Raw genomic sequence first — 72,089 nt, forward strand, 5'->3', positions numbered from 1 at the left:
GACCCAGCTCTGCCATTCACTAAGATCATGGCTGATCTTCTACCTCAACTCCACCTTCCCGCACTATCCCAATATGTCTTCAGTCCCTTAGTCTTCAAAAGTCCATCGATCACTGCATGCACAGCTCACTGGGGAGTGTAGAAATTTCTCTTGATTGCAGTCCTAAATGGCCGACCACCTATTCTGACTGTCACTCATTTTTTGTTGGATTGTGCCTCTGTTAGCACCCCAGAGGTGTGGTAATGACTTTCAAAATGCTTACCACCGGACGGCCAGCTTCCAGCACCCCACCGGGAAATTTGCTGCTGGTTTTGTAGTGTGTAACTCTCCTGGTATCGCATTGAACTCAAAATTTGTTTTGCGCTGACCCTGTAGCGCCCCATAGACAACCCGCCTGAGAAAGCGGGCAGTCTGAGCTGTACCAGCAGCGGTGAGGGAAGGAATGACTGCATGAGATAAGTGTGATTGGGGTTTTTTTGTTGACATTTTGCGATTTTACCGCCCTAACAGCGTCTGTCTCCGCACTTGCCTCAGCTCATCTGCTGCTGAAGCCCTCAATCATGCCTTTGTTACCTATAAACTTGACTATTCAAATGCACTCCTGGCTGGCCTCCCACATTCTACCCTATGTAAACTAGAGGGGATCCAAAACTCGGCTGCCCATGTCCTAACTCGCACCAAGTCCTGCTCACCTATCACCCCTGTGCTCGCTGACCTACATTGGCTCCCGGTTAAGCAATGCCTCGATTTCAAAATTCTCATCCTTGTTTTTAAATACCCCATGGACTCACCCCTCCCTATCTCTGTAATCTGTTTCAGCCCCACAACTCCCCTGAGATGTCTGCGTTCTTCTAATTCTGCTCTCTTGAGCATCCCTGTTTATAATTGCTCAATTATTGGTGGCCGTGCCTTCTGTTGCCTAGGCCCTCAGCTCTGGAATTCCCTACCTAAACCTCTCCATCTCTCTACCTCTCTTACCTCCTTCAAGATGCTCCTAAAACCTACCTCTTTGACCAAGCTTTTGGTCACCTGCCCTAATTTCTCCTTATGTGACTCGGTGTCAATTTTTTTGTCTCATAATACTCCTGGGAAGGGCCTTGGGATGTTAATGATGCTATATAAATACAAGTTGTTGTTGTTGTTCTCCACAATATATTCCATCTGCCATGTTGTTTGCCACTCACTTAACCTGTCCATTATCCTTTGCATCCTCCTCACAGCTTGCTTTCCCACCTAACTTTGTATCATCAGGAACCTTAGATACATTACATTCGGTCCCCTCATCTAAGTCATTAATATAGATTGTAAATAGCTGAGGCCCCAGCACTGATCCTTGTGGTATCCCGCTAGTTACAGTCTGCCAACCCGAAAATTACCCATTTATTCCTACTTTCACTTTTCTGTCTGTTAACCAATCCTCAATCTATGCAAATATATTACCCCCAATCACTTGACCTCTAATTTTGCGTAATAACCTTTGCGTGGCACCTTATCAAATGCTTTTTGAAAATCCAAATATATTACATTCACTAGTGCCCTGCTAGCTACAACCTTACAAAACTCTCAGATTTGTCAAACATGATTTCTCTTTTGTAAATCCGTGTTGACGCTTCCCAGTAATATTATGCTTTCCTAAGTGCCGTGTTACAACATCCCTAATAATAGATTCCAGCATTTCCCTACGACTGGTGTCTGAAATATACCATAGCTGCAAGGGATTCCACTCCCTCAATGTTCAGCTAATGTGCGACCATACTTAGCGCATCATACAGGTCAATCTCAGTACCACGGCAGCAGCCATGATGCCTACATTTTGCGGCAATCCACTGTACCATCTGCTTTTCAGCCACCATGCCTGTCCTAGTGCTCCCATGCCGTGCTACCCCAGTCGGTGCAGCATAGCTGGTGGAAGGCTGCTGACTTGCAGTGGGGTAGACTGCAGATGGTCTTGGAGGATGACCTCGAGTAGTTCCGAACCTAGAAGGCCCAGCTTTAGTCTGCACCATCTCGACATGGGTGGTAGCAGTCTGGGCTGGCTGAAAGGCAACAGCAAGGGTCCTGGTGACAGTGGTGAGAGGATGAATGCTGTCATCCTGAGAGAGGACAGCAGGTTTTTGCTCCACGGAGCCACCCCTACTCCCCCAGGGCAACGCTTCAGCAATCCTAGTAATCTGTTGAAGGACAGATTGCTGGACTGCTGTGACATCCTGCAAGCCCCTTTCAACACTGGTAATTACATCCATGATGACAGCAGTCTGAGCTTGTGTGACTTCAGTCTGAGCTTCCACTGCAGCAATCAGACATTGGATGGCTTCTACTTTAGTTGCAATGGAAGCTAAGACATTGGCCACCAGATGCTGCATCCTGGTTGGGACCACAATTGCGCTAATGGAGTTGCCCATTACTTCCCTGCTGGATAGCATGGGCTCCAAGCTCTGCGCAAAGTCCTGTACAAGGTTGGTGCCAGACTCCTCCATGCTCCCTGACATTGCTTTCAGGATTTCTCGCAGGCCTGCCAATGCACCAAGCAATTAATTGTGCATACCCATCAGCCTTCTTATATAGGCTGCTCCATTGAAGTACTCATCTGAGTCCTGTGCAGCAGAACTTGCTCTCTCGGGAGCTGGTGCCTGTGTTACCTTTTCCACCTCTCCTGGCTGCAGGGCACTCATGCCCAGAATCTCACCATGTGCAGATAACCTATGCTCTAAAGTGCACAGAATGCCATTAGTAAAGTACTGGATATGATAAACACAAAACAAATTACAATTATAAAATAAGAGATCTAAAAATACACTTGTGAAAATCCAACTATTGCCTGGATTTTCCTAACATCATTGGTAAAATGATGATGTGGGATTTCCTCTCACCCTTGTGATTCCACCAGCATAATGCCACATTTTCCTTTCAGGTGAGGGAGGGGGTGACCTTATTGAGAATTGTTATGTATGCAATAAAGGTTCAAACTGAGTACTGTTTAACTAAGCAAGGTACAACCTTGGCTCTGCTTTATTTAGGCCCAAAGTGCCTGATTCTCAAAATGGTTGGCCTTTTATACCTGAGCAGCACCATGTGCGTGCTGCTCAGTGGCCTCCAACAATGACGCCATCTGGTGGCTACAAACAGAATGTATATACATGACAATATCCCCCTCTGAGATCTTATCACAGTCTTTCATAGGTTGAGACGGTCTGGTGCTTTGCACTCCCAGGTTGACCGTCTCAGTTTGATTCCAGCCTTGGGTGAATGTGTGGGGTCTGTTGTGGCTGATGGCTGGATGACTGATTTGTTGGGGATGGCAGTGGCCATGTAAGAATGGCAAGTCCATTTTTATTGAACAGGTCCGTGATGGAAATTCTGGGTTCACTGATGACCCTTGACTCCTCTGAAGACTGCTGGTAGGTTGGTTGGTCATCGATGGTTTCTTCGTCCGACTGTTCTGGCTCATCTGTGTGCCTCAGCTTTGTCTGAACCACATGTTTCCTGCAAGTTTGATCATTCTTGAGCTTAATAACGAATACTCTGTTGCCCTCCTTAGCCAGGACCATACCAGTGATCCATTTGGGACCCTGACCATAGTTCAACACATATACAGGATCATTAACAGAAATCTCACGTGACACAGTTGCGCGATGGTACCCTTGTAGACTTTATTGTCTGTATTTAACATGATTATTTAAATCCGGGTGTACCAGAGATAGCTTGGTCTTAAGACGTCTTTTCATCTGGAGTTCAGCAGGTGAGACCCCTGTGAGTGTATGGGGTCTTGTCCTGTAACTTAGCAGTATGCAGGACAAGCGGTTCTGCAGTGACCCTTGGGTTACTCGCCTCATGCTTTGCTTGATAATTTGTACTGCACGTTCAACTTGCCTGTTGGATGCAGGCATGAACGGTGCTGACCTTACATGTTTTATGCCATTAAGTTTCACAAACTCCTGAAACTCCTGACTGGTGAAGCACGACCCATTGTCGCTCACCACTATGTCAGGCAGACTATGTGTCGCGAACATGACATTTAGATTCTCTATGGTTGCTGTGGATGTGCTGGATAACATGATTATGTATTCTATCCACTTCGAATAAGCGTCCACCACCACTAAAAACATCTTGCCCAGGAAGGGATCTGCAAAATCTGCATGGATCCTGGACCAAGGTTTGGATGGCCACGACCACAGAATGAGCGGTGATTCCGCTGGTGCTTTGCTGAACTGCATGCAAGTGTTGCATTGATGCATGCATGCTTCCAGCTCAGAATCAATTCTTGGCCACCATACAAGGGACCTGGCAATGGCCTTCATCATCACTGTACCAGGATGTGTGCTGTGTAACTCACGCACGAACTTCTCTCTCCCTTTCTTGGGTATTACAACGCGATTGCCCCACAATATGCAATCTGCTTGAATAGACAGTTCGTCCTTGCAAAGAATGTACGGTTTGGCCTCCTCGCATATTTGCTAAGGTATGCCAGACCAATTCCCTTTGAGAATGCAACCCTTTAGCACCAATAAAATCGGATCTGGTCCAGGTCTTAACTTGTTGAGCCGTGACAGGGGTTCCTTCACTCTCAAAAGCATCCATGACCGAGCAGCACGAGTCCGGGGGGCGTGGTGAGGCCTATAAAGGCCCAACGATGGAGGAGGAGCGGCAGTTCGAGCAGCATGAGTCCGGGGTGCGTGGAGAGGCCTATAAAGGCCCAGCTTGTACAGCTCCAGCCGGGAGAAAAAGCAAAAAAGAAGTAGAAAGAATTCAAAAGGTGACGTCACAGCCAAAGGGGTAAGTGATTGGCTGGTGAATGGTGAGTAGCTTTTCTTTTTCTTTTTTATATCAGTAAGTAACCCGTTAACATTGTTCTCTTTTTCTTTTTTATATCAGTAAGTAACCTGTTAACATTGTTGTCACCAAATTAAGTGTATCTAAGGGTTAAGTCATGGCAGGAGAGCTCGGTCACGTGATATGCTCCTCCTGTACCATGTGGCAACTCAGGGATACTTCCGGTGTCCCTGACGACTACGTGTGCGGGAAGTTTATCCGCCTCCAGCTCCTGACGGACTGCGTTGCGGAATTGGAGCTAAGGGTGGATTCACCCTGGAGCATCCACGATGCTGAGAATGATGTGAGTAGCATGTGTAGCGAGTTGGTCTTACTGCAGGTGAAAGGTCCACAGGCAGCTAGGGAATGGAAGACCAGCAGGAAGAGCAGTGCAAGGAAGGTAGTGCAGGGGACCCCTGCGGTCATCCCCCTGCAAAACAGATACACTGCTTTGAGTACTGTTGAGGGGGATGACTCATCAGGGGAGAGCAGCAGCAGCCAAGTTCATTGCACCGTGGCTGGCTCTGTTGCACAGGAGGGCAGGAAAAAGAGTGGGAGAGCGATAGTGATAGGGGATTCAATTGTAAGAGGAATAGATACAACCGAGACTCCAGGATGGTATGTTGCCTCCCTGGTGCAAGGGTCAAGGATGTCTCGGAGCGGGTCCAGGACATTCTGAAAAGGGAGGGAGAACAGCCAGTTGTCGTGGTGCACATTGGTACCAATGACATAGGTAAAAAAAGGGATGAATTTAAGGAGCTAGGAGCTAAATTAAAAAGTAGGACCTCAAAAGTAGTAATCTCGGGATTGCTACCAGTGCCATGTGTTAGTCAGAGTAGGAATCGCAGGATAGCGCAGATGAATACATGGCTTGAGCAGTGGTTCAGTAGGGAGGGATTCAAATTTCTGGGGCATTGGAACCGGTTCTGGGGGAGGTGGGACCAGTACAAACCAGACGGTCTGCACCTAGGCAGGACCGGAACCAATGTCCTTGGGGGAGTGTTTGCTAGTGCTGTTGGGGAGGAGTTAAACAAATATGGCAGGGGGATGGGAACCAATGCAGGAAGACAGAGGGAAACAAAATGGAGACAGAAGCAAAAGACAGAAAGGAGATGAGTAAAAGTGGAGGGCAGAGAAACCCAAGGCATAAAACAAAAAGGGCCACTGTACAGCAAAATTCTAAAGGGTCAAAGTGTAATAAAAAGGCAAGCCTGAAAGCTCGGTGCCTCAATGCGAGGAGTATTCGGAACCCAGGAGAGGGCTCTGAGCTAGTTAGAGTGGGTGAGAGCGCAGATGAACAGGACCCCAAGAAAGAATGCAAAAGGCAGGAGGCAACAGAGCAGAGTAGCACTGGGGTAAGTGTAAACCACAAGGTGATAGGAAGGGACAATATGTATGAATATAAAGGGGCTGCAGGGGGGGTCAAAACTAAAAATCATGTTGAAAAACTAGTATTAAAACACTCTACCTAAATGTATGCAGCATTCGCAATAAAGTAAATGAGTTGACGGCACAAATCATTACAAATGGGTATGATTTGGTGGCCATTACAGAAACATGGTTGCAGGGTGGCCAAGACTGGGAATTAAACATACAGGGGTACCTGACAATTCGGAAGGGAAAGGAGGTGGGGTAGCTCTGTTAATAAAGGATGATATCAGGGCAGTTGTGAGAGATGATATTGGCTCTAATGAACAAAATGTTGAATCATTGTGGGTGGAGATTAGAGATAGTAACGGGAAAAAGTCACTGGTGGGCGTAGTTTATAGGCCCTCAAATAATAACTTCAAGGTGGGGCGGACAATAATCAAGGGAATAATGGAGGCATGTGAAAAAGGAACGGCAGTAATCATGGGGGATTTTAACCAACATATCGATTGGTCAAATCAAATCGCACGGGGTAGCCTGGAGGAGGAATTCATAGAATGCATACGGGATTGTTTCTTAGAACAGTATGTTACAGAACCTAAAAGGGGGCAAGCTATCTTAGATCTGGTCCTGTGTAATGAATCAGGAATAATAAACGATCTCGTAGTAAAAGATCCTCTCGGAATGAGTGATCACAGTATGGTTCAATTTGTAATACAGATTGAGGGTGAGGAAGCAGTGTCTCAAACGAGCATACTATGCTTAAACAAAAGGGACTACAGTAGGATGAGGGCAGAGTTAGCTAAAGTAGACTGGGAACACAGACTAAACGGTGGCACAATTGAGGAACAGTGGAGGACTTTTAAGGAGCTCTTTCATAGTGCTCAACAAAAATATATTCCAGTGAAAAAGAAGGGCGGCAAGAGAAGGGATAACCAGCCTTGGATAACCAAGGAAATAAAGGAGAGTATCAAATTAAAAACCAATGCGTATAAGGTGGCCAAGGATAGTGGGAAACTAGAATATTGGGAAAATGGTAAATGACAGCAAAGAATGACTAAGAAAGCAATAAAGAAAGAAAAGATAGATTACAGAAGTAAACTTGCGCAAAACATAAAAACAGATAATAAAAGCTTTTACTGATATATAAAACGGAAGAGAGTGATTAAGTAAATGTTAGTCCCTTAGAAGATGAAAAGGGGGATTTAATAATGGGAAATGTGGAAATGGCTGAGATCTTAAACAATGATTTTGCTTCGGGCCTCAGAGTGGAAGACACAAAAACCATGCCAAAAATTGCTGGCCACGGGAATGTGAGAAGGGAGGACCTTGAGACAATCACTATCACTAGGGAGGTAGTGCTGGACAAACTAATGGGACTCAAGGTAGACAAGTCTCCTGGTCCTGATGAAATGTATCCCAGGGTATTAAAAGGGATGGCGGAAGTTATAGCAGATGCATTCGTTATAATCTACCAAAATTCTCGCGACTCTGGGGAGGTACCAGCGGATTGGAAAGCAGCTAATGTAACGCCTCTGTTTAAAAAAGGGGGCAACAAAAGGCAGGTAACTATAGGCCGGTTAGCTAACATCTGTAGTGGGGAAAATGCTTGAAGCTATCATTAAGGAAGAAATAGCGGGACATCTAGATAGGAATAGTGCAATCAAGCAGACGCAACATGGATTCATGCAGGGGAAATCATGTTTAACTAATTTACTGGAATTCTTTGAGGATATAACGAGTTTGGTGGATAGAGGTGTACCGATGGATGTGATGTATTTAGATTTCCAAAAGGCATTCGATAAGGTGCCACACAAAAGGTTACTGCAGAAGATAAAGGTATGCAGAGTCAGAGTAAATGTATTAGCATGGATCGAGAATTGGCTGGCTAACAGAAAGCAGAGAGTCGGGATAAATGGGTCCTTTTCGGGTTGGAAATCGGTGGTTAGTGGTGTGCCACAGGGATTGGTGCTGGGACCACAACTGTTTACAATATACATAGATGACCTGGAAGAGGGGACAGAGTGTAGTGTAACAAAATTTGCAGATGATACAAAGATTAGTGGGAAAGCGGGTTCTGTAGAGGACACAGAGAGGTTGCAAAGAGATTTAGATAGGTTAAGCAAATGGGCTAAGGTTTGGCAGATGGAATACAATGTCAGAAAATGTGAGGTCATCCACCTTGTAAAAAAAAGTAAAAGGAAATATTATTTGAATGGGGAGAAATTACAACATGCTGCGGTGCAGAGGGACCTGGGGGTCCTTGTGCATGAATCCCAAAAAGTTAGTTGCAGGTGCAGCAGGTAATCAGGAAGGCGAATGGAATGTTGGCCTTCATTGCAAGAGGGATGGAGTACAAAAGCAGGGAGGTCTTGCTGCAACTGTACGGGGTATTGGTGAGGAGACACCTGGAGTACTGTGTGCAGTTTTGGTCACCTTACTTAAGGAAGGATATACTAGCTTTGGAGGGGATACAGAGATGATTCACTAGGCTGATTCCGGAGATGAGGGGGTTACCTTATGATGATAGATTGAGTAGACTGGGTCTTTACTCGTTGGAGTTCAGAAGGATGAGGGGTGATCTTATAGAAACATTTAAAATAATGAAAGGGATAGACAAGATAGAGGTTGTTTCCACTAGTTGGGGAGACTAGAACTAGGGGACACAGCCTCAAAATACGGGGGAGCCAATTTAAAACTGAGTTGCGAAGGAATTTCTTCTCCCAGAGGGTTGTGAATCTGTGAAATTCTCTGCCCAAGGAAGCAATTGAGGCTAGCTCATTGAATGTATTCAAATCATAGATAGATAGATTTTTAACCAATAAGGGAATTAAGGGTTATGGGGAGCGGGCGGGTAAGTGGAGCTGAGTCCACGGCCAGATCAGCCATGATCTTGTTGAATGGCGGAGCAGGCTCGAGGGGCTAGATGGCCTACTCCTGTTCCTAATTCTTATGTTCTTATCTATTAGATCTGCCGGTTGTGGCGTTGCCACCTCCAGTGTGGACAACGGCAACGAGCTCAAAGCATCGGCACAATTCTCTGTGCCAGGTCTATGGCGAGTGACATAATCATAGGCAGATAGTGTCAACGCCCACCTTTGGATGTGGGATGAAACGTTGGTGTTGATACCTTTGCTCTCGGTAAACAATGAAATGAGCGACTTGTGATCAGTCTCTAATTCGAACCTCAGACCGAACCGGTATTGATGCATCTTTTTAACACTGTACACACACACTAAAGCTGTAGGCTCTTTCTGCTATAGACAATCTTTTGGATGCGTACGCAACAGGTTGAAGTTTCCCCGACTCATTGACTTGTTGGAATACGCAACCAATTCCATATAACGATGCGTCACAGGCCAAAACTAAATGTTTACATGGGTCATAAGGTACCAGCAGCTTGTTCGAGCAAAGCAAATTGGTGGCTTTCTCGAAAGTCCACACCCAGTTGTCGCCTTTTCTCAATAGCATGAGCAATGGTTCTAGTAAGGTGCTCAATTTAGGTAGGAAGTTACCAATGTAGTTGAGTCGACGCAGGAACGAATGCAGCTCCATCACATTCTGTGGCTTGGGTGCATTCTTGATGGCCTTGGTTTTCACGTCAGTAGGTCTGATGCCATCAGCGGCGATTTTTCTCCCGAGGAATCCGGCCTCCAGTGCCCTGAAGACGCACTTCGAGCGTTTCAGTCTGCGTCCCACTCTATCCAAACGCAGTAGAACCTCTTCCAGGTTGTTCAGGTATTCCCTGAAGTCACGACCGGTGATTAGGATGTCATCTTGGAACATGACGGTCTGGGAACGGACTTCAGTAGACTTTCCATATTCCTCTGGAATATTGCTGCAGCTGAGCGAATTCCGAAAGGGCACCTATGGTAAATAAACAGTCCTTTGTGCGTGTTAATGTTCGACATCTCGACCAACTCCTGTATCATATAGGCCAACGTCAAGTCCAGTTTTGTGAACGACTTCCCCCGGCTAGCGTCGCAAACAAGTCATCCGCCTCCGGTAACGGGTACTGATCTTGTTTCGAAACTCTGTTGATCGTAGCCTTGTAGTCACCACAGATTCTGAATGTGCCATCACTTTTCAGCACAGGAACAATGGGGTTGGCCCATTCATTAAATTCGACTGGTGATATGATCCCTTCACGCTGGAGTCTGTTCAGTTCAATTTCGACCTTCTCCCTCATCAAATATGGCACTACCCGAGCTTTATGATGGACTAGTCTTGCATCTGAGTCCACGTGGATCTGCACCTTGGCTCCCGTGAAGTTGCCGATACCCAGTTCGAACAGCGAGGGGAACTTGCTCAATACTTGGGCACATGTATCTTCCTCCGATGACAATGCCTTTATGTCGTTCCAGTCGCATCTAATTTTCTCCAACCAGCTCCTGCCGAGCAGCGTTGGGCCATTGCCTGGAGCAATCCACAGCGGTAACTCGTGAACCGCACCGTTATATGACACATTCATTTGTGCACTGCCAATCACCTTTCTTAGTTTTTGGTGTACATGCACAGCTTGGCGTTAACAGGGCTCAGCCTGGGCCTCACAGTCTTAGTATCCCATAAATTATTAAATGCCCTCTCGTTCATGATCGATTGACTCGCCCCGTGTCCAGTTCCATCGATACCGGTATCCCGTTAAACTTCACATTAATCAAAATTGGTTTTATTGTGTATGCAAGCACTCTGATAATGACTCCATGAGGTAAGGTTATAGTACTTGAACTATAGTGACTTTAGTCCTTTATTGCAGCTCCTAGAGTGAGGACACCAAGAGGTGAGCTCCCTTTTATACTTGGTTACCTGCAGTGTACAGGTGACCCTTAGGTCTCCAGCAGCAGCACCCTCTGGTGTACAGGTATAGTGTATACAGGGTGAAGTTACATTCAGTGGTCTAGTGCTCCAGTACATACATTAACATGCATATATAACAATACTCCCCCCCCTAAGCCTTTCCCAAGTTCTTATTGCTATGACATGGGGAGGTGATCAGTAGTGGGCTGTGGGAGGTTTCGGGTGCCAGGTTGTGTGGGTGCCAGGTGTGATCCATGTGCTCGTGGCTGCACTCATCCATTTCGCCCGCCCCCCACCCCATACATAGACCATGTGGGTGTCACTGTTGGAGGATTCCGCAGTGGTGGAGCAAGTGCTATGGCTACATACATTGTAGAATGGGTAGGTGGTAGCGTTTACTGGTGGGCAGGGCCACAGGGTGGTGTGGGCTCCTTGTCCTCCATTGGTGGTGGAAGTTTGGTCATCCCAGGTTGCACTGGGAAAGCTGGAGAGTCCGAGCCTCTTCCTCCCGGTGCTGGCCCTCGTGGGGCCGATCTGGGGCAGTTTGCCAGTGGTGATGGCTGTGCTGTCCATTGACCACTGTCCCTGCAGTGGGTATGCTCCCACTGGGTGTGTGTGAGCCCTTCCTGGGGCATCACATTGGTCCCAGAAGCACAGGCTACATGATCAGGTAGCCCGCTGGACCTGGGTGTTTCCCACGGGGGGTTTCCTTTGGCATTGACAGTGTACATGTAGAACCCGGTATCATTTATCACTCTATCCTTAGCATACATGACACATTGGCCTCGATCGTGACTAGTCGACTTGACATTGTTATCTCTCTTTACACTTACACCTTTGTCATTTACTACGCTTTCTTGTGTATCGGTATCTCTGTACAAGGTTACATTTATCATGTTAGCATTACTGGCATCGCTGTTCAACAGTACAAACTTGTTACTTAGATCACTTTTTGAAGCATTCGTTACATTTCTCATGTTAGCATTGTCGGCATCATCATTTAATAGTACATTTGTATACCTGCATTCATTTACTACACTTTTATCTTTAATGTCACTGGCATCGCTGTGCCTAGAGTGGAACTGCCCCTTTAATTGTTTTGGGTTGCCGGTCTCCTTTAAGAGGGCCTTGCAATCTCGGTGACACGTATTGCTCCCTCAATGTTGCCCCTCGTAGTCTGGTCGTGGCCATCTTGATTCCAGGTGCTTCGCCTCGTGGTGCGGGCGCCATCTTCTCTCTCTCCGTGAGGTAGGCTGCGGTGATCCTTTTCTCCCCAGGTTCTGCCATGGACGCCGGGAATCTACCTTCTGCACCGATCTTCTTCCCTCAGAGTCCTGCAACTGGAGCCCCAGAAGTGAGGTCTGGTCGTTCAGCTTGGCTCATCTCGCTGCTGAGTTATGCAGTCTGTGTCGCCACCACGCAGTCGAGTCGGACGGTAGGATTTTCAGGTGCCGCGATGGATCCAAGTTTGGGGCCGCGTGGGATGTCGATCACCGGGGCTCGGAGGCCGTCATCACTCCGACCGATTTGGACTTGCTTCATCCATCTTCTACCCAGCAGCGTTGGACATCACCAGCAACGATCCACAAGGGGAGCTTGTACAGCGTGCCGCCATGGACATCTGGACCTCCACGCTGCCAACGACTGGGATAGTGCCTATTATGTAAGTGAACACCTTTGCCTGGATTGGGGACATTTTTGGTCATTCGGCGTGATTGTTCCAGTGTTTCTCAAAGGCCGTCTGATTCATTAACGACTGGCTCGCCCCTGTGTCGATCTCCATCGAGACTGGAACTCCGTTGATTTCCACTTCCATTTTCCACGGGGAATTCTCGGTGGAACAGGTATATATTCCGTACTCCTCTTCCAGAGGCTGAGCAGCTTCATCTTCATCAGTGTCAGAGCCCGGGTGATCGGCCAACTCTTCAGTGACTCGGTGAGTGAAACTTTTTCTACACATTCGCTGAAGGTGACCTTTAGTGTTGCAGCCTTTGCAAGTATAGTCTTTGTATTGGCACTGGTGGGCCCTGTGGTTTCCTCCACAGCGCCAGCACAGGGTTAGCCGGTTGGCCCCATGTGGCGGACTCAGGGTTGCGGGACTCGGGGCAGCATTCTTGCTTCTGAAAGTCGCCATTGTGTTCACTGTACTCGTCGGGTTAGAGTCTTGGGTGTGGGTCATCATCTGTTTGGAGTCGCAGACCAAAATCATGAAAGCCTGGCTCGTTTTGATTGCCTTCTGCAGGGTGACCGTAGTGTCCGCAGAGAGCAGTTTATGGAGGAGGCCCTCGTGGCCGATTCCAATAACAAAGATGTCCCTTAGTGCTTCGGTGAGGTGATCGCCAAAATCACACTGTGCAGCCAATCTTATTAGATCTGCAGCATATTTAGCAATTTCTTGGCCTTCGGGCCGCCGGTGGGTGTAGAACCGGTGTCTGGCTGTGAGGATGCTCTCTTTAGATATAAGTTGTTCTTGTATTAAAGTTACAAGCTCCGCATAGGTCTTGGTTGTCGTCTTCGCTGGGGCTAGCAGGTCCCTGACGAGGCCATGGATAGTGGGCCCACAACTGCTGAGCAGGATGGTTCTGCGCTTGTTCGCCAGCGAGATCGGTGAGTCCCGAGCCAGGTCGTTCGCGATGAAAAAGTGTTCTAGCCTTTCCACAAAGGCATCCCAATCTTCCCCATCAGCGAATTGTTGGAAGTTGCTTAGGTTAGACATGTTGTGTGTGGAAATTCGTAACCTCGTCGCTAGTTATTGTGTATGCAAGCACTCTGATAATGAGGTAAGGTTATAGTACTTGTAGCGACCTTAGTCCTTTATTGCAGCTCCCAGAGTGAGGACACCGAGAGGTGAGCTCCCTTTTATACTTGGTTACCTGCAGTGTACAGGTGACCCTTAGGTTTTCAGCAGCAGCACCCTCTGGTGTACAGGTATAGTGTACACAGGGTGAAGTTACATTCAGTGGTCTAATGTTACAGTACATACATTAACATACATACATAACAGGTTTACTCTTGGTTATGAAGGAGCACAGTCCATACACTTCCTCCTCTGGATCGGATTGCGTATCCGGATCCACATTAGTCTGACTCTCATCCTCCATGTGGTGTGTCGCAGCTCGCTTGCTCATCTGCGGACACTTGCACTGGAGATGCACCACTCTCAGACAACCTTTGCAACTAAATTGCTTAAATCGGCACTGTTGGTGCCGACGATTTCCCCCACAACGCCAACACGGAGAAGTCGGATACATTCCCGCTGGCAGACTTTGGGCAGCCACAGGTTTTGCGAACGCAGCTGGACTGGCCCTGCCATGTGCCGCTCTGCCGAATGCCGAATCAATCGCATTTACAGTACTTGCCGAGGTTCGGTTCTTCAACGCTATTTGCTTGTCCGTCGTCATACATGATTGAGCGATCTGGATGGCCCTTTTTAAATCCAACTCCTCCACCACCAGAAGTTTGCGCAGGATCACCTCGTGGTTGATACCGATAACAAAGAAGTCCCGCAGCATGTCTGCCAACACTGTCCCGAACTTGCACAGTCCCGCTAGGCGTCTCAGGTCAACAACGAATTCCGCCGCACTCTGGCCCTCCAATCGAACATGTGTATAAAACCTGTATCTCGAGATGATAGTGCTGCCGTCTGGCTTGAGGTGTTCCCGTACCAATGTACACAACTCCTCGTATGTTTTCTCTATTGGATCACTCGGCATGAGTAGATTCTTTAGCAAACAGTACAACTTTGAACCGCACACAGTGCGGAACATGGCCAGGTACCGATCTGCATCGTCGAACCCCTTCATTTTGTTGGCCACGAAGTACTGGTTCAAATGGCTCACAAAGTCTACCCAATCTTCTCCCTCCACGAATCGCTCTAAAAATCCAATCGTGCTCATTTTGCAAACAAAGATTCTTGTATTCTTGTCGCCAAATGTTATGTATGCAATAAAGGTTCAAACTGAGTATTGTTTAACTAAGCAAGGTACAACCTTGCTCTGCTTTATTTAGGCCCAAAGTGCCTGACTCTCAAAATGGCTGGCCTTTTATATCTGAGCATCACCATGTGTGTGCTGCTCAGTGGCCTCCAACAATGACTGGTGGCTAGAAACAGAATGTACATACATGACAAGAAAGGGGTACCGAGGTGAATGATTAGCCATGATTGTGTTGAATGGTGGTGCAGGCTCGAAGGGCCGAATGGCCTACTTCTGCACCTATTTTCTATGTTTCTATGTTTCTATGTAGGGCAGGATTTAGGTGAGAAAACCTGAATAGGTCTCCACCACTGTGAGGGAGGTTAATCGAAGCACAATTCAGCAGTTAAAAGGTTGTTGAAGCTGAAATAGTCAAATGCATACAAGAACATAAGAACATAAGAAATAGGAACAGGAGTAGGTCATACGTCCCCTCACACCTGCTCCGCCATTCAATAAGATCATGGCTGATTTGATCATGGACTCAGCTCCACTAACTTAGCCTGTCTAAGTCTCTTTGCATCCTCCTCACAACTTACATTCCCACCTAGCTTTGTATCATCAGCAAACTTGGATATATTACATTTAGTCCCCTCATCTAAATCATTGATATAGATTGTGAATAGTTGGGGCTCAAGCACTGGTCCTTGCGGCACCCCACTAGTTACAGTCTGCCAACCTGAAAATGATCCGTTTATTCCTACTCTCTGTTTTCTGTCCGTTAACCAATCCTCAATCCATGCTAGTATATTACCCCCAATCCCATGAGCCCTAATTTTGTTCAAAACCTCTTGTGTGGCACCTTATCGAATGCCTTCTGAAAATACAAATACAGCACATCCACTGGTCCCCCCTTATCTATTCTGCTAGTTACAACCTCAAGAAACTCTAACAGATTTGTCAAACATGATTTCCCTTTCACAAATCCATGTTGACTCTGCCCAAACCTATTATTATTTTCCAAGTGTCCGGTTACCACGTCCTTAATAATAGATTCTAGCATTTTCCCTACTACTGTTGTCAGCTAACTGGTCTGTAGTTCCCCATTTTCTCTCTCCCTCCTTTCTCAAATAGTGGGGTTACATTAGCTACCTTCCAATCTGCAGGAACTGTTCTGGAATCTATGGAATTTTAGAAGATGACAACCTTTGCATCCAGTATCTCTACAGCCACCTCTTTCAAAACCCTAGGATATAGGCCATCAGGTCCAGGGGAATTATTGGCTTTCAATCCCATTAATTTCACCAGTATTATTTTTTTTACAAATACTAATTTCTTTCAGTTCCTCATTCTCACAAGACCCTTGGTACTCCACTAATTCCAGAAGCTTTTACATATCTTCTTCCGTGAAGGCAGACACAAAGTATTTGTTTAATTTCTCTGCCATTTCCTTATTCCCCATTATAATTTCTCCTGTCTCAGCCTGTAGGGGACCCACATTTACTTTCACTAATCTTTTCCTTTTTACATACCGATAGAAGCTTTTACAGTCTATCGCTAATTTACTCTCAATCTATTTCCCCATTCTTTATCAATTTCGTGGTCCTCCTTTGCTGAATTCTAAAATTCTCCCAATCCTCAGGCTTACTGCTCTTTTTGGCAACATAAGCATCTTCCTTTGATTGAATACTACTTTTAACTTCTCTTGTTAGCCATGGTTGGACTACTTTTCCTGTGCGGTTTTTGTGCCTTAAAAGAATGTATATTTATTATAAATTATGACATTCTTTAAATGCTAGTCATGCTTGGCTACCGTCATACCTTTTAATGTAGTTTTCCAATCAGCCTTAGCCAACTCTCCCCTCATACCTATGTAGTTTCCTTTGTTTAAATTTAAGACCCTAGTTTCCTCCCCACCCGCGCCCCCCCCCCCCCCCCCACCCCCACGATCCCTTCCTCCCTCCTCTCCAATCCTCGGCTGCGGCCTTGAACATCTGGCTTTCCCACACGGAAGCCAGCCGGCCTTTCAAGCTGGCCAGCTGCTGGGTGGGGAACTAAGTACAAAAATTCATATGTGGTCCTGCCGTTAAATTTGAAGGGCATTGCCTTTCCCATATTTCTGAGATTTCCAGCTGCTGAGAGTCGCCTCCTGCCCCTCTCTGCCTCCCTGTAAATATCGGGATACAGTATATGAGTAATTTGAGACATGACAGTAATTGTAGCATGCTTGGGAGGAACAGGTGACTGTGGATGTATGCAGGGAGAAATTCAAGTGGACGCATTTTTGGGCGTCCACCCACCACCCAACTGATGCTTTAAGGTTTTTAGAATTTAGCGCATACATAGCAGATACTCTAACTGTGCGATTTTTTTGTTATAATGGTAATACTGAAGTGTTAAACTCAACAGCAACAGGAAATATTCCATTACCCTAATGCTTATTACATTGGGAATGATAACAAAGCCAAAGGATGTATGTCAGCGAGAGTTTGTTGATCAATGACTTATCGACTGCTGAGTCGAACTCTATACTCCTGCAGATCGAAGTACTAACTTTGATTCCGATTGTGATAATGGGTCTGAGGACTCTCTTCAGAGTGATCTTGTGTGCACTAAGTGTGGATAATGAGGCATCAGAAACAGAAAGTGCATCCCTACTGCAATCAACTTGAATAGGCAGATAAATCAGATCATTGCCAGGTCTCCAGCGCAATGATTTTTTAGTCTAAATGGCAGTGCCGTGAAGACTGGCTTAAATGCAGCAGATTTGCTATTGATTTTAATGGGGGTGAAGATATGATAATTGCTTTCAGCAAGGGGTAATGGTGGAGGAGTGTATAAGCGCCAGAAAATTTTGGAGTAGCGTGAGTAATTCATGCCATCATTTCCTGGAACTTCTGCACCACAATAATGACGTACTCCATTATTATGGCACAGATTTTCAGCAACTACCAGGCCATTATTTCACAATATTGAGCCCTTTAAAGTCATAACAAGTTTAACAACATACCTTAAGAACATAAAAACATAAAAAATAGGAGCAGGAGTAGGCCATTTGGCCCCTCGAACCTGCTCCGCCATTCAATAAGATCATGGCTGATCTGATCTTCGGCTCAGTTCCACTTCCCTGCCCGTTCCTCATAACCCTTGATTCCCTGATCTGTTCAAAAATCTGTCTATCTCCACCTTAAATATATTCAATGACCCAGCCCCCACAGCTCTCTAGGGCAGAGAATTCCAAAGATTCACAGCCCTCTGAGAGAAGAAATTCCTCTGCATGCTTTGTAGCTGCAGCTTTCACGTAATTACTGAATTTAATTGTAACTAATTTACTGAAATTCCTTGAGGATATAACGAGCATGGTGGATAGAGGTGTACCGATGGATGTGGTGTATTTAGATTTCCAAAGGGCATTCGATAAGGTGCAACACAAAAGGTTACTGCAGAAGATAAAGGTACGCGAAGTCAGAGGAAATGTATTAGCATGGATAGAGAATTGGCTGGCTAACAGAAAGAAGAGAGTCGGGATAAATGGGTCCTTTTCGGGTTGGAAATCGGTGGTTAGTGGTGTGCCACAGGGATCGCTGCTGGGACCACAACTGTTTACAATATACATAGATGACCTGGAAGAGGGGACAGAGTGTAGTGTAACAAAATGTGCAGATGACACAAAGATTAGTGGGAAAGCGGGTTGTGTAGAGGACATAGAGAGGCTGCAAAGAGATTTAGATAGGTTAAGCAAATGCGCTAAGGTTTGGCAGATGGAATACAATGTTGGAAAGTGTGAGGTCATCCACCTTGGAAAAAAAACAGTAAAAGGGAATATTATTTGAATGGGGAGAAATTACAACATGCTGCGGTGCAGAGGGACCTGGGGGTTCTTGTGCATGAATCACAAAAAGTTAGTTTGCAGGTGCAGCAGGTAATCAGGAAGGCGAATGGAATGTTGGCCTTCATTGCAAGAGGGATGGAGTACAAAAGCAGGGAGGTTCTGCTGCAACTGTACAGGGTATTGGTGAGGCCGCACCTGGAGTACTGAGTGCAGTTTTGGTCACTTTACTTAAGGAAGGATATACTAGCTTTGGAGGGGGTACAGAGATGATTCACTAGGCTGATTCTGGAGATGAGGGGGTTACCTTATGATGATAGATTGAGTAGACTGGGTCTTTACTCGTTGGCGTTCAGAAGGATGAGGGGTGATCTTATATAAACATTTAAAATAATGAAAGGGATAGACAAGATAGAGGCAGAGAGGTTGTTTCCACTGGTGGGGGAGACTAGAACTAGGGGGCACAGTCTCAAAATACGGGGGAGCCAATTTAAAACCGAGTTGAGAAGGAATTTCTTCTCCCAGAGGGTTGTGAATCTGTGGAATTCTCCGCGCAAGGAAGCAGTTGAGGCTAGCTCATTGAATGTATTCAAATCACAGATAGATAGATTTTTAACCAATAAGAGAATTAAGGGTTACAGGGAGCGGGCGGGTAAGTGGAGCTGAGTCCACGGCCAGATCAGCCATGATCTTGTTGAATGGTGGAGCAGGCTCGAGGGGCTAGATGGCCTACTCCTGTTCCTAATTCTTATGTTCTTATGTTCTTATGTTCTTATTCATGTTGGGGAGGTCCAGAACCAGGGGTCACAGTCTAAGGATAAGGGCTAAGCCATTTAGGACCGAGACGAGGAGAAACTTCTTCACCCAGAGAGTGATGAACCTGTGGAATTCTCTACCACAGAAAGTTGTTGAGGCCAATTCACGAAATATATTCAAAAAGGAGTTAGATGTAGTCCTTACTACTAGGGGGATCAAGGGGTATGGCGAGAAAGCAGGAATGGGGTACTGAAGTTGCATGTTCACCATGAACTCATTGAATGGCAGTGCAGGCTCGAAGGGCTGAATGGCCGATTCCTGCACCTGTTTTCTATGTTTCTATGTTTCTAAAATAGTAATGCATAAACTCACTCCTGTGACTTTTCACCTTCCCAAGCTTTTCTACCCTGTGGGCCACTAATACAGGCTCAGCACTAACATATATATAGTGGCAACAATTGTCAGTGAGCGGAAACACAGGAAAACCTTGGGGGCACTTGGCCATGTCCCCCGTTTTAATTAAATGAGGCAGAGCAAACTTCTAGCAGGTGGATCAGGCTCATAGCAGAGTCACAGGAGGAAAATCACGGCAGCCATTTTTAGAGTTGATCTATCAGCAGAGATCTGTTGCATTTTATTTGCTAGGTCGCCTCTATACCACCCGGAAATTGACTTTGTTTATAGGAAAATTAATGTCCATATCTTTTAATCTTTCTTCTTTATTTGTCTACATCTCAATGTTAATTCCTAATTCAGCAATTTTACTGAGTGGTTGGCTGCTGTACAACTATGAGAAGCATCCAAACATCATTGGGCTAGAATTTCCACTTCACATCGCCCATCTAAGGCCCATCTATCGGCCAAAACGGACCTCTATTGGCCATTTTGATGAAAAAGTGGAAACTAGGCCCAAAACATCGCCGGAAAAACAGGTGCCCAAGTTTCCACTCACATCGCCGAAATGATCGCCAAAATGATCGCCCACATGAGGCCCATCCCAAGTTTCGGCACCTAGCATGCAGTTCACTGGGCTGATGCAAGGCCCAAAAGATCGCTGAGAAATATTTGCTTTTATTGTGCTTAACAGAAGGAAATGGGCAATACGGACGCCATTTTGAAGATCGGAGGAAGGGTGAAGCAACAGAAAAGAAGGAGCTAAATAGTTGTGAGTTATTTAAAGAGTTATTTAAAGATAATTCTACTCAGAATATGAGATCAGGGTATATAAAGTAGGTATTATAGAGTTATTTTGGAAATAGCTTTTATATAGTGAAATTATTTACTGATATATTGATGGGACCTATTAAACTGACTGGTATACAGCATAGAGTGTACAGAGAGTACAGAGTACAGTGATTCGAGAGTAGAGAGTAGAGAGATTATTTTAAATTAGTGAAAGTAATTATTGATAGTGATATGGGGCCTATGCTTTCCCTGCCATTAATTGTAACTGCTCACACACTGGTTACTTAAGGATCAATCGAAGAGGTGGCAGAGTAATGCGTAGACGGAGATGAAGAGAGAGGAGGTGTCCGTACAGCCAACGAAGGTACTTGGAAAAGCAATCCTACCTGAACTTGTCTGAAAATGCTTGTCTTAGGAGGCTGCGATTCCGGAAGGAGGTCATCGATGAGATATGTCAACTCGTCAAGGATGATCTGCAGCCTCCAGCACCATCAGAACCGCACTGTCCATTGAGGTGAAGGTTACTGCTGCCCTAGCCTTCGATGCGTCGGGATCTTTTCAGGCTTCAGCTGGCGACTCAGGATAGCTCAGATCTGGTCCTGTGTAATGAGACAGGAATAATAATCGATCTCCTAGTAAAAGATCCTCTCGGAATGAGTGACCACAGTATGATTGAATTTGTAATACAGATTGAGGGTGAGGAAGTAGTGTCTCAAATTAGCGTACTATGCTTAAACAAAGGGGACTACAGTGGGATGAGGGCAGAGTTGGCTAAAGTAGACTGGAAACACAGACTAAACAGTGGCACAATTGAGGAACAGTGGAGAACTTTTAAGGAGCTCTTTCATAGTGCTCAACAAAAATATATTCCAGTGAAAAAGAAGGGCGGTAAGAGAAGGGATAACCAGTCGTGGATAACCAAGGAAATAAAGGAGAGTATCAAATTAAAAACCAATGCGTATAAGGTGGCCAAGGTTAGTGGGAAACTAGAAGATTGGGAAAAGTTTAAACGACAGCAAAGAATGACTAAGAAAGCAATAAAGAAAGGAAAGATAGATTACGAAGGTAAACTTGTGCAAAACATAAAAACAGATAGTAAAAGCTTTTACAGATATATAAAACGGAAAAGAGTGACTAAAGTAAATGTTGTTGCCTTAGAAGATGAGAAGGGGGATTTAATAATGGGAAATGTGGAAATGACTGAGACGTTAAACAATTATTTTGCTTCGGTCTTCACAGTGGAAGACACAAAAGCCATGCCAAAAATTGCTGGTCACAGGAATGTGGGAAGGGAGGACCTTGAGACAATCACTATCACTAGGGGGGTAGTGCTGGACAGGCTAATGGGACTCAAGGTAGACAAGTCCCCTGGTCCTGATGAAATGCATACCAGGGTATTAAAAGAGATGGTGGGAGTTATAGCAGATGCATTCGTTATAATCTACCAAAATTCTCGCGACTCTGGGGAGGTACCAGCGGATTGGAAAGCAGCTAATGTAAAGCCTCTGTTTAAAAAAGGGGGCAGACAAAAGGCAGGTAACTGTAGGCCAGTTAGTTTAACATCTGTAGTGGGGAAAATGCTTGAAGCTATCATTAAGGAAGAAATAGCGGGACATCTAGATAGGAATAGTGCAATCAAGCAGATGCAGCATGGATTCATGAAGGGGAAACCATGTTTAACTAATTTACTGGAATTCTTTTAGGATATAACGAGCATATTGGATAGAGGTGTACCGATGGATGTGGTGTATTTAGATTTCCAAAAGGTATTCGATAAGGTGCCACACAAAAGGTTACTGCAGAAGATAAGGGTATGCGGAGTCAGAGGAAATGTATTAGCATGGATAGAGAATCGGTTGGCTAACAGAAAGCAGAGAGTCTGGATAAATGGGTCCTTTTCGGGTTGGAAATTGGTGGTTAGTGGTGTGCCACAGGGATCGATGCTGGGACCACAACTGTTTACAATATACATAGATGACCTGGAAGAGGCGACAGAGTGTAGTGTAACAAAATTTGCAGATGACACAAAGATTAGTGGGAAAGCGGGTTCTGTAGAGGACACAGAGAGGTTGCAAAGAGATTTAGATAGGTTAAGCGAATGGGCTAAGGTTTGGCAGATGGAATACAATGTCGGAAAGTGTAAGATCATCCATCTTGGGAAAAAAAACACTAAAAGGAAATATTATTCGAATGGGGAGAAATTACAACATGCTGCGGTGCAGAGGGACCTGGGGGTCCTTGTGCATGAATCCCAAAAAGTTAGTTTGCAGGTGCAGCAGATAATCAGGAAGGCGAATGGAATGTTGGCCTTCATTGCGAGAGGGATGGAGTACAAAAGCAGGGAGGTCCTGCTGCAACTGTATAGGGTATTGGTGAGGCCGCACCTGGAGTACTGCATCCAGTTTTGGTCACCTTACTTAAGGAAGGATATACTGGCTTTGGAGGGGGTACAGAGACAATTCACTAGGCTGATTCCGGAGATGAGGGGGTTACCTTATGATGATAGATTAAGTAGACTGGGTCTTTACTCGTTGGAGTTCAGAAGGATGAGGGGTGATCTTATAGAAACATTTAAAATAATGAAAGGGATAGACAAGATAGAGGCAGAGAGGTTGTTTCCACTGGTCGGGGAGACTAGAACTAGGGGGCACAGCCTCAAAATATGGGGGAGCCAATTTAAAACCGAGTTGAGAAGGAATTTCTTCTCCCAGAGGATTGTGAATCTATGGAATTCTCTGCCCAAGGAAGCAGTTGAGGCTAGCTCATTGAATGTATTCAAGTCACAGATAGATAGATTTTTAACCAATAAGGGAATTAAAGGTTACGGGGAGCGGGTGGGTAAGTGGAGCTGAGTCCACGGCCAGATCAGCCATGATCTTGTTGAATGGCGGAGCAGGCTCGAGGGGCTAGATGGCCTACTCCTGTTCCTAATTCTTATGTTCTTATGTTCTTATGACATCTGCCATATCTCTCAGCACACTACACATTGCTGCATTCGACAGGTGACTGAAGTCCTTTACGCTCGCAGGCTAGACTTCATAAGCTTCCCAATGACCAGGGAGGCAAAGGCTGAGAGGGTTTGGGTTTCTACAGGAAATCACACTTCCCCAAGGTGCAGGGAGCAATAGACTGCACGCACATTGCCCTGAAAGCACTCTTAAAGAACGCGGAGGTATTTCATAACAGAAAGGGGTTCCACTCACTAAATGTGCAGCTTGTTGTCTGTAAAGTCCTTACTCTGTAGCATGAAACCACACGAGACCCATTCTGGGAGCCAGGTCACTCTGTGACCTTAACTCTTTATTCACAAGACTCCAAATGATGACCCTGCGTGGGATCTCCCTTTATATACCTGTGTGATCAGGTAAGGAGTGTCTCCCCCAAGTTCACCCCTTGTGGTCAAGGTGTGCATCCAGGTTGAGTGTATACAGTAAAGCAGTGGTGTTACATTGAGTTTACATACAGTTCATCACCTTCCCCGCCCCCCCCCCCCCCCAAAGTCTTGTTGGGATCATAGGTTTAGTCTTTCAGGTGGTTTGCACTCCCTCGTGGAGCGCCGCAGTTGGGGCTCTGGTTGTTGGACACTGACGTGAGTGTCTGTCACCTGTGGTGATTCCGGCCTGTCCAGGCTGACCGCAAGGACTACATTCTTCTGATTGCTCTTGTTGCTCGTTCACTGGCGGTGTTGTGAGCTCCATCTCATGGTCTTCTCCAGGTTCTACCGTGTCGATGCTGAACCTTTTTTTTACTTGGTCCAGATGCTTACAGCATATCTGACCATTGTTGAGTTTTACCACGATGACCCTATTCCCTTCTTTGTCAATTACAGTACCCTCGAGCCATTTGGGCCCCATGGCGTGATTGAGGACGAATACAGGATCATTTATTTCTATACATCTCCCCCTCGCATTGCAATCATGGTACTTGTTTTGTGACTTGCGCTTGCCCTCAACTATGTCGGTCAGGACTGGATGAATGAGGGACAACCGAGTTTTGAGTGTCTGTTTCATTAGTAGCTCTGCGGGCGGGACCCCCGTGAGCAAGTGCGGTCGGGATCTATAGGCCAGCAGGAGGCGTGATAGGGAGGGTCCTTGAATCGTGAGCATAACTTGCTTAATGATTTGGACCGCACGTTCCGCCTGGCCATTGGAGGCCGGCTTGAACGGCGCAGTCCTAACGTGGTTGATGCCATTACCCGACATAAACTCTTGGAATTCGTAGCTTGTGAAACATGGGCCATTATCATGAACCAGGATGTCCGGCAAGCCATGGGTTGCAAAGATCGCACTTAGGCTTTCCACGGTGGTGGTTGACGTGCATGAATTTAGAATGATGCACTCGATCCATTTTGAGTACGCATCTACCACAATAAGGAACATCTTACCTATGAGCAGGCCCGCGTAGTCAACATGAATGCGTGACCAGGGCTTGGTGGGCAAGGGCCACGGGCTGAGCGGGGCCTCCCTGGGGGCATTACTCAGCTGGGCACACGTCGTGCACCTACGAACACAGTGTTCCAGGTCTGAATCAATTCCAGGCCACCAAACATGTGACCGGGCAATGGCCTTCATCAGCACAATGCCTGGGTGCTCGCTGTGGAGTTTCCTGATGAATGCCTCCCTGTCCTTCTGGGGCATAACTACCTGGCTGCCCCATAGTAGGCAGTCGGCTTGGATGGAGAGCTCATCCATCCGTCTGTGGAACAGTCTGACCTCCTCAGGGCATGCTCCGTGTGTAGGCGCCCAATCCCCAGTCAGAACACATTTCTTAATCAGGGATAGGAGGGGATCTCTGTTTGTCCAGATTTTGATCTGGCGGGCTGTGATGGGGGAGCCTGCTCTGTCAAAGGCATCGACAGCCATGACCATCTCGGCGCTTTGCTCCGCTGCACCCTCAGTGGTGTCCAGTGGAAGCGTGCTGAGCGCGTCAGCGCGATTTTCAGTGCCGGGCCAGTGCCAGATGGAGTAGTCATAAGCAGCCAGCATGAGAGCCCATCACTGTATGCGAGCTGATGCGTTGGCATTGATAGCCTTGCTGTCAGATAGCAGGGATGTTAATGGCTTGTGGTCCGTCTCTAACTCAAACCTCAAGCAGTGTCGGAGGTACGTGGAGAGGCGTGAGTTCCGGGGTCGGCGAGAGGCTTATAAAGGCCCAACGCGGCGGCAGTCGGGAGCAGCGTCGAGGAGGTGCGTGGAGAGGCCTACTTGTGCAGCTACAGGGAGAAGGCAAAAAAGAAGTAGAAAGAAACAGAAAGGTGACGTCACAGCCAAGGGGGTAAGTGATTGGCTGGTGATTGGTGAGTAGTTTTTCTTTTTTCTCTTCTATAACAGTGAGTAAACTTTAGCATTGTTGTTGCTTATCAAAGGGTTAAGTCATGGCAGGACAGCTTGGTCACGTGTTATGTTCCTCCTGTACCATGTGGGAACTCAGGGACGACACCAGTGTTCCTGACGACTACGTGTGCGGGAAGTGTATCCGCCTCCAGCTCCTGACGGACCGCGTTGCGGAGTTGGAGCTGAGGGTGGATTCACTCTGGAGCATCCACGATGCTGAGAATACCGTGAGTAGCACGTGTAGCGAGTTGGTCGTACCGCAGGGAAAGGGTCCACAGCCAGATAGGGAATGGAAGACCAGCAGGAAGAGCAGTGCAAGGAAGGTAGTGCAGGGCTCCCCTGTGGTCATCCCCCTGAAAAACAGATACACTGCTTTGGGTACTGTTGAGGGGGATGGCTCATCTGGGGAGGGCAGCAGCAGCCAAGTTCATGGCACCGTGGCTGGCTCTGTTCCATAGGAGGGCAGGAAAAAGAGTGGGAGAGCGATAGTGATAGGGGATTCAATTGTAAGGGGAATAGATAGGCGTTTCTGCGGCCGCAACCGAGACTCCAGGATGGTATGTTGCCTCCCTGGTGCAAGGGTCAAGGATGTCTCGGAGCGGGTGCAGGACATTCTAAAAAGGGAAGGAGAATAGTGAGTTGTCGTGGTGCATATTGGTACCAACGACATAGGTAAAAAAAGAGATGAGGTACTACGAAACGAATTTAAGGAGCTAGGAGCTAAATTAAAAAGTAGGACCTCAAAAGTAGTAATCTCGAGATTGCTACCAGTGACACGTGCTAGTCAGAGTAGGAATCGCAGGATAGCGCAGGTGAATACGTGGCTTAAGCAGTGGTGCAGCAGGGAGGGATTCAAATTCCTGGGGCATTGGAACCGGTTCTGGGGGAAGTGGGACCAGTACAAACAGGACGGTCTGCACCTGGGCAGGACCGGAACCAATGTCCGAGGGGGAGTGTTTGCTAGTGCTGTTGGGGAGGAGTTAAACTAATATGGCAGGGGGATGGGAACCAATGCAGGGAGACAGAGGGAAACAAAAAGGAGACAAAAGCAAAAGACAGAAAGGAGATGAGGAAAAGTGGAGGGCAGAGAAACCCAAGGCAAAGAACAAAAAGGGCCACTGTACTGCAAAATTCTAAAAGGACAAAGGGTGTTAAAAAAACAAGCCTGAAGGCTTTGTGTCTTAATGCAAGGAGTATCCATAATAAGGTGGATGAATTAACTGTGCAAATAGATGTTAACAAATATGATGTCATTGGGATTACAGAGACGTGGCTCCAGGATGATCAGGGCTGGGAACTCAACATCCAGGGATATTCAACATTCAGGAAGGATAGAATAAAAGGAAAAGGAGGTGGGGTAGCATTGCTGGTTAAGGAGGAGATTAATGCAATAGTTAGGAAGGACATTAGCTTGGATGATGTGGAATCTATATGGGTAAAGCTGCAGAACACCAAAGGGCAAAAAACGTTAGTGGGAGTTGTGTACAGACCTCCAAACAGTAGTAGTGATGTTGGGGAGGACATCAAACAGGAAATTAGGAGTGCATGCAATAAAGGTGCACATAGATTGGGCTAACCAAACTGGAAGCAATACGGTGGAGGAGGATTTTCTGGAGTGCATAAGGGATGGTTTTCTAGACCAATATGTCGAGGAACCAACTAGGGGGGAGGCCATCTTAGACTGGGTGTTGTGTAATGAGAGAGGATTAATTAGCAATCTCGTTGTGCTAGGCCCATTGGGGAAGAGTGACCATAATATGGTGGAATTCTGCATTAGGATGGAGAATGAAACAGTTAATTCAGAGACCATGGTCCAGAACTTAAAGAAGGCTAACTTTGAAGGTATGAGGCGTGAATTGGCTACGATAGATTGGCGAATGATACTTAAGGGGTTGACAGTGGATTGGCAATGGCAGACATTTAGAGACCGCATGGATGAACTACAACAATTGTACATTCCTGTCTGGCGCAAAAATAAAAAAGGGAAGATGGCTCAACCGTGTCTATCAAGGGAAATCAGGGATAGCATTAAAACCAAGGAAGTGGCATACAAATTGGCCAGAAATAGCAGCGAACCCAGGGACTGGGAGAAATTTAGAACTCAGCAGAGGAGGACAAAGGGTTTGATTAGGGCAGGGAAAATGGAGTACGAGAAGGAGCTTGCAGGGAACATTAAGACGGATTGGAAAAGTTTCTATAGATATGTAAAGAGAAAAAGGTTAGTAAAGACAAACGTAGGTCCCCTGCAGTCAGAATCAGGGGAAGTCATAACGGGGAACAAAGAAATGGCGGACCAATTGAACAAGTACTTTGGTTCGGTATTCACTAAGGAGGACACAAACAACCTTCCGGATATAAAAGGGGTCAGAGGGTCTCGTAAGGAGGAGGAACTGAGGGAAATCCTTATTAGTTGGGAAATTGTGTTGGGGAAATTGATGGGATTGAAGGCTGATAAATCCCCAGTGCCTGATGGACTGCATCCCAGAGTACTTAAGGAGGTGGCCTTGGAAATAGCGGATGCATTGACAGTCATTTTCCAACATTCCATTGACTCTGGATCAGTTCCTATCGAGTGGAGGGTAGCCAATGTAACCCCACTTTTTAAAAAAGGAGGCAGAGAGAAAACATGGAATTATAGACCGGTCAGCCTGACATCGGTAGTGGGTAAAATGATGGAATCAATTATTAAGTATATCATAGCAGCGCATTTGGAAAGAGGTAACATGATAGGTCCAAGTCAGCATGGATTTGTGAAAGGGAAATCATGCTTGACAAATCTTCTGGAATTTTTTTAGGATGTTTCCAGTAGACTGGACAAGGGAGAACCAGTTGATGTGGTATATTTGGACTTTCAGAAGGCTTTCGACAAGGTCCCACACAAGAGATTAATGTGCAAAGTTAAAGCACATGGGATTGGGGGTAGTGTGCTGACATGGATTGAGAACTGGTTGTCAGACAGGAAGCAAAGAGTAGGAGTAAATGGGTACTTTTCAGAATGGCAGGCAGTGACTAGTGGGGTACCGCAAGGTTCTGTGCTGGGGCCCCAGCTGTTTACACTGTACATTAATGATTTAGACGAGGGGATTAAATGTAGTATCTCCAAATTTGCGGATGACACTAAGTTGGATGACAGTGTGAGCTGCGAGGAGGATGCTATGAGGCTGCAGAGCGACTTGGATAGGTTAGGTGAGTGGGCAAATGCATGGCAGATGAAGTATAATGTGGATAAATGTGAGGTTATCCACTTTGGTGGTAAAAACAGAGAGACAGACTATTATCTGAATGGTGACAGATTAGGAAAAGGGGAGGTGCAACGAGACCTGGGTGTCATGGTACATCAGTCATTGAAGGTTGGCATGAAGGTACAGCAGGAGGTTAAGAAAGCAAATGGCATGTTAGCCTTCATAGCGAGGGGATTTGAGTACAGGGGCAGGGAGGTGTTGCTACAGTTGTACAGGGCCTTGGTGAGGCCACACCTGGAGTATTGTGTGCAGTTTTAGTCTCCTAACCTGAGGAAGGACATTCTTGCTATTGAGGGAGTGCAGCGAAGGTTCACCAGACTGATTCCCGGGATGGCGGGACTGACCTATCAAGAAAGACTGGATCAACTGGGCTTGTATTCACTGGAGTTCAGAAGAATGAGAGGGGACCTCATTGAAACGTTTAAAATTCTGATGGGTTTAGACAGGTTAGATGCAGGAAGAATGTTCCCAATGTTGGGGAAGTCCAGAACCAGGGGTCACAGTCTAAGGATAAGGGGTAAGCCATTTAGGACCGAGATGAGGAGAAACTTCTTCACCCAGAGAGTGGTGAACCTGTGGAATTCTCTACCACAGAATGTTGTTGAGGCCAATTCACTAAATATATTCAAAAAGGAGTTCGATGAAGTCCTTACTACTAGGGGGATCAAGGGGTATGGCGAGAAAGCAGGAATGGGGTACTGAAGTTGCATGTTCAGCCATGAACTCATTGAATGACGGTGCAGGCTAGAAGGGCCGAATGGCCTACTCCTGCACCTATTTTCTATGTTTCTATGTTTCTATGTTTCCTACCAAAGAGGTACTGAGGCATTTTTTTTACACCATAGATACATGCAAGCGCTTCCTTCTCGACAATGCCATATCCCCGTTCTGCTTGAGAGAGCAACCTGGAGGGATAAGCCACAGGTTGTAGTTGACCCTCAGCATTGCCCTGCTGCAACACGCACCCCACCCCATAGGACTATGCATCACATGCATGAACCAATTTTTTACAAGGGTCATGCAGGGTCAGCAACTTATTTGAACAAAGTAGATTACGTGCCCAATCAAAAGCCCGTTCCTGACAGTCGCCCCAAAACCAATCGCAACCCTTACGCAGGAGTACATGTAGTGGCTCCAACAACGTGCTCAAGTTCAGCAGAAAGTTCCCGGAATAGTTCAGCAGTCCCAGGAATGAACGCAACTCCGATGTGTTGCAGGGCCTGGGTGCTCATCGAATCGCCTCTGTTTTGAATTCGGTGGGCCGAATCCCATCTGCCGCAACCCTCCTGTCCAGAAACTCAACCTCAGGGGCTAAAAACACACATTTAGACTTCTTGAATCTCAGGCCTACCTGGTCCAGTCGGCATAGCACCTCCTCCAGGTTGTGGAGGTGTTCCTCGGTGTCTCGACCCGTGATGAGGATGTCGTCCTGGAATACGATCGTTCCAGGAATGGATTTAAGCAGCCTTTCCATGTTTCATTGAAAAATCGCGGCTGCTGATCGAATGCCAAACGGGCACCTGTTATAAACGAACAGTCCCTTGTGCGTGGTGATGGTGGTCAGTAGTTTGGATTCGTCGGCCAGTTCCTGGGTCATGTAGGCTGAAGTGAGGTCCAACTTGGTGAAAGCTTGCCGCCTGCCAGCGTGGCAAAAAGGTCCTCCGCTCTTGGGAGCGGGTATTGATCTTGCAGGGACACCCGATTGATGGTGGCCTTGTAGTCGCCACAGATCCTGATAGAGCCATCCACTTTTCGGACGGGAACGATGGGGCTCGCCCAGTCACTGAATTCAACAGGCGAGATGATGCCCTCTCTTAACAGCCGGTCCAATTCGCTCTCGATCTTTTCCCACATCACATACAGAACCGCTCTGGCTTTGTGGTGCACTGGCCTGGCGTCCGGGGTGATGTGTATCACTGCTTTAGTGCCTTTGAAAGTCCTGACGCCAGATTGCAATAGTGTCTCAAATTGTTGCTGAACTTGTGAGCACGAACTTGGCTCCACAGATGACAGTGCGTGAACATCTCCCCATTTCCAGTTCATCTCGGCTAACCAGCTCCTCCCCAACAGTGCGGGACCGTTGCCCGGGACAATCCAGAGCGGCAGCCAATTCACTAACCCATTGTGTGTGACAGCCAACATTGCACTGCCTAGCACCGGAATGATTTCTTTTGTGTAAGTCCGTAATTGTGTCTCAACATGTTCTAATTTGGGTCTACAGGCTTTAACTGGCCATAGCTTCTCAAATTACTGAACACCCATGAGTGACTGGCTGGCCCCAGTGTCCAGCTCAATGCATACAGGGATACAGGGATACCATTTAACAAAACCTTCATCATCATGGGTGGCGTTTTGGTGTATGAGCTATGAATATTCACCACATGGACCAGCTGAACCTCGGCGTCCATCGATTCACCCCAAAAGTCATCCTGCCTCAGAGCACCCTCTTCTGGTCCATCCGCCTCATATATTAGTCTGGTTGCAGGCTTCCTGCACATTCGAGCTAAATGGCCACTGAGATTGCAGTTCCTGCAGACAAACTGTTGAAATCTGCAAGATCTAGCTGGGTGTTTTCCCCCACACCTCCAGCATGAGTTAAAGTTTCCATTGTTGGGAACAAAATGACTATGGCTAGGCATTCCGTGCTGACTGTCCCTTGGACTGCTCTTAAGTACCCTATTAGTGAGTGTCAATGGCCCCATCCCGGGCCGCATTGTCCGTTCAGCTTGCCATTGTCGCTGTTGAAGTCCTACTCTGGGGTCTATTGCTGCCTGGGGGGTGTCGAACTGCCCCTGCCTGCCTGCGGGGCTCTGAGCGACATTGACGATGTTGACTCCCTGATCCCTCGCCACGTTAGAGGCAGAATTGCGCACGTATATTATTTTTGTCTCTTCCTCCTCCACCATGAAAGTTTGAGCTAGCAACGCCGCCGCTTTCAAGATCAAATCCTTGGTCTCAATTAATTTGTGGAAAATCCCCGCATGACCAATGCCCTCGATAAAGAAATCGCTTAACATCTCCCCTCTTCAGGCACCTGTGAACATACAGAGGCTGGCCAAATGCCGGAGGTCCGCTACGAAGTCCGGTATGCTCTGTCCTTCCTGACGTCAGTGGGTGTAGAATCTGTGTCGGGCCATATGTATGCTACTCGCCGGTTTGAGGTGCTCCCCGATCAATATGCTTTGTTCTTCAAAGGTTTTGTCCGCCGGCTTTTTGGGTGCTCGTAAGTCCTTCATGAGCGCGTAAGTCTTTGGTCCGCAGCTGGTCAAAAGATGAGCCCTTCGCTTGTCGGCCGTTGCATCCCCCAGCTATTCTTTTGTGACGAAGCTTTGCTGAAGCCTCTCAACAAAATCGTCCCAGTCTTCCCCAATATAGTACCGTTCCTCTGTGCTACCAGTAGCCATTCTCATGGGTCGTGAATTCCCATTTCTCGTCGCCAATGTAAAGTCCTTACTCTATAGCATGAAACCACACAAGACACATTCTGGGAACCAGGTCACTCTGTGATCTTAACTCTTTATTCACATAACTTCAAGTGATGACCCTGCGTGGGACCTCCCTTTATATACCTGTGTGATCAGGTAAGGATTGTCTCCCACAAGTTCACCCCTTGTGGTCAAGGTGTATATCTAGGTTGAGTGTATACAGTAATGCAGTGGTGTTACATTGAGGTTACATACATGACATTGTCGACCACAATCAAACAATCCTGACAGTAAATGCTACATTTCCTGGCAGCATCCATGATGCGCACATCCTACGTGAAAGTCCTATCCCTGACCTGTTTGTCAATCAGCCAGAAGGCCATGGTTGGATGCTGGGGGATAAAGGATATGGCCTTGCCAGTTGGCTGATGACCCCTCTGAATAATTCCATCACTGAAGCACAGAAACGTTATAATGAAAGTCACATAGCGACTCGAAACATCATTGAAAAGACAATTAGAGTCCTAAAGCAGCGCTTCAGATGCCTGGATCATTCTGGAGGCAGCCTATAGTACCACCCTGATCAGGTAGCAGAGTTTATTGTGGTGTGTTGCATGCTACATAACCTAGCTATATGGAGAGGACAAGTAATGCCAGATCAGGCTGCAGGTCCACCTCCAGAAGGAGGGGAGACAGAAGAGCCAGCCAGCGAGGATGAAGAGGACGAAGAGTCGGAAGAGGACGCAGGCGAGGACATAGGGGAGCGCAATCAGCCTGGCGATCTGGCAGCGGTACCACCACCCCACTCCCGAAGACCAGTAGCCAGGGGCAGTTAGTTACACGGCCACTAAGCTGTTGCGTCAGCAGCTCATTAATGAACGCTTTGCATGAACTATCATTGTGGATATTCAAATGTTCATTTAGAGTTAGGGTTAATCAAAAGTTTTATTTGCACGGGGTTTCATTGTTGTCTTGCCTGCACTGGCCTATCATCGGCATTGATGCTTACTTTAAATAATGTTTGAGTAAAGTACTGCTATAATAAAAGAATAAACAAATAAGGATGAACAACTGTAAATTTATTAACTAATGTAACTAAGAGAGAAGGCACAAAATTTGTTGAATTAAAGATTTTTTTTATTAACAAAGATAACTAATGAATTAATTTTTTTTTAACGATTTAACAACACCCTCCCTCCACCCACCCCCCCCACCGACCCCCGCCCCCCCCTAAACCCACGCTTCCCTCAAATCCCAATCAACATTGAACAAAATGTTAACAATTTTCAAACAACAAAAAACAATTTAACAGTGAAAAACACCCCCCACCCACCTTCCCTACCTGCGGCCACATTTCCCGCCAGGTCATTTCCCACCCCGTGTTCTTACCCCACCCGCCCGTTTACGTCTACGCTGACCGACACGAACAGTGTGGGACGGCAGGACTTCCTGCCGTGGTAGAGGTGAAGGAGTGGAAGTTGAAGCCTAAGGCTCCACTTCCGAGTCTGGAGGAACTGTGTCCTCCATACTCGCTTGCGTGCTCGGGATCTTGCTGTGAGCTGACACGACACCTTGGGGTGCAGTGCTGTGTGCAATCATCAACGCATGCCAAAGGGCATTGGTTGCGGCGGTCTCCTCAAGAATGGCCTCCAACATCTCCCGTGCTGTCTGGGTTTGCACGGAAGACTAGTTGGAGAAGTTCGTGCTGAACTCGCTCCAGGTTTCTGGAAACTGGCTCCAGTTCATGGAGAACTGGCTCCAGTTCGCGGAGAAATCTGCAAAACCCTGGATAAGGTCACGACCGATTGCGACCATCTCCCTGCACAGGGATATCAAGCTCTCCGTATGGCCATCCATGGTAGGCGATTGCTCACCACGCTGACTCGACCTCCGTGGGGTCAGCGTTTGCAATATTTTGCGCCTTGGCATCACTACCTGCACACCGTTTGGTCCCGGTGCCTCATCCATCTCAATTGAGATGGCCGCAGGTTGTTCCCCCCCCACCCCCACCACAAAAAGAATATCATCCTCTTCCTCCTCCTCCTCCTCCTCCTCCTGCTCTTGCTCTTGCTCCACACTCGGCAGCTGTTCCTCCTCTTTCTCCTGCGAGGTTATTGACGGTGCAGGAGGAGTGGATAAGTCCACTGACTCTAATGATACTTGACCTTAAAAAGACAAATGACATTTCTAAACAACTTATTAGGACATTAATGGTGCTCATTATTAGTAAACATACATATCAATACATATCAATTTTTCAATAACCCATAATATAAGAATACTTTTCAATACCCCATATGCACAAGGGTTCACCAGGGCTGCCATGACCTCATTCGTAAATCAACAGAACATCAAAAGTATATATCAAATTGCATTATAATTACAGGACATTACATGCGTAACTAAGATATTTTTAAGATATCTTTAATAATGTCTGACACATTGAACAGTTCCCATTATTCACGAGACTCAAGCGTGGGTTTGGCCACACCACGGGTTGTGACTGAACGGCTGTCAGGCCCCACTAAAGCGACCGCAAGCTCCTCGTATTCCAATAAAATCTGCACTTGAGCAGAGCCGCCGCCCGTCCTTCTCTGCTCGGCACAATTGATGGATATCTTCTTCTGTAAATGATAAAATAACATGGCATAGCATAAGCTAATGGACTTGGTAATAAACATTTACGAATGACAGATTTAAATGTTCGATTAAAAATTTGCATTGCATTGCATATGAACAATATTTCATAATATAAAATTCAACTTAGTGTTAGGATGCATAAATTAATTCATAATTTAATTAATTAATACTATAACAAAATGACATTCAAGATTCCAATTAAAATTTGCATGCATCGTTTAAATATTACAAACGTAAAATTTTAAATATAAAATGCAACTTACCCTGGCTGCTGCCAACAAGCTGTTTCACCTTTTCCTGTCAGGTGTCCGTACTTCATTCGAGGCCGAGGTTACGACATCGGCAATCTCGGCCCACATTTTCCGATATGCCCGCGGTGGAGGTTGCCCATGCCCACCCCATGTCAAGTTATCCTACCTGCCACTTACAATATTAACGAGTGCCTCGTTGGCCTCCTCGCTAAAGGGTTTTAAGCCCTTTTCCTCTCACTACCTCCCTCCATTATTTGTTTTATCTGTTATATCTATTATATTTCAATATATTCCAATATATATTTAAATATATTATATAATATATTATATTGTATTATATTTCAATATTGTACAAAAAAATAAAATTATGTCTTTCAGAATAATTATTTTTCAATCAGGATTCATCAACCAACCACAAACAGCTCTTCCTCTCTGCCTTCCTCTCTCTCTCCCTGACCCTCCCTGTGCTTCTGAGCACGTGTGACGACCTCTGACCTCTCAAAACATGGCAAAGAAACTCAACCACAAAAAAAAACATCCCACACATGCACAGAATAGCGTTGCTAGGGAAGGTTTTTTTTTATTTCTGTTTTTGGTGGGCGATCGTGAGATCGGCGAAAAATCACATTGCCCATTTGACATCGCTGGGGTAAGGCTGAGTGGAAAATTGTGCTGGCGATCAGCATGGCCAAGATGTCCCACATCGCTGGAACATGGCCCATTTTTTGGGGCCTTAGCCACCTAATGGAAAGTCTAACCCTGTATTTTGCATCCTTTGTAACACTGAAATGAACAGAAATCAGCAAGGTACAGAAACAGCAGCACCAACTCTACAGTGCCAACAGCCACAAAACCTGTTTCTATGAGCTGATCTTGAAAGTGGTTCTGCCAGAACCTATTAAACGGATAAATGTTTCCTTGTACAAAATTTAATATTGTTAACACGCTACCTCCCTGTGGGAGATCAAATAAAGTTAGCCGTTATTTGTTTCTATTTATCACTTTAAATAGATTACCAACTAGTCTCCTGATCTTATTATCAAGCAAATCGTTGTGAAGCTGTGCTATTGTTTCCCTGACAGCTGCCTCACCTCAGTGTGAAGAGAGACAGAGGGACTTAAGTTTACTTTTCATACTAATTCAATGAGTCAGCTCCATATCTGCAGATAACTAATTCTTTAGAGGACAAATATAGTGTTTATTCTCTGATTCCCATTCACAGAGCTGATCACATTGGGGTAGATCTTGACTTTGTGCAATTGTATAAAATGGGTGGTAGCAAGTTGGCAAGCCCGTTTTACATCTCTCCTGATTTTTATTTCCATTGACTCAAGCTTCCATCAAACTTCCTAACATTGGTTCATTTGCATCTCAGAAAGATACTTACAATTCCTCTGACGGCACTAAAGAAATTAAAATGAGTGCCAATTTGCACAACTGCACCATCACACTCATTGCTTTGTATAGATTTGCCCAGAAATTGCTGGGAAAGTAATGGCGAGTTCACGGTGCCCACCATTATTAACGTGTAAAAAATCCAGCAATTTGTGGCGAGAATAAGATGTGGCATGAGTTGCAAATCAACACAAATTGCAAGATGATTTGCGCCGCTCTGCCATTAGCCTTGCAAAAATGGGATCTCGCTGTCAACCTCCTTGTGGGTGTCAAGAAATTGATGGATTTGAGTAGTAAATATGAATAAACCTCTCCGCAGACATTTTGGGCTGGTATTTCATGTCGTAAGGACCCTGTTAATTATATGATTTATGGTCCTGACATGAAACGCAACTTTGGAGGCCCAGAAAGGGAACAATTGAAACTGTTGAGTCTCACTCCTGCAGGTAATAAATTGTTCCGAGAGATTTTTTTAAATTTTATATTTTTAAATGTTTTTCTTACTTTTCCTTTCTCTCTTTTGATCCAATCTTCCTTTCCCTCCCTTTATTTCTGTATCTAATTTGAGCTTAATTCAGCCTATTTCCTTCTCCGCCATTGCCTTTGTTTCTTTCTCTATCCTTAAATTTCATTAGTTCAAGAGATAGATCATTGGACCCGATGTACATGCGGTCCCAGATGCCCCTTTGACATCACCACACCATTATCAATTCACAATTCCAGCAATTTACAATGCAAAGATAAGACAACCTGAAGAGTAAGGTAAAAAATCCAATTCATGACACCCACCACAAGATGCCCTGCTCCAATAATTTCTGGCTATTATGTTTAGGATAGTGAGTTTACTTTAAGGAGGAGTTATGCTATAATGTGCAATAAAATTATAATTTTATAATTCAACAAAATTGAAAACATGCACTGTAATGCATTCCAGGTTACAGTATTCAAGTTGTCTGCATTGAACAATCATTGAACAAATTTAAGAGCAAAAAAAAAAATCCAATTCATGACACCCACCACAAGATGCCCTGCTCCAATAATTTCTGGCTATTATGTTTAGGATAGTGAGTTTACTTTAAGGAGGAGTTATGCTATAATGTGCAATAAAATTATAATTTTATAATTCAACAAAATTGAAAACATGCACTGTAATGCATTCCAGGTTACAGTATTCAAGTTGTCTGCATTGAACAATCATTGAACAAATTTAAGAGCAATTTGCTAAGGCCTAGAGAGTTTCTAGATATAGAATATGTTCCAATTAAATAAATGTAATTTTTATAACAAAATATGTCACAGTGAAACTAGATATAATAGAAGCTATTTACAGACTGCAATTTTTATATCAACTTAGTCATGAATAAATGTCAATCCAGGCTTTAGCTGCACTCTGTGTAGCCTTAACACCAGTGCACATATTCAGCTGTAGGTTAAGCAGACGAAATGTTTGACGCAAGAAAACTAAAACTCCTAGCAAGCCAATTTTTGAGAAGCAAATCCAATTAACATAAGACATATTGCACAATCTCAAATAAAATAGCATATACCAACACTAGTTTCATTCAGACCAGACTGTATTACTGCTGAAAGATCAAGATAAATATGATTTTTTCAGTATCTGAAAATATTTGAAATATAAAAAGAATATTCATACTATGAAGAAATAGCAACATGCAGAGGGCAGCAAAAATACTGAGTTTCACCAATATTGTTGCATGGTACAATACATTATTGTGAATAGACACACTGGAAATATATGCAAGTGCAACATCTGTTGCAACAGACTCAAATTACACTACCCTCTTCATGAATATATTGATAGCAGAACCCACCAGGGAAAAAAACAACAGAAACTGAAACAGTTTCACCTAGGAGAGTGAAACATACTGAAAGATTCCAATCAGTTTATGAAACGGGTTTGAAAATTAATATGGAAAAATAAATATGACACTGAAGAAACAAATAAAGAGAGTGTTCAGAGTGCTACGAATGTGTTATGTGTTGCTTAGTTATTGAACCCTGTAACAACAAATAGATTTGCCTGTCTGGAATATAATATTGCATCATATGTAAGTACAATTTATTAAAGGATAGCTGCAACTACCAAAGTGGAACTTAATGAAACAGGCTTCAGTCAATATGGAACAAAATTCAAGCTCATGCTTCATATACTAAATAAAATACATAGAATTACATAGAATGTTACAGCGCAGAAACAAGCCATTCAGCCCAACAGCCCAATAGACATGCCAATATTTATGCACCATATGCGCCTCTTCCCATCGTAGTTAATCACATTTTGCGTTGAAAAATGCTACTGAATTTCAACCAAATTATGTAATCTTTAGTGATAATTGTGTTGGCTATTTGAATCAGACACAAAAGATAGCAGTTCTGAACAATCGAGAGCTTTTTAAAATTATTGCAAAGATTTTCTACCTCCTGATACCTCCAGATCAAAATAGCACTTTCCCCACGGATTACAAAACAGTACAGTATTATAATCTAGGCCCCAGATGGTAATAGCCACTACCCAGTTCTGCACATCAATACATTAGCAGAAATGACTGAAGAACCACAAATTCCTCATCACAAATCTGGCAAAGTTTCTGCTTTGGATATTAAAAAGCTTAGCACAATATAATTGAACAGAACTACAATAAAGGAAATTAATTACTTGGTGGTTGTTGGCTTGGAGAAACAATACTAAAGTATCAATGGATATGGCACAGATTTCTCCGAACTGAATGTGTTGTAACTTTGGGACACTAGCGATAGAAACATAGAAACATAGAAAATAGGTTCAGGAGTAGGTCATTTTGCCCTTCGAGCCTGCACCACCATTCAATAAGATCATGGCTGATCATTCACCTCAGTAACCCTTTCCCGCTTTCTCTCTATACCCCTTGATCCCTTTAGCCGTAAGGGCCATATCTAACTCACTCTTGCATATATCCAATGAACTGGCATCAACAACTCTCTGCGGTAGGGAATTTCACAGGTTAACAACTCTCTGAGTGAAGAAGTTTCTCCTCATCTCAGTCCTAAATGGCTTACCCCTTATCCTTAGATTATGTCCCCTGCTTCTGGACTTCCCCAACATCGGGAACATTCTTCCTGCATCTAACCTGTCCAGTCCCGTCAGAATTTTATATGTTTCTAATGAGATCCACTCTCATCCTTCTAAACTCCACTGAATACAGGCCCAGTCGATCCAGTCTCTCCTCGTATGTCAGTCCTGCCATCCCGGGAATCAGTCTGGTGAACTTTCGCTGCACTCCCTCAATAGCAAGAACGTCCTTCCTCAGATTAGGAGACCAAACTCAACTCAATATTCCAGGTGAGGCCTCACTAAGGCCCTGTACAACTGCAGTAAGACCTCCCTGCTCCTATACTCAAATCCCCTAGCTATGAAGGCCAACATACCATTTGCCTTCTTCACTGTCTGCTGTACATGCATCCCAACTTTCAATGATTGATGTACCATGACACCCAGGTCTTATTGCACCTCCCCTTTTCCTAATCTACCTCCATTCAGATAATATTCTGCCTTCGTGCTTTTGCCACCAAAGTGGATAACCTCACATTTATCCATATTATACTGCATCTGCCATGCATTTGCACACTCACCTAACCTGTCCAAGTCACCCTGCAGCCTTTTAGCATCCACCTCACAGCTCACACCGCCACCCAGCTTAGTGTCATCTGAAAACTTGGAGATATCACTGAATTCCCTCAAATCATTAATGTATATTGTAAATAGCTGGGGTCCCAGCACTGAGCCCTGCGGCACCCCACTAGTCACTGCCTGCCATTCTGAAAAGGACCCGTTTATCCCGACTCTCTGCTTCCTGTCTGCCAACCAGTTCTCTATCCACGTCAGTACACTACCCCCAATACCATGTGCTTTAATTTTGCACATCAATCTCTTGTGTGGGACCTTGTCAAAAGCCTTTTGAAAGCCCAAATACACCACATCCACTGGTTCTCCCTTGTCTACTCTACTCGTTACATCCTCAAAAGATTCTAGAAGATTTGTCAAGCAGGATTACCCTTTCATAAAACCATGCTGACTTGTACCGATCCCGTCACTGCTTTCCAAATGTGCCGCTATTTCATCTTTAATAATTGATTTCAACATTTTCCCCACTACCAAGGTCAGACTAACCGGTCTATAATTACCCGTTTTCTCGCTCCCTCCTTTCTTAAAAAGTGGTACTACATTGGCTACCCTCCAGTCCAAAGGAACTGATCCAGAGTCAATAGACTGTTGGAAAATGATCACCAATGCATCCACTATTTCTAGGGCTACTTCCTTAAGTATTCTGGGATGCAGACCATCAGGCCCCAGGGATTTATCGGCCTTCAATCCCATCAATTTCCCAACACAATTTCCCGCCTAATAAGGATTTCCTTCAGTTCTTCCTTCTCACTAGACCCTCGGTTCCCTTGTATTTCCGGAAGGTTATTTGTGTCTTCCTTCGTGAAGAACCAAAGTATTTGTTTAACTGGTCCGCCATTTCTTTGTTCCCCATTAAAAATTCATCTGAATCTGACTGCAAGGGACCTACATTTGTTTTCACTAATCTTTTTCTCTTCACATATCTATAGAAGCTTTCGCAGTCAGTTTTTATGTTCCCAGCAAGCTTCCTCTCATACTCCACCTTCCCCCTCCCAGTTAAACCCCCTGTCCTCCTCCGCTGCATTACAAAATTCTCCCAGTCCTCAGGTTTGCTGCTTTTTCTGGCCAATTTATATGCCTCTTCCTTGGATTTAACACTATCCTTAATTTCCCATGTTAGCCACAGTTGAGCCACCTTCCCCGTTTTATTTTTTACTCCAGACAGGGATGTACAATTGTTGAAGTTCATCCATGTGATCTTTAAATGTTTGCCATTGCCTATCCACCGTCAACCCTTTAAGTGTAACTCGCCAGTCTATTCTAGCCAATTCACATCTCATACCATCGAAGTTACCTTTCCTTAAGTTCAGGACCCGAGTCTCTGAATTAACTATGTAGCTCTCCATCTTGATAAAGAATTCTACCATATTATGGTCACTCTTCCCCAAGGGGCCTCACACAAAGAGATTGCTAATTAGCCCTTTCTCATTACACATCACCCAGTCTAGGATGGCCAGCCCTCTAGTTGGTTCCTCGACATATTGGTCTGGAAAACCATCCCTAATACACTCCAGGAAATCCTCCTCCACCGCATTGCTACCAGTTTGGTTAGCCCAATCAATATGTAGATTAAAGTCGCCCATGATAACTGCTGTACCTTTATTGCACGCATCCCTAATTTCTTGCTTGATGCTGTCCCCTACCTCACTACTACTGTTTGGTGGTCTATACACAACTCCCACTAGCGTTTTCTGCCCTTTGGTATTCCGTAGCTCCACCCATACCGATTCCACATCATCCAAGCTAATGTCCTTCCTTACTCTTGCATTAATTTCCACTTTAACCAGTAATGCCACCCCACCTCCTTTTCCTTTCTGTCTATCCTTCCTAAATGTTGAATACCCCTGGATGTTGAGTTCCCAGCCTTGGTCACCCTGGAGCCATGTCTCCGTGATGCCAATTACGTCATACCCATTAATTGCTATCTGCGCAGTTAATTAGTTCACCTTATTCCAAATACTCCTTGCATTGAGGCACAGAGCCTTCAGGCTTGTCTTATTAACACACTTTGCCCCTTTAGAATTTTGCTGTAATGTGGCCCTTTTTAATTTTTGCCTTAGATTTCTCTGCCCTCCACTTTTACTTTTCTTCTTTCTATCTTTTGCTTCTGCCCCCATTCTTCTTCCCTCTGTCTCCCTGCATAGGTTCCCATTCCCCTGCCATATTAGTTTAACCCCTCCCCAACAGCACTAGCAAACATTCCCCCTAGGACATTGGTTCCGGTACTGCCCAGGTGCAGACCGTCCAGTTTGTACTGGTCCCACCTCCCCCAGAACCGGTTCCAATGTCCCAGGAATTTGAATCCCTTCCTTCTGCACCACTCCTCAAGCCATGTATTCCTCTGAGCTATCCTGCGATTCCATCTCTGACTAGCACGTGGCACTGGTAGCAATCCTGAGATTACTACTTTTGAGGTCCTACTTTTTAAATTAGCTCCTAGCTCCCTAAATTCGTCTTGTAGGACCTCATCCCATTTTTTACCGATATCGTTGGTACCTATATGCACCACGACAACTGGAGTTTCAAAGGATGATACTATCTATAAGAAAGTTTGATATGCAGGAAAAGCTTAGCTGCTAATAGTTTGGGCATACAAACAAATGTTCAACTACAAAAATAAAGTAATTTTAATGGTCTGGATTGAACACTGGTAATTTCTGTGCTGCAGCTCTATTCCTGATCTTGTGAAAGACTGCTGGCCTTCAAACATTTCTTCAACATTAAGTTTGGCATACTCTGGCATAGACTAACCTATCTTCATCCACTCCACTGGTTTAGATGGCTTTAGACTGTACAGAACAAGAGATGGCTTTTCAATGTGATATGTAAAACCAGGTAGAGCATGTTGGCACTTGTACTGCACCGACCATTGAGACTGGTTGCCATCTCCAAGTCTTTGCATAGCTGTACCATAAATTATACCCCTTTGTATTCTAGTCCTCTTGATATAAAGCCCAGCAATGCATTAGACTTTTTGACTATTTTCTGTATCTGGCCATGATAATTTAATGATCTATATACATGATCCCCTAAGTCTATTTTTGGACCTCCACTGTTTCTAGCTTTTCACCATTTAGAAAGTACTCTAATCGATCCTTTCTAGTACTTGCCTATATTGAAATCCATTTGCCACAGTTTTGCCCTTTCACTTGATCTATTAATATATCTTTGTAATTATATGCGCCCATCTACACTCCTTACGATGCTACTTATCTTTATGTCATCAGCAAACTTAGATATGTGGCTCTCTATCCCATCATCTAAGTCGTTAATAAATATGGTGAATAGTTGAGGTCCCAACACAGATCCCTGTTGGACACCACAATCATATCCTGCAAATGAGAGTACCTATGCATTATCATTACACTCTGTATCCTGCCGCTCAGCCAATTTCCTAACCAGGTCAATAATTTGTCTTCAACTTTAGCTAACAGTCTCTTATGAGGGACTTTATCAAATGTCTTCTGGAAGTTCATGTAAATAAATCCACAGACATTCCCCTGTCCACTACTTTTGTCACCTCTTCAAAAAATTCAATCAGCTTCATCAGGCATGAGCTAACTTTCACAAATCCATGCTGGCTCTCTCTGATCAGCTGAAAATTTTCAAGGTGTTCAGTCACTCTATCCTTAATTATAGACTCTAGTAATTTCCCGACAACAGATGTTAGGCTAACTGATCTATAATTCCCTGGTTTCCCTCTCTCACCTTCCTTAAATAGCGGAGTGACATGCACAATTTTCCAATCTAAAGGAATGCTTCCTGAATCAAGAGAATCTTGGAAGGTTCTAGTTAGGGCATTTGCAATGTTTTCACCTAGCTCCTTTAAAACCTTGTGATGGAAACCATCTGATCTTGGGGATTTGTTACCCTTCAGTGCCATTATTTTCTACATTACTGTTATTTTGCTTATGTTAATTTTGGCGAGTCCCCGTCACTGATTCAATATTAGTTTCCTTAGGATATCCAGCATGCTATCCTATTCCTCCACTGTAAACACCTACGCAAAGTAATTATTCAGCATGTCCACCATTTCCTTATTTTTATTTACAATATCACTGTTATCAGTTTTCAAGGGGCCCATATTGCTCCTGACCAGACCACCGTCTTTTTCCAAATATAATTGTAAAAAATGTTTGTGTTGATTTTGATAGCCCTTGCAAGTTGCTTTTCATACTCCCTTTTCTGTAGCTCTTCCTATCTGCTTTGTCACGTTTTGTTCTTTTTTGTTATTTCTCCCAGTCGCCAGGATCTGTGCTTTTTTTTGCATTTTTGTTTTATGCTGTTCCTTACCACTTTTGTCATCCATGGCTATTTTTGGCAAATAAAGTGATACCCTGCTTATTTCTAAATAAATAAACATGCAAATGGAGGTAGGTTTTGTTGTAAAGTTACTTTGTGGTTGATAAGCTCACAATATGGGATGAAACTGAGTACTGTGTACAATGAGCGAGTGTGACCTTAGCTCCTTTAATGAGACTCCAGAGTGCAGGTACCTCATGGGTGCCTTGCTTATATACTGTGCTCCCAAGGGATGCTGGGATCCCTTGGGACTCCAACAGGTAGGCCCTCTGGTGGTAGTGTAATACAGGTTGCAAGGGGTCAAATACATAACATCACTCCCCCGTGAAGTCAATAGTACATTTATTTACAAGGTGAGACGATCTGGGGCTTTTCGCTCCCTTGTCGATCATCTTGTTACAAATGCGGGTGTGGATGAGTTGGTTAGTTCTTCACCGGGCTGTTGGGCAGCTGGCCTTGCTGAGCTGCTGGGGATGGTGAGTTCAGCTTCGTGGTCAACCATGATGTCAGTTGCCACTTGCGTGTGTGTTGGAGGGTCAAAGTTGGTAGTGTCTTCTTCGGTTTGTTCGTAGCTGTTGGTGAAGCGCAATTTGATTTGGTCTAAATGTTTTCTGTACGTTGGCCAATTTGACCGAAACACCCTATTCCCCTCTTTGGCTGTGACCATGCCAGCGAGCCATTTGGGACCATTTCCATAATTGAGTACAAACACAGGATCATTGATCTCAATATCGCGTGACAAATTTGCGCGGTCATGATACACACTTCCCCTTGGGAGCAGCTGTATATAAGGAGGCCTCACAGGCTGGAGAGGCGCTCTGAGATCTGTAATAAAGGACTACGGTCACACTTTACTTTAAGCTTACAGTATCTAGTCTGATTCTTTATTCAAGACATAACAACTGGCGACAAGATACAAAATGACGAACCCCACCGCAACAATGCAGAGAACCGTGGGCAGCCTGGAGAAATTTTCGGAGGGAGATGATTGGGAAACCTTCGTGGAGCGACTCGACCAATAGTTCGTGGCCAACGCTGTAAGGAGAAGCGAACGCTGCCAATCGAAGGGCGATCCTCCTCACCGTTTGCAGGGCACCAACGTATGGCCTCATGAAAAATCTGCTCGCTCCAGCGAAACCCACAGAGAAGTCATATGATGATTTGCGCACAATGGTCTGGGAGCATCTAAACCCGAAGGAAAGCGTTCTGATGGCGAGGTACTGGTTCTACACATACGAGAGGTCTGAAGGCCAGGAACTGGCGAGCTACGTCGCCGAGCTAAGGTGCCTTGCAGGACATTGTGAATTTGAAGGACATTTGCAGCACCTGCTCAGGGACTTCTTTGTACTTGGCATTGACCATGAAGTAATACTTTGCAAACTTTTGACCGTAGAGACCCCAACCTTGAGTAAAGCCATAGCGATAGCCCAGGCGTCTTTCGCCACCAGTGACAATACCAAACAAATTTCTCAGCACACGAGTGCTGCTGTAAGTACTGTGAACAAAGTAACGTTGTTTTCGAATCGAAATGTACAGGGCAGGACTCACATGCCTGCAGCTGCACGTCCATAGATGACTCAGAGTCCACCATCAATGGTGGTGAATACAAGACCATTAACACCTTGTTGGCACTGCGGGGGTGATCATAGTTTCTGTTCATGCCGCTTCAAAGGATACGTTTGCAAGGGTTGTGGAACAATGGGACATCGCCAACGTTTGTGCAGGCGAGCTGCAAACCCTGCTAATCCTGCAAACCACTATGTTGCAGAGGAGGACAGATCCATGGTGGATCATGACGAACCAGAGCCTCAGACCGAGGAGGCAGAGGAACATGGGGTGCACACATTTACCACAAAGTCCCCCGATAATGCTGAATGTTGAATTAAATGGACTCCTGGTGTCCATGGAGCTGGACACGGGCGCAAGCCAGTTCATAATGAGCCAAAAGACTTTCGACAAGTTGTGGTGCAGCAAGGCCTCAAGGCCAGTCCTGACTCCCATTCGTACTAAACTGAGAACGTATACAAAGGAACTGATTCCCGTAATCGGCAGTGCCACCGTAAAGGTCTCCTACGATGGACGGTGCACGAGTTACCACTCTGGGTGGTACTGGGCGATGGCCCTACGCTGATCGGCAGGAGCTGGCTGGGAAAGATAAACTGGAACTGGGATGACGTCCGAGCGCGTTCGTCCATCGACGACACCTCATGTGCCCAGGGCCTAAACAAGTTCCCCTCGCTGTTCGAACCAGGCATTGGGAAGATCCAAGGAGGAAAAGTGCAGATCCATTTGATTCCGGGGGCGCGACCCATCCATCACAAGGCGAGAGCGGTACCTTACATGATGAGAGAGAGGGTGGAAATCGAGCTGGACAGGCCACTACAAGAGGTCATAATTTCACCGATCGAATTCAACGTGTGGGCCAGTCCGATTGTTCCAGTCCTCAAGGGAGACGGCACAGTCAGAATCTGTGCTGATTATAAAGTAACTTTTCTCCCTGCAGGATCAATACCCGCTACCGAAGGCAGACGACATATTTGCGACACTGGCGGAAGGAAAAACGTTCACGAAGCTGGAATTGGCCTCGGCCTACATGACGCAGGAGCTGGAGGAATCATCGAAAGGACTCACCTGCATCAACACGCACAAAGGTCTCTTCATTTACAACAGATGCCCGCTTGGGATTTGATCGGCCACGGCGATATTCCAGAGGAACATGGAAAGCTTGCTGAAGTCATTACCGCGTACCGTGGTCTTCCAGGACGACATCTTGGTTACAGGTCGGGACACCGTCGAGCACCTGCAGAATCTGGAGGAGGTTCTTAGTTGGCTTAAACATGTGGGGCTCAGGTTAAAACGATCGAAGCGCATTTTCCTGGCACCTGAAGTGGAGTTCCTGGGGAGAAGTATCGCGGCGGACGGTATCAGGCCCACCGATTCGAAGACGGGGACAATCAAGAACGCACCGAGATCACAGTATGTGATGGAGCTGCGGTCGTTTCTAGGATTCCTGAACTATTTTGGTAATTTCTAACCAAGTCTTAGCACATTGTTAGAACCCCTGTACTCTTTAGTGCATAAAGGAGATGAATGGGTATGGGGTAAAAGCCAAGAAAATGCCTTTGAGAAAGTTGGAAGCTGTTATGTTCAAACAAATTGCTTGTGTTGTACGATCCATGTAAGCGTTTGATACTAGCATGTGATAGAAACATAGAAACATAGAAAATAGGTGCAGGAGTAGGCCATTCGGCCCTTCTAGCCTGCACCGCCATTCAATGAGTTCATGGCTGAACATTCAACTTCAGTACCCCATTCCTGCTTTCTCGCCATACCCCTTGATCCCCCTAGCAGTAAGGACCTCATCTAACTCCTTTTTGAATATATTTAGTGAATTGGCCTCAACAACTTTCTGTGGTAGAGAATTCCACAGGTTCACCACTCTCTGGGTGAAGAAGTTCCTCCGCATCTCGGTCCTAAATGGCTTACCCCTTATCCTTAGACTGTGACCCCTGGTACTGGACTTCCCCAACATTGGGAACATTCTTCCTGCATCTAACCTGTCTAACCCCGTCAGAATTTTATATGTTTCTATGAGGTCCCCTCTCATTCTTCTGAACTCCAGTGAATACAAGCCCAGTTGATCCAGTCTTTCTTGATAGGTCAGTCCCGCCATCCCGGGAATCAGTCTGGTAAACCTTCGCTGCACTCCCTCAATAGCAAGAATGTCCTTCCTCAGGTTAGGAGACCAAAACTGTACACAATACTCCAGGTGTGGCCTCACCAATGCCTTGTACAACTGTAGCAACACCTCCCTGCCCCTGTACTCAAATCCCCTTGCTATGAAGGCCAACATGCCATTTGCTTTCTTAACCGCCTGCTGCACCTGCATGCCAACCTTCAATGACTGATGTACCATGACACCCAGGTCTCTTTGCACCTCCCCTTTTCCTAATCTGTTACCATTCAGATAATAGTCTGTCTCTCTGTTTTTACCACCAAAGTGGATAACCTCACATTTATCCACATTATACTTCATCTGCCATGCATTTGCCCACTCACCTAACCTATCCAAGTCGCTCTGCAGCCTCACAGCATCCTCCTCGCAGCTCACACTGCCACCCAACTTAGTGTCATCCGCAAATTTGGAGATACTACATTTAATCCCCTCATCTAAATCATTAATGTACAGTGTAAACAGCTGGGGCCCCAGCACAGAACCTTGCGGTACCCCACTAGTCACTGCCTGCCATTCTGAAAAGTACCCATTTACTCCTACTCTTTGCTTCCTGTCTGACAACCAGTTCTCAATCCATGTCAGTACACTACCCCCAATCCCATGTGCTCTAACTTTGCACATCAATCTCTTGTGTGGGACCTTGTCGAACGCCTTCTGAAAGTCCAAATATACCACATCAACTGGTTCTCCCTTATCCACTCTACTGGAAACATCCTCAAAAAATTCCAGAAGATTTGTCAAGCATGATTTCCCTTTCACAAATCCATGCTGACTTGGACCTATCATGTCACCTCTTTCCAAATGCACTGCTATGACATCCTTAATAATTGATTCCATCATTTTACCCACTACCGATGTCAGGCTGACCGGTCTATAATTCCCTGTTTTCTCTCTCCCTCCTTTTTTAAAAAGTGGGGTTACATTGGCTACCCTCCACTCCATAGGAACTGATCCAGAGTCAATGGAATGTTGGAAAATGACTGTCAACGCATCCACTATTTCCAAGGCCACCTCCTTAAGTACTCTGGGATGCAGTCCATCAGGCCCTGGGGATTTATCGGCCTTCAATCCCATCAATTTCCCCAACACAATTTCCCGGCTAATAAGGATTTCCCTCAGTTCCTCCTCCTTACTAGACCCCCCGACCCCTTTTATAACCGGAAGGTTGTTCGTGTCCTCCTTCGTGAATACCGAACCAAAGTACTTGTTCAATTGGTCCGCCATTTCTTTGTTCCCCGTTATGACTTCCCCTGATTCTGACTGCAGGGGACCTACGTTTGTCTTTACTAACCTTTTTCTCTTTACATATCTATAGAAACTTTTGCAATCCGTCTTAATGTTCCCTGCAAGCTTCTTCTCATACTCCATTTTCCCTGCCCTAATCAAACCCTTTGTCCTCCTCTGCTGAGTTCGGGGTCGGGTGTGTATTGCAACAAGCTAATGAATTTGAGAAATTGCAACCAGTTGCTTATGCATCCAGAAGTCTGTCTAAGACCGAGAGAGCCTACAGTATGATCGAAAAAGAAACGTTAGCGTGTGTTTACGGGGAAAAGAAAATGCATCAATATCTGTTCGAGCTCAAATTTGAATTGGAAACCATAAGCCGCTTATATCCCTCTTTTCGGAAAGCAAACGGAAAATACGAATGCATCGGCCCACATCCAGAAGTGGGCGCTCACGTTGTTCGCATACAACTATGCCATTCGCCACAGGCCAGGCACAGAAAACTGTGCCAATGCTCTCAGCAGGCTGCCATTGCCCACCACAGAGGTGGAGATGGCACAGCCTGCAGATTTAGTTATGGTAATGGAGCATTCGAGAGTGAGCAATCATCTGTTACTGCGCGACAGATTAGAACCTGGACGAGCCAGAACCCCTTACTGTCCTTTGTAAAAAACTGTGTGCTCCACAGGAGTTGGTCTAGTGTCCCGTTAGAGATGCAGGAAAAAATAAAGCCATACCAGCGGCGCAAAGATGAAATGTCTATACAAGCAGACTGCCTTCTGTGGAGTAATCGGTGCCAACAAAGGGCAGGGACACTTTCATTAGCGATCTCTAGAGCACCCACCCAGGCATCGTAATGATGAAAGCGATAGCCAGATCCCGCATATGGTGGCCTGGTATCGATGCAGGCTTAGAGACCTGTGTGCACAAATGTAATACATGTTCCCAGTTAAGCATTGCACCCAGGGATGTGCCACTAAATTTATGGTCCTGGCCCTCCAAACCGTGGTCCAGGGTCCATGTCGACTATGTAGGCCCATTCTTGGGAAAAATGTTCTTAGTATTTGTAGATGCATACTCCAAATGGATTGAATGAGTGATAATGTCGGCAAGCATGTCCGCTGCCACCATTGAAAGCCTACGGGACATGTTTGCCACGCACGGCCAGCCTGATGTCCTTGTAAGTGACAATGGGCCGTGCTTTACCAGTGCCGAGTTCAAGGACTTCATGACCCGCAATGGGATCAAACATGTCACATCTGCCCCATTTAAACCAGCGTCCAACGATCAGGCAGAACAAGCAGTTCAAACAATCAAGCAGAGCTTGCAAAGGGTAACTGAAGGCTCACTGCCGACTCGCTTATCCCGAGTCCGGACCACACAAGTCCCCACTCACTCACTTGGGTCCCTCCCGATGAACTGCTCATGAAAAGGGCACTTAAGACAAGGCTCTCGTTAGTCCACCCTGATCTACATGAACAGGTAGAGAGCAGGCGTCTTCAACAGAATACATATGATCGCGCAAAAGTGTCACACAAAATTGAGATAAATGATCCTGTATTTGTGTTGAACTATGGACAAGGTCCCAAGTGACTTCTTGGCACTATTTTGGCCAAAGAGGGGAGTAGGTTGTTTGTGATCGACTCACATTGTAAATAGTTACACTATTGAGTTTGGCGGGGGGGGGGGGGGGGGGGCAGGGGGGAGTGTTGTTATGTATGTAAAGCTGTAAATACCATGTCTAACCACCTGGATCCCACAATCCCTTGGGAGCAGCTGTATATAAGGAGGCCTCACAGGCTGAAGAGGCACTCTGAGATCTGTAATAAAGGACTACGGTCACACCTTACTTTGAGCTAGTCTACTCTTTATTCAAGTGCTATTGGGGAGGGATTAAGCTAATATTCAAGAGAGATGGGAACCTATACAGGGAGACAGAGGGAAGATTAATGGCGGCAGAAGAAAAGTAAAAGTGGAGGGCAGAGAAACCCAAGGCAAAAATCAAAAAGGGCCATTACAGCAAAATTCTAAAGGGACAAAGTGTGTTAAAAAGACAAGCCTGAAGGCTCTGTGCCTCAATGCGAGGAGTATTCGCAATAAGATGGACGAATTAACTGCGCAGGCAGCCATTAACGAATATAATATAATGGGGATTATGGAGTATGGCTCCAGGGTGACCAACATCCAGTGGTATTCAACATTCAGAAAGGATAGAAAGAAAGGAAAAGGAGGTGGGGTAGAGGTTCCTGGTTAAAGAGGAGATTAATGCAATAGTAAGGAAGGACATTAGCTTGGATGATATGGAATCTGTATGGGTAGAGCTGGGGAATACCAAAGGGCAGAAAACGCTAGTGGGAGTTGTGTACATACCGCCAAAAGTAGTAGTGAGGTTGGGGACAGCATCAAACAAGAAATTAAGGATGCGTGCAAGAGGCGGGTAAGTGGAGCTGAGTCCATGGCCAGATCAGCCATGATCTTGTTAAATGGCGGAGCAGGCTCGAGGGGCTAGATGGCCTACTCCTGTTCCTAATTCTTATGTTCTTATGTTCTTATAAAGGTACAGCAGTTATCATGGGCGACTTTAATCTACATATTGATTGGGCTAACCAAATTGGAAGCAGTACGGTGGAGGAGGATTTCCTGGAGTGTATTAGGGATGGTTTCTAGACCAATATGTCAAGGAACCAACGAGAGGGCTGGCCATCCAAGACTGGGTGATGTGTAACGAGAAAGATCTAATTAGCAATCTTGTTGTGCGAGGCCCCTTGGGGAAGAGTGATTTTAATATGGTGGAATTCTTTATGGAGAGTGATACAGTTAATTCAGAGACTAGGATCCTGAACTTAAGGAAAGGTAACTTCGATGGTATGAGACGTGAATTGGCTAGAATAGACTGGTGAATGATACTTAAAGGGTTGATGGTGGATAGGCAATGGCAAACGCTTAAAGATAAGATGGAGGAACTTCAACAATTGTACATTCCTGTCTGGAGTAAAAATAAAACGGGGAAGGTGGCTTAACTGTGGCTAACAAGGGAATATGGCGATAGTGTTAAATCCAAGGAAGAGACATATAAATTGGTCAGAAAAAGCAGCAAACCTGAGGACTGGGAGAAATTTAGAATTCAGCAGAGGAGGACAAAGGGTTTAATTAGGAGGGATTAAATAAGTATGAGAGGAAGCTTGCTGGGAACATAAAAACTGACTGCAAAAGCTTCGATAGATATGTGAAGAGAAAAAGATTAGTGAAGACAAACGTAGGTCCCTTGCAATCAGATTCAGATGACTTTATAATGGGGAACAAAGAAATGGCAGACCAATTGAACAAATACTTTGGTTCTGTCTTCACGAAGGAAGACACAAATAACCTTCCGGAAATACTAGGGGACCGAGGGTCTAGTGAGAAGGAGGAACTGAAGGAAATCCTTATTAGGTGGGAAATTGTGTTAGGGAAATTGATGGGATTGAAGGCTGATAAATCCCCGGGCCTGATAGTCTGCATCCCAAAGTACTTAAGGAAGTAGCCCTAGAAATAGTGGATGCATTGGTGATCAATTTCCAACAGTCTATCAACTCTGGATCAGTTCCTATGGACTGCAGGGTAGCTAATGTAACACCACTTTTTAAAAAAGGAGGGTGAGAGAAAACGGGTAATTATAGACCGGTTAGCCTGACATCAGTAGAAAATGTTGGAATCAATTACTAAAGATGAAATAGCAGCGCATTTGGAAAGCAGTGACAGGATCGGTCCAAGTCAGCATGGATTTATGAAAGGGAAATCATGGCTTAACAAATCTTCTAGAATTTTTTGAGGATGTAACTAGTTGAGTGGACAAGGGACAACCAGTGGATGTAGTGTATTTGGACTTTCAAAAGGCTTTTGACAAGGTCCCACACAAGAGATTGAGGATGTAACTAGTTGAGTGGACAAGGGACAACCAGTGGATGTAGTGTATTTGGACTTTCAAAAGGCTTTTGACAAGGTCCCACACAAGAGATTGGTGTGCAAAATTAAAGCACATGGTATTGGGGGTAATGTATTGACGTGGATAGAAAACTGGTTGGCAGACAGGAAGCAGAGAGTCCGGATAAACAGGTCCTTTTCAGAATGGCAGGCAGTGACTAGTGGGATGCCGCAGGGTCAGTGCTGGGACCCCAACTATTTACAATATACATCAATGATTGAGATGAAGGAATTGAGTGTAATATCTCGAAGTTTGCAGATGACTAAGCTGGGTGGCGCTGTGAGCTGTGAGGAGGAGAATGCTAATAGGCTGCAGGGTGACTTGGACAGGTTAGGTGAGTGGGCAAATGCATGGCAGATGCAGTATAATGTGGATAAATGTGACGTTATCCACTTTGATGGCAAAAACATGAAGGCAGAATATTATCTGAATGGCGGCTGATTAGGAAAAGGGGAGGTGCAACGAGACCTGGGTGTCATGGTACATCAATCATTGAAGGTTGGCATGCAGATACAGCAGGCGGTGAAGAAGGAAAATGGTATGTTGGCCTTCATAGCTAGGGGATTTGAGTATAGGAGCAGGGAGGTCTTACTGCAGTTGTACAGAGCCTTTGTTGAGGCCTCACCTGGAATATTGAGTTCAGTTTTGGTCTCCTAATCTGAGGAAGGACTTACTTGCTATTGAGGGAGTGCAGCGAAGGTTCACCAGACTGATTCCCGGGATGACAAGACTGACATATGAGGAGAGACTGGATCGACTGGGCCTGTACAAACTGGAGTTTAGAAGAATGAGAGGGGATCTCATAGAAACATATAAAATTCTGACGGGACTGGACAGGTTAGATGCAGGAAAAATGTTCCCGATGTTGGGGGAGTCCAGAACCAGGTGTCACAGTCTAAGGATAAGGGGTAAGCCATTTAGGACCGAGATGAGGAGAAACTTTTTCACTCAGAGAGTTGTGAACGTATGGAATTCTCTACCGCAGAGAGTTGTTGATGCCAGTTTGTTAGATATATTCAAGAGAGAGTTAGATATGGCCCTTACCGCTAAAGGGATCAAGGGGTATGGAGAGAAAGCAGGAAAGGGGTACTGAGGTAAATGATCAGCCATGATATTGAATGGTGGTGTAGGCTCGAAGGGCCGAATGGCCTACTCCTGCACCTATTTTCTATGTTTCTATGTTTCTATGTATGACATAACACCTGGGATCTGGCTATGGCTTTCATCATTTCAATCATGCTGTAGGCCCTTTCAGCCTTGGACAAACTCCTGGACGCATAAGCGACCAGTTTCAAAATCCCCAATTCGTTAGCCTGTTGTAACACACACCCAACCCCGTATGACGACGCATCGCAAGCCAGCACTAAACTTTTACAAGGGTTATATAGGACAAGCAGTTTGTTTGAACATAACAGATTTCTGGCAGCTTCTTGTGAATTCCCCCACACCCAGTCATCTCCCTTGCACAGTAGCGCATGTTGAAATTCTAGCAGGGTGCTTAACCCAGGTAGGAAATTATTGAAATAGTTAAGGAGTCCCAGGAACGACTGCAGCTCCCGTCACGTTCTGTGGTCTTGGCGCGTACTTGATGGCCTCCGTCTTGGCGTCAGTGGGTCTGATGCCATCTGCTGTGATTCTTCGTCCCAAGAACTCGACCTCCTGCGCCAGGAAAACACCCTTCGAGCGTTTCAACCTGAGCCCCACACAATCCAACCGACTAAGAACTTCTTCCAGGTTCTGCAAGTGTTTGATGGTGTCCCAACCTGTAACCAGTATGTCGTCTTGGAAAACCACGGTGCGAGGAACCGACTTTAACTCTCCATGTTCTGTTGGAAGATTGCTACGGCCGACCGAATCCCGAACGGGCATCTGTTATAGATGAACAGACCTTTGTGCGTGTTGATGCAGGTGAGGTCTTTCGAAGACTCCTCCAGCTCCTGTGTAGGCCGAGGTCAGGTCTAGCTTGGTGAACGTCTTCCCTCCAGCTAGGGTCACAAATAGGTTGTCTGCCTTGGGTAGCGGGTACTGGTCCTGCAGCGAAAAACGGTTAATAATTACTTTATAGTCCTCACAAATTCTGACCGTGCCATCCTCTTTAAGTACTGGGACAATCGGACTAGCCCATTCGTTGAATTCCACCGGTGCGATGATGCCTTCTCGCTGCAGCCTGTCCAGCTCAATTTCCACTTTCTCACACATATACGGTACCGACCGTGCCTTGTGGTGGATGGGTCGCGTATCGGGAACCAAATGGATCTGCACTTTCGCCCCCGAGAAGCTGCCAATGCCTGGCTCAAACAACAATGGAAACTTGCTCAGAGCCTAGGCACATGAGGTGTCATTGACGGACGAGAGCGCTCGGATGTCGTCCCAGTTCCAGCGGATTTTCCCAGCCAGGTTCTGCCAAACAATGTGGAACCATCCCCTGGCACAATCCACAGCGGGAGTTCATGTTTTGCCAGAGCTCGGAGATTCTTCATGAGGCCATAAGTTGTTGCCCCACAGTTAGGAGGATCGCCCGTCGTTTGGCAGCATTCTCGTCCCCTTCCAGGTCATTGGCCACAAAGCATTGGTCAAGTCTCTCCACGAAGGCCTCCCAATCGTCCCCTTCTGAGAACTTCTCCAGGATACCAACTGTTCTTTGCATTTTCACATGGTTGTTCGTTACCTCATCGCCAACTGATAAGCTCACAATAAAGGATGAAACTGAGTACTGTGTACAATGAGCAAGTGTGACCTTAGCTCCTTTAATGATACTCCAGAGTGCAGGTAGCTCGTGGATGGCCTGCTTATATACCGTTCTCTCAAGGGATGCTGGGATCCCTTGGGACTCCAACAGGTAGGCCTTCTGTTGGTAGTGTAATACAGGTTGCAAGGTGTCACATGCATAACAGTGGGCTCACCTTTCCTGTCATGTATTCAACCAGCATTGTAACCCATGTATAATCTGACCTAAGTTGTACACTGTGAGAACAATGACCACTAGGTGGGAGACACTCCTAACCTGGACCTTCAGGTACAAAAGGGGAAGCTCCACCCACCTTCATCACTTGAGTGCTGAGGAATAAAGGACAGGTCACAGACTGACCTTCTCTCAAGCATGGGCCTCGTGTGCATTTATACTGTATAGTAAGGACCTATCAATGGCGACGAGAAACTGGGATTTAAACCACGCGAGCATGGCCACTAGCAGAACAGACGAGAGGTACTGTGTTAAGGAATGGTTGTGACAGAGATTCAACATTGTTAAAGCAGCACACAGTTCTCCAGGCAGACAAATGCAATCGGGCATGCCCCAACATATAGTCGAACCCAGAGGGGAAGTTCGACAGAGACAATGGCAAGTTGAGCAGCGATTCACACCATTGCAAGAGACAATGCGGCCAGCAATGGGGCCATCAACACCTGCTGATGGCGCATTCAAGGACAGTCACAGAGGCAGTCAGGGATGATCGACTGGCAAGGGACCTTTTGTTTCCAATTACAGCTCATGTTGGAGGCGTGGAGGCACACACTCAGCCGGAGTTTGCAGAGATGAGCAAAATACTTGCAGAAATTGCAGAAATGAACGCTGGGGGAAATCGCTGGAAGCTGAAGTTCAGCGAGTTCATGTGGAGCACGTATATAGTTCATACACCAGGACGCCACCGATAATGATGAAAGTGCTCCTCAATGGCATCCCAGTATCAATGGAGCTAGACACGGGGGCCAGCCAGTCCCTGATGAGTATCAAACAGTTTGAAAGGTTGTGGGCGTCCAAGGCCAGGAGGCCAAAATTATTGCCGATTGACGCACAGCTACGGACTTACACAAAGCAGATAATTCCGGTGCTAGGCAGCGCCACTGTAGTCGTGACCCACAAAGATTCGGAGGTTGCCACTCTGGGTTGTCCCGGGGGATGGTCCCGCACTACTGGGGAGGAGTTGGCTTGCTGTCATGAACTGGAAATGGGGCGATGTCAATGCAATTTCCTCTGTGGAGCGAGTATCATGCTCACAGATCCTGGACGAATTCGACTCATTATTTCAACCCGGCATTGGCACTTTCATGGGGGCCAAGGTAGTGATTCACATAAACCTGGACGCCAGGCCAGTACACCACAAGGCCAGAGCGGTGCCGTACGTGATGCGGGAAAAGATAGAAGGCGAATTGGACCGCCTGCTGAGGGAAGGCATCATCTCGCCAGTCAAATTCAGTGACTGGGCGAGCCCGATCGTGTCGGTGCTCAAGGCGGATGGGTCGGTCAGGATATGTGGTGATTACAAGGCCACCATCAATCGGGTGTCACTCCAAGACCAGTACCCGCTACCGAGAGCGGAGGACCTCTTTGCGACGCTATCCGGTGGCAAACTTTTTTCAAAATTGGACCTGACCTCAGCTTACATGACCCAGGAGCTGGCGAGTGAGTCGAAGAAGCTGACCACCATCACGACACATAAGGAGTTGTTTGAGTACAATAGATGTCCGTTCGGGATTCGCTCGGCCGCCGCGATCTTCCAACAAAATATAGAAAGCCTCCTCAAGTCGATTCCAGGACGGTGGTTTTTCAGGACGACATCCTCATCACGGGTTACGATACTGAAGAACACCTCCACAACCTGGAGGAGGTGCTACGCAGACTGGACCGGGTAGGGCTGCGACTGAAAAAGGCGAAGTGCGTCTTCCTAGCTCCAGAGGTAGAATTCCTGGGGATGAGGGTAGCAGCAGACGGGATTAGCCCTACTGCGTCCAAGACGGAAGCGATCCAGAGAGCACCCAGACCCCGTAACACGACGGAGCTGCATTCGTTCCTGGGGCTCCTGAACTATTTTGGTAACTTTCTTCCCAAATTGAGCACGCTGCTAGAGCCGCTACACATGCTCCTGTGCAAAGGTCGCGAATGGGTCTGGGGGGACAGCCAGGAAAAGGCGTTTAATAGAGCACGCAATTTGTTATGTTCCAACACTCTGTTAACACTATATGACCCATGTAAGAAACTTGTGTTAACGTGCGATGCGTCATCCTATGGTGTCGGGTGTGTGTTGCAGCATGTCAATGTCAAGGGTCAGTTACAGCCGGTAGCTTATGCCTCCAGGAGTCTGTCCCAGGCAGAAAGGGGTTACGGGATGGTAGAAAAGGAGGCGCTCGCATGTGTATATGCTGTAAAAAAAATGCACCAGTACCTGTTTGGCAGGAAATTTGAGCTGGAGACAGATCACAAACCCCTAACATCCCTTTTGGCCGACAACAAGGCCATAAATGCAAACGCATCGGCCCGCATACAGAGGTGGGCAATCACATTAGCCGCCTATGACTATACAATTCGGCACAGACCGGGCACCGAAAACTGAGCCGATGCACTCAGCAGGCTCCCACTAGCCACCACTGAGGGGGCTACCGAGCATGCTGCTGAGATGGTCATGGCTGTTGAAGCTTTCGGAAGTGAAGGCTCACCTGTGACAGCCCGTCAGATTAAAGTCTGGACAAATAGAGACCCGCTATTGTCTCTAATCAAGAAATGTGTCCTGAATGGGGACTGGGCAGCCACGTACAGGGCATGCCCTGAGGAATTTAAACCATTTCACAGGCGCAGGGGTGAACTCTCAATTCAGGCCGATTGCCTACTGTGGGGAAACCGAGTAGTCATGCCCCAGATGGGCAGAGAGATGTTCATCAGAGAACTCCACAATGAGCACCCGGGCATTGTCATGATGAAGGCAATTGCCAGGTCACACGCTTGGTGGCCAGGGATAGACGCAGATCTGGAACTTTGTGTTCGCAGGTGCAACACGTGTGCCCAGCTGGGCAATGCACCCAGGGAAGCCCCCCTTAGCCCCTGACCAAGGCCCGCCAAGCCTTGGTCACGCATCCATGTGGACTACGCAGGTCCTTTCATGGGAAAAATGTTTTTGGTTATAGTAGACGCCTACTCCAAATGGATCGAGTGTGACATTTTAAATTCAAGCACATCCTCTGCCACGGTAGAAAGTCTACGGGCAATGTTCGCCGCCCACGGTCTACCGGACGTCTTGGTCAGCGACAATGGCCTGTGCTTCACAAGCACTGAATTCCAGGACTTCATGGCAGGCAATGGAATTAACCATGTCAGAACGGCACCGTTCAAGCCGGCCTCAAACGGCCAGGCAGAACGAGCAGTGCAGATAATCAAACAGGGGATGTTCAGAATCCAAGGGGGTTCCCTACAAAGACGCTTAACATGCCTCCTGTTGGCCTATAGATCCCAACCACACTCGCTCACAGGGGTTCCACCTGCAGAGCTGCTAATGAAAAGGACGCTCAAAACCCGGTTATCCCTTATGCATCCCACCATGAAAGAAATTGTCGAGAGCAGGCGCCAGTCACAATAAGACTACCATGACAGGAATGCGAGGGCGCAATGTATTGATGTAAATGATCCTGTTTTTGTCCTCAACTACGCTGCAGGGTCTAAATGGCTCACAGGCACTGTGATTTCCAAAGAGGGAAATAGGATTCTGATAGTTAAACTTACCAATGGACAAATCTGCCGCAAACATGTGGATCAAACAAAAAGGAGGTTCAGCAACCCCATAGAAGAAGCAGAGGAAGAACATGATGTAGAGTTCACTCCACCACAGGTGACCGAACACCGGAACCAAAGGGAGGAGAGCTCAATCACTGTGGGTAGTCTGGATAGGCCTGAGGCACCGCAAACAGCAGACACTCAGGCCAGCGCCCAACAACCGGAGCCCCAACTCAGGTGCTCTACAAGAGAGTGTAAACCACCAGAGAGACTCAACCTGTGATCCCAATAAGACTTTGGGGTGGGAGGTGATGTCATGTATTCAACCAGCATTGTAACCCATGTATAATCTGACCTAAGTTGTACACTGTGAGAACAATGACCACTAGGTGGGAGACACTCCTAACCTGAACCTTCAGGCACAAAAGGGGAAGCTCCACCCACCTTCATCACTTGAGTGCTAAGGAATAAAGGACAGGTCACAGACTGACCTTCTCTCAAGCATGGGCCTCGTGTGCATTTATACTGTATAGTAAGGACCTATCATTTCCTATGCAGCAACAGTTCCAGTATGAAGAGGCAGTACTAAAGACCACCTACTTGCAGTGCAGACATACATACGGATGTTGGAAAGAACTGTTTTCTGAGACTTGGCATGCAGCGTAAGTCATGCTTGAACAGGATGAGAGGAAACTCTTTGTGCTCGACATAATTTGTTTGGTGTAGTGAAATACTGACTAGCATTACCTTCACTAACTCCTTGAGGCTGTTAACCTTTCTTCTTAACTGTAACTACATCATTTGACTGTTTGATACAGCATTTTCAGTGGTTAAAATTTCCTTACATTACAATAGTGAATACACTTCAAAAAAATGCTTCATGATATAAATGCAAATTCTTTCTTTCATGTATTGTATTATAATGAGGAGGATGCTCTGAGGTCCCAAACAGGACATCCCCCCTTTACTGTGCTTTTTGCAAAAGCATTCCAAAACAGCATCTGAAAATGGAGATGCTCTGTGTCGATGGCTACCCATGTTCAGTTTTTGGCGAGCAGCCCCTTTTAATGGACTTTGAGAGGTGCAGCTGCACATTTTTGCATGCCCTTCATGAGGCAGGGAGCTCCTACCATCAAGCAATCCAGGCTGGGAGCTTGCTATACATACATTAAAAGGCTGACCTCAGGAAATACTGAATGCTACGCTTACTGCACTTTGGTCCTACAGTATCACCATGCCGCCCTGTTTAGTTTTGTACGCAGCAAGTGCATATTACATAATCGTGGGCACGGTGCCCGTGATTGCCCATCTATTGAAGTGAAAACTTACCGTTATGAATAATGGCTATGAATTTTGAAACATTTGTAACTTCCAGTAGTTTCTCTCTCTGAGTGGATGAAACAAATATTTACAGGCAATTTAAAATAACTACCTAGATAACAGAAAACTGGTGCTATAGTTTCCATCATTTATTTTCGACATTTTGTTTTTCATCTTAATGTCTCCTTGTAAATGCTGCGGCTTGAAAAAAGAAACAAAGATGTCTGATTTTATTAAAGACTGATATATTTAAAAGCAGTTTTACCAGTCTCCAAATCAGTTCTTATTCCTTTAATCTATTTAATGTCTGTTACACTGTAGGCTATATATCGTCTCCTACAAAATCATTGGAGGTGTATTCGGTTATCTGCTGAAGTGCTGCATGAGGTTTGTTACATTAAAAGTAAATTTTCCAAGGCAAGGCTTCCGGTCACCAATTCAGTAATTAAAATGAATAACCAAAAGTGCTATGAATCAGGCACACTGATCTCCGTATCTGATTCTCTGATCCATGCTCCTGTTGAGCGACACTCTGTGCTACATTTTCTGTCTGATGTACTTCTAAATTTTACATTAGGTATTTCCATCAGACCATCCCACCTAAAAGCAGCAGCAATTGGAGAGCAAATATTATTGGGTCAGAGTGCAGAACCACTGAGATGGGATAGCAGTGGGACTAATATCTGCCTGATTGGATGAGTGCTGTCCCCACAGGAACTTTTGGGATCAGTCGCTGCGGTGGAAGGAGGTGGACAAGGAGAGGTTGGGAAATGGTGTGTAGACAGTAGGGTTGTCAACTTTGGTTGGACCGAGTCCTGGATGTTTTACCACATGATCTCCCGCCTCCAACTACTCTCCGCCCACTCTCTCGCCTGACACGTCCATCCTCACAATGCCTCGCATTCCAGCACCAATTGGAGAACAGACTCCTCAGCCCCGGTATTTGCTGGGATAGGTCCCACGAGCGGAGGGGAGGAGTTTAGTTCTCATGCTGTGGAGTTTTGACATCTTTTTTTTCCAGTTGGTTCCCTGCCCGGAAGCCAGCCTGATTGACAAGCTGGGCTCCCTGTCAGGCTGGGAACGCTCTGGAGGAGGCCACAGCCCAAGGAACAGGTAGGGAGGGAGCCTGCAGTTGTGTTAGTGGAAACATGCGGAATGCGGGGGGGGTCTGGATTTGGGAGGGTTGGTTCTCGATCCCGGCGGGGGGGGTGGGGTCAGATCCTGATGGGGCGAGGTCTGATCCCCATTCCCGCAATGGGTCCGATACCATGATACTAGTGGGGGGGGGGGGGGGTCCAATTTTGGGGAAATTTGACCCCGGGGAGTTCCAATTTCCCGATCCGGGGAGGGGGGGGGTTGGTGTGGTGAACGATCACCGATAATTGGGGGGTCTGATACCAGTGGTCTTTGGATGGGGGTACGGTCTGATGCCAGTGGGGTTCCGATGGCGGACAGGGAAGCAGGTAAGCTTGGGGGGCTGGGAGGAAGCACTCCTGCTCCTCCTGGCCAACAAGCAATGCCATAAAGACACTTACCTTTTCCACAAAGCAGTCCCTCCCTCCCTTGTAGGGTAAAAATTGTATTAGCCTTTACAAGGGGGTGTAAATATTTCAACTATACAGTGAAATCTTTTAAAATGTTGTTTGGAGTATTAAATTGGCTGGTACAATAAGTGTGGAGCAGGAACCAGGGTGTGTGGATTAGGGAAGGAGCAGCATTGTACTCAAAACCGCTGGCTGATGAAGTGGAATCGCTGCTGCATGGGTGTGAGGAAAGTTGCTCTATTTGCCATTCCAGGGCACGATCTGCAGAGGACAGCAGTGCCCCTTGCTTAGTATGCACTATCCACATGGCCTGGGAATCAACTTGGAAAATGATGGCACGACTTGAAAAAGCTACCAAGGCAATCAGCCTAATGGTTCCATTTACCAGGCATATGCCACAAAGTGTGGCGAGGCAATTGGCTGCACATTTGTTGACATCCTGTGCCAAGCCCACAACTCTTTCATTATTCATTATGCATAACCACAGGATACACATTGCGGGGAATTTTAACCCCAATAAACGGGTGGGTTGGAATCAGTTAGTGTTAATAAACTGAATCCCAGGAGGCAAGTGGTCCATTTTAATACTATAATGAGGCTGGTGTGCCTCAGATTTAATCGGCATTTCAAATTTAACTATGGCTGGTCGGGTATCGCAGGCCTCGGGGAACCCCAGCTGAAGTAAGGCGACGACTGATGGATCCAGGCGGTAAGCATCTTTATACTTACCTCCTGGATCCAGCGTCCCTGTCTCACCAGCCCCCTCAATCGAAGACTCCCCGGCAAGGTCTCCGATCGCCTTCCCGGACTCCTTCCCCCACTGATGATCCTCAGGCCGGCCCCGATCGATGTTTTGTTTCCTCCCCCTGCCCCGATGATCCGATCCGGCCCCAATCTGCTCTCTCTCCTCCCAGATACTCGGGAATCCGGCATCAATGCTCTCTCCCTCCCCCACCTTCCCCTGGTGCTCCGGAGTCCAATTCTTTTTCTAAAGTTTGTTCTATTGCTTGTTCCACATCCTCCTCGATTACATCTAGTCTCACTTCCACAATTATCTGTAAAAACCAATGCAAAATATTTATATAACATCTCTGCCATACTTTTCACTCCACAGTTGGATTGTCCCATCATCCATGATTGTTATACCTTCTCTTTAACTATTCTTTTACCATTTTGTCCATCTGCCTTTTATATATTACATGTAGTTCCTGGGGTGTGCACTTCATTTTGAATCTCATTATAAGTACTTAAGGAACTGTTACTCCTGATGAACCTTCTCAATGTTTAAGATACCACACTGTGTGATATACCTTGGGGCCAGATTTTCGGCAGATTTGCGACCGGGTTTTCGCCATGATTTAACCCTCCGCGGCGAAAACCCGGTCGCAAAGCATGTGTAAAATCCTTGGATACCTGTTTGCGGCGGCGCTTCCAAGTACCGCTGGGGAGAGGTGCTCCCATGTGCAACGACTCGGATTGCTTTTGCATCCGAGTTTCAGCGCTCTCCCGACCCGTAAGCCGTGCCCAGAATATCCAATTCTTTCAAGTCTTTCTTTTACCATTGCTTCCCTTAGCAATTGAAATTTCTAAAATCTAAAATAACGTATGACATGATTAATTTTATCCATTGTGTCTTCTAATGCAGTCATTACAATTTTTACTTAAAGGTCTCAGCGTCTTCCAAAAACCTGGGCTTTATATTGAAATTTTTGCTCAGAACTGTGAGCTTGACTTTGGATTGTGCACTCTGAACATGTGCAATATGTCTAATTTCCCAAGATGGATCAGTGTTGTTCATTTAGCTGTGGTTCAGTAGGTAGCACACTCACCTCTGAGTGAAAAGGTTGTGGATACAATTTCCACTCCAGAGTCTTGAGCACGTAAACTAGGCTGACACACTGAGGGTGTGCTGTACTGTCAGAGGTGCCATCTTGACATACTTTTCTTGGAGGTGGAGGTGGCAGCTGAAGAACAGCAAATAGATGCTGAGGTTTCGAGGCGAAGATGCTCCTCAGTTGTTAGGCAATTTCTCAGTGGAATCAGCAGTTATGGATGTAAACGATAGATCTGTACCCCTACGAGCCATCCATTCAATGTTTCTTCTTCAAATGATGCAGGCATTGTGGAATGCCTTGCTATTAAAACGTCTTAGATGATTGCTGGATAACGGCCATTGATGTGCGTGATGATATTTCTGTGGTCAGATACTACTTAAGCAGCAATTGGATGGAAACTATTTCTCCTTATGATATGAACAGCCCTCCTGCCCATGTGATACAATGTATGATTTGTTGCACGTGGGATGAAAGCTATCGTGCTTGCCCAACTAGTGCTTCTATTTCACAAGAAAACTGATTAAAATGTTGCTTCTTGCAGATATAATAGATGTCAGTTCCTTGAAACATAATCTTCACTTCTATGAGAAGTGCCATCCATGATCTAGATGTTTGCAGGACATCATGCAGCAGGTGACACAACTCTTTGCAATCCCACTGATTACAGTAACGGGGCTAGAAACAAAACGTTTACGACAATTGGCACAAATCCTCAAGAACACCTTAGTGACAGCAGGAAAATAAAAAATAATGAATAAAATATTTAGGAATTTGCTGAATCACACTTACCTTACCATTACACTGTCCTTTCTGTGAATTCTGTATACTTACCACTGCCTAGCAACCCTTTCATATGAGCACCATTTACGTTTGTTATCCTGCACATCAGTCTGTCAGGAACTGATGTGCAGGCTGTCCCTGTTCTCAAATTAATATTTAGATGACTCTTTCATTACCATTTGTCCCGAATCCCTTGAAACTGTTGTGGTACAAAGTGGGTGTAGTTCCAGCAGAATGGAACACCTGTCCGTTTTCCACTCCTGAACACTGGAGTAGAATGGATGATTAGTAATAGAAAGACCAGGATGTTGTGTCTCTTTAAGACCACAAAGTCTAATTGCTGTTAAGTAAACACAACATACGGCCAGAGTATAATTGCACCTTAGACTGAAGGTCAGAACTCAGGCACTTTTTAAAGGTCAGTGAGGGCTTGCAGACATTCTGGATCCTCTAAAATCAAATAGCTTTAACTAGCAGAGACCCGCAAAACATTTGCTGTCAAGTTAGTATCTTTATTGCAACAGTACTTGTTTAGACTGATAACATCTTCTTTGAATCAACGCTGATGTCCTCCCTCCCTCTCTCCCTCTTTCTCTCTCTCACTCTCCCTCCCTCTCTCCCCCCTCCTTCTTCCCTCCCTCTCTCTCCCTCCCACCCTCACTCTGCCTCCCCCTCCCACCCTCTCTCTCCCACCCTCCTCTCTCTCACACCCTCTGTCTCCCTCCCACCCTCTCCTTCCCACCCTCTCTCTACTCCCCTATCTCTCTGTTATGTCTTTAATACTCTTATGAATGACTCCACGAGGTCTAGTATTGTACTTGAGCTGTTGTGACCTTAGTCCCATTTATTGCAACTCCAGAGTGAGGCACAAGCATGGTAGGCAGCCTTTTATACTGGGCCCTGCACACCTATGCAGGTGACCCTCAGGTTTCCTACCACAGTGCCCTCTGGTGGCACACCTTATGTGACTATACAGTTAGTGTACATGGTCTACATACATGACACTCTCCCTCCCTCCCTTCCGCTCCCTCCCACACTCTCCGTCCCTCCCACTACCACTCTCTCCCTCTCACCCTCTCCCTCCCACTCTCTCCCTCCTTCTCTCCTCCTCGCAGTCTCCCCATCACTCCCTCTCCTCCTCCCTCTCTTTTACCCCCTTCCATCTCTCTGCATCGCTCCCTCCCTTCATCTCTCCCCCTCCCTCCTTCTCTCCCCCTCTCTTCCTCTCTCCCCTTCCCTTCCTCTCCCCCTCCATTGCCCTCCCTCCCTCCCTTTCTACTCCTGCTACGCCATTCAATAACCATGGCTTATCTGATCTTGGCCTCAACTCCACTTCCCTATCCACTCCCCATAATCCTTGGCTCCCCTATCATTCAAAAATCCGTCTATCTCTACCTTAAATATATTCAATGACCCAATTTGCATCAACAGCTCTCTAGAGTAAAGAATTTCAAAACTTCACAGCCCTCTGAGAGAAGAAATTCCTCCTCATCTCCGTTTTAAATGTACGACCCCTCATTCTGAACTTATGTCCCCAGTTCTAAATTCCCCCATGAGGAGAAACATCTTCTCTGCATCTACCTTGTCCAACCCCCTCAGAATCTGATACGTTTCAATAAGATCACCTCTCATTCTTGTAAACTCCAATGAGTATAGGCCCAACCTGCTAAATTTTTCTTCAAAATACAACCCCTTCATCTCAGGAATCAATCTTGTGGACCTTCTGTGAACTGCCTCCAATGCAAGTATATCCTTCCTTAAATAAGGAGACCAAAACTCTACACAGTACTCTAGGTGTGGTCTTACCAATACCCTGTACAGTTGTAGCAAGACTTCCCCACTTTTTGACTCCATTCCCCTTGCAATAAAGGCCAACATTTCATTTACCTTTCTAATTACTTGTTGTCCTTGTCATGTATCCTACATGGTTACTGCTTGTATTACAAGGTGTGCCACCAGAGGGCACTGCAGTGGGAGACTTGTAGGTTACTTGTACAGGTGTGCCAGGCCTAGTATAAAAGGCAGGCCACCAGGTGTGATCCTCACTCTGGAGTTACATTAAATGGACTAAGGTCACTACAGTTCAAGCACAACACATTGTCTCATGGAGTCCTCGCATGCTAACTTTTTGTGTTTCATGTACAAGAAGCTCCAGATCCCTCTGTACCACAGCATCTTGTAGGCTCTCTCCATTAAATAATAATTTCCTTTTTTATTCTTCCTACCAAAGTGGATAACCTCACATTTTCCCATATTATACTCCAATGTTTTGCCCACTCACTTAACCTATCTATATCCCTTTGCAGATTCTTTGTGTCCTCTTCACAACTTGCTTTCCTACCTATCTCTGTATCATCAGTAAATTTGGTTATATTATTTGCAGCCCTTCATCCAAGTCATTAATATAGATTGTAAAAGGTTGAGGCCGCAACACTGATCCATGTGGCATCCCACTAGTTACAGTTCGCCAACCTGAAAATTACCCATTTATTCTGACTCTCGATTTTCTGTTAGGTAGCCAATCCTCTATCTATGCTAATATATTACCCCCAATCCCGTGAGCTCTTATCTTGTGCAGTTATCTTTTATGTGATACCTTATCGAATGTCTTCTGAAAATCCAAGTACACTACATCTACTAGTTCCCCTTTATCCACCCTGCTTGTTACATCCTCAAAGAATTCTACCAAATTTGTCAAACATGATTTCCCTTTCATAAAACCATGCTGGCTCTGCTTGAATGCATTATGATTTTCTAAATGTCCTGCTATTACTTCCTTAATAATGGACTCCAGCATTTTCCCAACAACAGATGTTAGGTTAACTGGTCTATCGATGGTGCTTTCATTTCTGGGTCAGAGGGTTTTGGGTTCAAGCTTCAGTCCAAGACTTAAGCATATAAATAAGGGAGTGCTCAACTGTTGGAGGTGCCATCCTTTGGATGAGATGTTAAACTGAGACAGCGGGCAGGGATTTTAACCCCCAAGAATGGGTGAGTTGGGAGCAGGTGAGTTAAAAAATTATGATTTTTAGGCTTCCTTCTGGACCTGGTGGCCATGCATTACCAGTGGCTATGAAAGTGATCACCACCCTCAACTGTTTTGCTGCCGATTCCTTCCAGGGCGCTGCCAGCAACATATCCAGGATCTCCCAGTCAACTGCACATTTCAGGTCACTGATTGATTGTTTGCCAGGACCAACAATTATTTAAATTTCTGCTATAATGACAATAGCCAGAATGAGCGGACACTCTGATTCGCCTCTCTGGCTGTCTTCCCACGGGTACACAGTGCCATGGACTCCACACACTTGGGAATCCAAGCACCACCACAGCAACCAGGAGCTTTTATAAACCGCAAGGGATATTCGTCCATCCATGAGCAGCTGGTGTCCATAAAAGGAGCGGCGAGTGGCGGCCATGTACAGCGTGGCGGCATGCCACAGCAAGGTACAGCTCGAGTTGGTTCAGGGTGGCGATGACTTGGAGGAGGGCGACTGGATTGGACATCACCAAAATCCAGGTCGCTGATTGGAACGTGGGCAGGTACAACAGGAGCAGTGAGGTCGGGGCGAAGGAGCAGCGAGAGATTGCAGAACGATGTGATCGGGGCCCAGGAGAGGCGTGAGTTGGCCCAGAAGAGGCGAGGGCCCAGGGGCAGCACAGGCCAGCCGACACTGCGATATGTGTGCGCACTCGGTCCGTGCAGCAGAGCTCGTCTCCAGTCGTCTTGGATAATCCTTGCCACTGGACCAAGACCTAGCTCTGTCAAGCCCGTGTAGTGGCTGGTGTGCAACGGCCACCACACGTTAAAAAATTCCATGCACAGGCATCTTCCACCCTTCAATATGTAGTTCGGGATCTGGAATATCAGGTCCTTCATTGAAACACCTGTGAACTCATCCCTTTTTGGTGTGGAAGCAAGTCATCCTCGATACGAGGGACTGCCTAAGAAAAAGAAGTTTCCTGCATTCTGTCTCCTTTGTTTCTTGAATGGGATGTTACATTTCTCCCTTTTCCTTCCTCCCCCTCCCTCCCTTTCTCCCTTCCTCCCTTTCTCCCCCTCCTTCCCTTTCTTCCCCTTCCTCTCCCTCCCTCTTCCCCTCCCTTTCTCTCCCTCCCTTTCTCACCTCCATCCCTTTCTCCTCCTCCCTCTCTCTCCCCCTCCCCCTCGGATTCAGGGTGAGTGGTACAGGGAGGCCTTGTGTCACTTCCCCACCTGTGAAAAAACCTGTTTAAAGTTTCCTTCAGTCATGCTGCAGAAAGCCATGAACACTACTGAAATCCCAGTGTCTCATCAAAACTACATCATAATGAGCCTCTAATGCATGCTTTGCTATTTCCTTCCCCTAATGCCTCTAATCTGTCTCTAAAAAACACTTGAATGTAAGAGGCATCAGTATAAGGGAGGGGAAGGATTATGCAATGATCATTGAGCTTGGGCTTTTGATCTTGCTCAAACTTTGCTGCAAAAGAATCATGTCAGTTTGAATTTTTTCTGCTTTCTCTCTCTCCACCTTTCTAAAAGTAGAATAAGTGGCAGTTTCATAGATATTTTCACACTGAGTGAATGCGCAATCTGACCACTAGGTTCCAACAAATTGCTCAAAATGCTTTCTGAATTTTTTTCCTCACTCAAACTTTTTTCTCAGCAACTGAATTTTTTAATGTTCAAAATAACAGCTAAAGCAAAAGAAAAAATTCAAAAAATCAAATGGGTGCAATCAAGTAAATGAGTTAAAGCTCGAAGGGCCGAATGGCCTACTCCTGCACCTATTCCTTATGTTTCAATGTGGGTGAGCCTCTCAGGAGAATTAACCATAACATTTATGGTCCATATAGAAAGACAAACAATATTTTCAAAGAGGAGATTGCAAAGTTATAGAATAAATATATATCCTTACAAAAGGAGACTACTTTGTGTTTCAGAATTCTGTGGATAAATAAAGAGGTTAAAACCAAACTGAAATTAAAAAATCAGGCAGCTTGGGGCATATAGATATGATAAAAATAAGTGAGAATATGAAAAAAATGAGGACGTTTGGATAACACTCTTGGGATTTTTTGTTACGTTAAAGGCACTATATAAATATAGTTGTTGTTGAAAAAGGTTAAAATGGATAAGGAAAGTATGAGGAGAGAATCTCAAAAAATATTTTTTTAAGATTAAAAAATGCATGGCATCTAATTTGCACACACTAAGGTCCCGCATACAACAATGCAATAGTGACCAGATAATCTATTTTACTAATGTTAGTTGATGGATATTGGCCAGGACATCAGGGAGAACTCCCCTGTTCGTCTTTGAAATAATGCCATGGAATCTATTACGCCCACCTGAGAGGGCAGTCGGGAGCCTTAGTTTAACATCCCGTCTGATAGACAACACACCTGACCATGCAGCAGCCTCCAGCATTGCATTGGAATGTCACAGTTTGTGTTCAAATTTCTGGAGTGGGACTCAAACCCACATGCTGCCAACTAAGCCACGGCTGGCACCAGTACAGATTCACTGCTATGCTATCCTGGAATGATGAAATGCAAATACAAAAACTTGAAAAACTGGATCTGTTTTCATTAGAACAGAAGCGATTAGGACATGATTTGATAGGATGATAAATTTGATAAAAAAATGGGACAGCTAGATAGAAAAAGATTGTTTCCATGGTTGATCAATCTAAGAGATTTATGACAGACTGAAGGGGAAACTGTTTTGACAATGAGTTGGGATGCTGTGGAATGCACTACTAGTGTTAGTGACTGAAGCAGAGATCATGTCAACATTTAAGAAGAAGTTAGATAAGTGGTTGAAGGAAAGGGGATTAAAGGAATATTGGAACAGGGCAGGCACATGGGATGAGGACTGCTGCTCATGTCTAAAATAAACAAGGACCGATTGGCTCAAATGGCCAGCTTCCGTTTTCCACATTTTATGACATTCTAAGTGATAGAGTGGGAGAGAGAGAGATACAAATTGCACAAATGGAGTAAAGGCAGACAGGCAGTTTCTTTACTCATTCTAATTTGATTTATTTTTAAAAAATTGATATTTGAAAGCAAACAATGTTTTTTTGCTTCATCATTGCTGGGTTAAAATCTTGGAACTCCCTACCTAACAGTACTGTGGGCGTACTTACATCACACAGATGGCAGCGGTTCAAGAAGGTGGCTCACCACCACTTTCTCAAGGGCAATTAGGGATGGGCAATAAATGCTGGCCTTGCCAGTGATGCCCACATCCCATGAATGATAATAGGAAAGGAAGATAGGATGGATAGGG

The sequence above is a fragment of the Pristiophorus japonicus genome, chromosome 4 (genome assembly GCF_044704955.1).
Source record: "Pristiophorus japonicus isolate sPriJap1 chromosome 4, sPriJap1.hap1, whole genome shotgun sequence".
NCBI classification, from domain to species: domain Eukaryota; kingdom Metazoa; phylum Chordata; class Chondrichthyes; family Pristiophoridae; genus Pristiophorus; species Pristiophorus japonicus.